This window comes from Eschrichtius robustus, chromosome X (assembly GCF_028021215.1).
Source record: "Eschrichtius robustus isolate mEscRob2 chromosome X, mEscRob2.pri, whole genome shotgun sequence".
NCBI classification, from domain to species: domain Eukaryota; kingdom Metazoa; phylum Chordata; class Mammalia; order Artiodactyla; family Eschrichtiidae; genus Eschrichtius; species Eschrichtius robustus.
In genome coordinates, this window is record NC_090845.1 from 61,103,724 (window position 1) to 61,175,380 (window position 71,657).

At 48.1% G+C, this 71,657-nt stretch overlaps 1 protein-coding gene across 1 annotated transcript; it reads left to right on the forward strand.

The window, feature by feature from the left end:
- The first annotated feature begins 20,692 nt into the window (after positions 1-20,692).
- On the forward strand, positions 20,693-47,331 carry NALF2 (NALCN channel auxiliary factor 2). Its single transcript, XM_068533333.1, has 3 exons — positions 20,693-21,810; positions 44,815-44,986; positions 45,391-47,331. Exons 1-3 carry the CDS (start codon positions 20,953-20,955, stop codon positions 45,774-45,776), a joined length of 1,416 nt encoding a protein of 471 aa, XP_068389434.1. The 5' UTR covers positions 20,693-20,952; the 3' UTR covers positions 45,777-47,331.
- Positions 47,332-71,657: the final 24,326 nt, after the last annotated feature.

A 71,657-nucleotide genomic window follows, 5' to 3' on the forward strand; every position in this document is an offset into this window, starting at 1 on the left:
GGGTATGTTTATAAAAGGAAAACATAAGAGATCCTCATGGTAATGGAACTGTTCCATGTCTTAACTTTGGAGGTGGATACATGAACCTACACGTGTGATAAAACAGCATAGAATTAAACACATACACATACAGACAGACAGACAGACAGACACACACACACATGAATACAAGCAAAACTGAGGAAAGCTGAAGAAAATTGGTGGGTTATAACAATGTTAATACCATGGTTATGATGTTGTACTATAGTTTAGCAAGCTGTCACCCTTGGGGAAAACTGGGTAGAGGGTACATGATAATATTATGGAATATTATTCAGCAATAAAAAGGAATAAAGGATATCAACTTCCAGAATTGCAGCATGAGGAATGCCGCGAGCTCTCTCCCCAGAGAAACAACAATCTCAATGATGAAAATTATTTTTAAAACAACCATTTAAAGTCTCTGGAAACTGTTCTAAAGGTATACACCAAATGGAGAAACATCTATTCGAAAAAAGGTGTGACAGAGTCTGTGGCCTTTGAGTCATGACACACTTCCTTATCAACACCCCAGCTCCTACACCAGTCACGTGTGTCCAAGAAGACAAGCCTCTCTCTTCATCTAGCTCCCAGTCTGGCACTATGGTTTCATCTTTGGAGGGGCAAGTCAACAGCATCTCTCATTCCTCCAAGATTCATATTTCAGAAGCTCTACTTTGGGCAAACACTGCCAAGAGGACCAGTCTCCTTTCCCCAACCCAATCTCCATTGATAAGGCAGAAGCTTGACTCCAGGCATGACAGGCTGAGAAAGTTCGGTCTCAAATGCCCTTGTTCCAGCTTGTTTACAGGGTAAAGGGGCAAGTTCAAAAGGGACTACTGTCTCAGCTGTGAGCCCTGCTCATAGAGTAGTAGTGTCACAGTAGCAGAAGAATCAGGCCAGTGCCCACACCCCTAACTCCTGTATAAGGGCACAGAGTTTCTGCCCAAGAGAGAGACAGACCATAAGAACAGAGAACTCACACTTACATGGGAAATTAATCTACAACAAAGCAGTCAAGAATATACAATGGGGAAAAGACAGCCTCTTCAATAAATGGTGTTGGGAAAACGGGACAGCTAAATGCAAAAGAATCAAACTGGACTACTCTCTCACACTATGCACAAAAATAAACTCAAAATGGATTGAGGACTTAACTGTAAGGCCTGAAACCATAAAACTTCTAGAAGAAAACATAGGCAGTATGCTCTTTGACACTGGTCTTAGTAATATTTTGGGGCATATGTCTCCTCAGGGAAGGGAAACAAAAGCAAAAATAAACAAATGGGACTATATCAAACTAAAAAGCTTTTGCACAGTGAAGAAAACTATCAACAAAATGAAAAGGCCACCTACTGAATGGGAGAAAATCATGTCAAATGATAAATCTGATAAGGGGTTAATATCCAAAATATACAAAGAACTCATACAACAACTCAACATCAAAGAAGCAAATAGCCTGGTTAAAAAATGGACAGAAGACCTGAACAGATATTTTTCCAAAGAATTCATAGGGGGACTTCCCTAGTGGTCCAGTGGTTAAGAATCCGCCTTCCAATGCAGAGGACGTGGGTTTGATCCCTTGTTGGGGAACTAAGATCCCACATGCCGCAGGGCAACTAAGCCTGCATGCCACAACTAGAGAGAAGCTTGCCCGTGCACCACAATGAAAGATCCCACATGCCACAACGAAGATCCCACATGCCGCAACTAAGACCCAACACAGCCAAAAACATAAAATAAATACACTTAAAAAAAATAAAATAAATACATTTTTTTTAAAACGCAGAGGAAAAAAACCCAAAGAATTCATATAGCTAGCCAACAGGCACATGAAAAGATGCTCAACATCACTAATCATCAGGGAAGTGCAAATCAAAACCACAATAAGATATCATGTCATACCTGTCAGAATGGCTGTCATCAAAAAGACAACAAATAACAAACGTTGGCAAGAATGTGGAGAAAAGGGAACCTTCGTACACTGTTGGTGGGAATGTAAATTGGTGCAGCCACCATGGAAAATAGTATGAAGGTTCCTCAAGAAAGTTAAAAATAGAGCTACCATACAATCCAGCAATTCCATTCCTGGGTATTTATGTGAAGAAAATGAAACCACTAATTAGAAAAGATATATGCACCCCTATGTTCATTGCAGCATTATTTATAATAGCCAAGATATTGGAAGCGACCTAAGTGCCCATCAATAGATGAATGGATAAAGATGTGAGATAGATAAATAGATAGGTAGATATACACACAATGGAATATTACTCAGTCACAAAAAAATGAAATCTTGCCATTTGCAACAACATGGATGGACCTAAAGGGTATTATGCTAAGTTAAATAAATCAGACAAAGACAAATACTGTATGATTTCACTTATATGTGGAATCTAATAAACAAAACAAATGAACAAACATAACAAAACAGAAACAGAGTCATAGATTCAGAGAACAAACAGGTGGTTGCTAGAGGGGAGGGCAGTGAGAAGAGGAGAGAAAAAAGTGAGGGAGATTAAGAGGTACAAACTTCCAACTGCAAAATAAATGAGTCACAGGTATGAAATATATAGTGTGGGAATATAGTCAATAAATATGTAATATCTTTGTATAATGATATATGGTAACTAGATTTATCATGGTGATCATTTTGAAATGTACAGAAATATCAAATAACTATGTTGCATAACAGGAACAAACAATGTTATAGGTCAATTATACTTCAAAAACAAACAAAAAAACTCGTAGAAAAAGAGATCAGATTTGTGGTTACCAGATGCAGGGAGTGGGGAGACAGGAAATTGGATGAAGGCAGTCCAAAGGTACAAACTCCTAGTTATAAGATAAATAAGTACTAGGGATGTAGTGTACAATATGATAAATATAATTAGCACTGCTGTATATTATAGTTGAAAGTTGTTAAGAGAGTTAATCCTAACAGTTCTAATCACAAGGAAAACAGCTTTTTTTATTTCTTATTTTTGTATCTATATGAGGTGATGAATGTTCACTAAACTTATTGTGGTAAAAATTTTATGATGCATGTAAATCAAATCGTTATGTTGTATACCTTAAACTTATATAGTGCTGCATGTCAATTATATCTCACTAAAACTGAAAGAAAAAAAAATTTTTTAAACAGCGAGCTCTGTAGCCCTCTTCAAAGGAACTGACATTATTTGGAATAGAGTATGGGGAAGTTCATGCCTGAGAGTGTTGTTCAAAACAATGGAGACCTTGATTGTGAACAATTGAAAGGAGGTTAGTAGCTCCAGAATACTCAAAGCAACAAGCAAAATGGTATACCACCTAGAAGTTTAACAGAAAGACACAGAGCCTATGTGGGATCTGAGCAGCCCCAAACATTGGTTAACACTCTGCTTCTACAAAGGGAATCTACTTTAATCAGATTAGACCATGGAGTGATTCATACCCCCAGGCCATCATCACAAACAACAGACAAATCAGCTAGCAATTAGTTGAGGCTAACAACTGGGTGGGATACCGGCAGAGGAAGACCAGCCCAGGCATTCAAGCAGACTATGCACTTGCCCAAGGCTGTGCCTCTGAGGAGTGACAGAATAGGCAGCATACTGTGGGTGAAACAGATATCACTGAAATAGTCCAGCCAAGTCACTAAACCATAACCAAGAAAACAAGCAAACAACAATAAAAACGAGCCCCCAGGGGACCAGGGGAATCAGTATCCAGGGTTGCTACAATATATTATCTAAAATATTCAGTTTTCAAAAAAAATACAAGATGTGCAAACAACAGGAAAGTGTGACTCATAAACAGGAAATAAAGTAGGCAATACAAACTGCCTGTAGAGAAGCCCAGATGTCAGACTTAGCAGACAGATTTTAAAACAGCTATTATAGATATGTTCAAAGAACTAAAGGAAACTAAGATTTAAAAAGTAAAGTAAGCGATGATGGCAATGTCTCATCAAATAGAAAATATCAATAAAGAGATAGGAATTATTTTTTAAGAGAACCAAATGGAAATCCTGGAGCTAAAAATATAATAACTGGAACTTTAAAATTCACTACAGGGGTTTAAGAGTAATTAGAGCTGGTAGAAAAAATCTGTGAACTTGAAGATAAATCATTAGAGATTATACAATCTGAAAAACAGAGAGAAAAAAGGAAGAAGAAAAAATTAACAGGGCCTCAGAGAAGTGTGAGACATCATTAAATACAGCAACATACAGGTAATGGGAGTACCAGAAGGAAAGGACAGAGAGAAAAGCACAGAAAAATACTCAAAGAGGTAATGACTGAAAAATTCCCAAATTTGATGAAAAACATTAACTTACACACTGAAAAGCTTGATAAACTCCAAGTACAATAAAGACAAAGAGAGCCACACCCAGATACATCATAGTCAAAATGTTGAACGACAAAGACAAGGAGAAAACCTTGAAAGCAGCAAGAGAAAAACAAATCATCACATGCTAGGGGCCCTAATAAGATTAGCAGCTAACTTCTAATCAACAACAATGAAGACTATAAGGCAGTGGGGATGACATATTCAAAGTGCTGAAAGAAACAAAAATTATCAACCAAGAAACATACATGGCAAAACTATTTTTCAAAAATGAAGGAAAAATTAAGACATTCCCAGTTTGGCAGTTACTCTAAATGTAAACATGGGGTTACCATATGAAACAAGAAAAATGAAAACATGTCCACACAAAGACTTGTACATGCATATTCATAGCAGCATTATTCATGTTAGCCAAAGGGTGGGAACAAACCCAATGTCCATCAGTTGAAGAAAGGATGAACAAAATGTTGTATATCCATACAATGAAATACTATTTGGCCATAAAAAGAAATGAAGTACTTACTGATACATGCTAAACATGAATGAGCCTTGAAAACATTATGCTAAGTGAAAGATGTCAGTCACAATAAAAACATATTATTCCATTTGTATGAAATGTTCATAATAGGCAAATCTATAGAGACACAGAATAGATTAATGGTTGTTTAGGGCTGGGGGCAGGGGTGGGGGGAGCTGAAGGGTGATGGCAAAGGGGTTTGGGGTTTCTTTTTGGATTAATGAAAATGTTCTAAAATCGATGTGGTGATGGTTGCATGACTGTGAATATACTTAAAATATACTAAAAACCAGTGAACAGTTCTATGGGTAAACTGTATAGTATGTGAATTATATCTCAATAAAGCTGTTACCAAAAAAAGGGGGGGATAAAGTATCAATATCTGATACACACAACGTGTAGAATATAAAAACATTATATGACCAAAATAAGTAGAATCCTAAAAAGTGTATACTGTGTTATTCCGTTATATGAAATTCTAGAATACTAACAAAATATATCCATGGTTGCCTATGGGGATCAAGGATTAACTGAAAGTGCAAATTAGAGAACTTTCAAGTGTGATAAAAATGTTTTATATTTTGATTTAAAGTGGTAAAAATACAACGTACACATTCATAAAAACGTACTGAGTTATAACATTTGAGATATGTGCATTTCACTGTATGCAAATTTTATTTCAATTACAAGAGAGACTATAGGAAACAAGAGAAAGGAAGAGAGGAGGGAGAGAAAGGGAGAGGGGAGGGAGCAGATATAGAAGCTATTTATAAAGTAGAATCTATAAATTTGGCATTTAGTAGGATATAAGGAGTAAGGAAGAGGAAGGGATCTAAAATAACAAAAGGTGGCAGAGTGATATTCTATAAGAATCCTGGCTTAAAAGCCAGATAGTCCGCCAAGACCTGTCTGTGAGACTCTGGCAATCTCACCTCTCCGAGCCTTGGTTTATGGATCTGTATAAAAGAATTATGATTCCTCTTTCACAAGGTTTTTATGAGGATTAATGAAATAATACATATAAAGCATCTAGAGGTCTTTATTATTATGACTTCAGATTTCTAACTTTGCCCCTAGATAGGTCAAGCTCTGCCTCTAGGATGGGGTTAGGGGTCTTGGATACAGGAAGGATTTGTATAAGGAATACCTGAAGGAAGGAGCCAGAAGTGAAGATGAGCAGCGGTTTCCCAGCATGCTGAGGGATGGCCTTAGAGCCCAGGATGAAAGTTGCTAGATCTATTTCTAGGAGCCCTCTCCCCACCTAATTCTTAAGCTGGGAGGTGGGGTGCCAGTGGTATCCTTACTCTGCCAGCTCATAATCAGAGAGGCATAAACCCTCCAAACTTGTCTGGGTGGTCAGGCTTGGCCTTGAACTCATTTTCTGGCTCAGTAGGTAGAGTAGTACTCTCTCTGAGAGCAATGGGACGTTTCCCTGAGGTCCACAGAGAAGCCTACATCTTTTGCATCAGATCAAGAGCCTGCTTCCTCTTCCATCCACGCCCTAATGTCCAAAGGTGTGCATAGCCCAGAGGGTGAAAGGTGGGCCAGCTGGGCTCTGGGCCATGTCTGACCTGCCAGAGCTACCTGGCAAAGAACGATAGAAGCTAAGTCATGGCTCCTGAGTTAACTTCAGGGCATACTTGGGAAGACTCATGCTCTTAGACTTTGAGATGGGTGCTCAGGGATCTTAGGGGCCTTCAGGCTGGTGATTTTGAGACTGAGCATGCTCTGAGAGAAAGTATCCCATTCCCAGTGTCTTGAACACCTTCTTTCTCCATTCACTTCCCACATCCCTAAAAGAGCCCTGATGTGTGTGGGGGGGTCTGGATACAGGCCAAAGTGGGCAGCAGCCCCTCTCAGTGATGGCCTGAACCTTACCAGTCTCAGGACTTGACCAAGTTGTGTCTTTCCCCTGTCCCAAGAGAGAGCTATATTCATGACAACACTGCAGAGAGGGTCGAGGTAGCTATAAGGGGCTGGGGAAAGTGGCCAGTAATTTGGAGGTCTGACAGCCTTTTTTCACAAGTCACCTCAGGTGAGGAAAAGTAACCTCAGTTACCATGGGGGGGTGGGCAGCAGAGGCCAATTTACAGAACCCTTAGCCTAGACTCAGAACTCCTGGGTTAGAATCTGTTTGCTCCTGTGCACGGAGTCATGCTGGGTCAGCTCAATCCGAGGCAGCTCAGTCCTAGGCAGCATTACCTCCCTGAAGCCCAATTCATATGAAACCCAATGTAGAGGGTGGAGGCGGTCCAAAGAGCAACCAGAGAAATCAGAGAAGATGAAAGGCTCCAGAATACTGGAACAGGCTTGGGGACCCAAAATACCACAATAGAGAAGTTCAAAGCATAGTAAAGGAGGAGGACCGTTCTTTGCATATAATTTAGTTCAGTCCTTACTATGTCTGTGCACAGAAATCTTTCCCTCCCTAACTGACTCTCACATAGAAACATTCTCCCACTTTTGATACTCTAGGCTGAGCTTTGCCAGCCTAGAAGAACTCTTGCTCAGAACAGCTGGCTCAACTTCACCCCCAGATCACTGTAGCAATGGCTTTTCTCCATGTCTACCACGTTGGTTTCTCTGGCTTGGAAAAGCCATCTTTTTACTTTTATGGTCCATAAATTTAAGGTACCCAGATATTATAAGAAGGCAATTTAGGGACTCTGAGAAGAGTTTCACCCTCCCCTTGGGTACACCAAAAGGGTGAATCATCAGTGATTTCTTGGGGAAGAGGGTGAGTCTTAATTAGTTACTAAACTCAGAAGACATTGGCCATCCACATCCCACAAATGAGCTGAAAGCCAGAAGCACTCCTTGAAAAATAGGTCCTTATTGGAAGAGTCTAGAGGTGAGCTCAGACTTCAGAACAGGAAGAGAGAGACTGATAACTGATATATCAGAGCCTCAAAGGGCATCCACTCAAGAGGCTACATAGCTGATAGAATAAACAGGCCCAGATGTGAGTTTAGATCAACCTGTGAAAGCACTGAGCTTCCCTGAGGGATACCTTGCAGAAGCCTCACGTGCTTTTCCTCCTAAGCTCCCAGACCATGTGTGAAGTTCATACCAACTCCAAGAGATCCACTGGCTTCCTTCCTGAAGACATAGGGATTCAGCCTCCTTTCCTTTCCTCTGTAAAGCTGCCATTGGCACTCATCCCTTTAGGTGGGGCACAACTCTCCTTTGGGCTGGCTAAAGAGTGAGATAAAGTCATCCTGGCACTCCCCCAAAACTAAATCCAAAGATAACCCTCAGGTAGAGAGCTCTGTCGACTACCACCAAGGCAAAACAGAAAAGAAGTAACAAAAGCAACACGTTGCACATCCTAGGTTTGGTGAATTGTTACAGTGGAATGAACATAAAATGGCGAAGCTTCCATCTTCCAAAGTTCCCAGATTGAGGAGATTGAGAATGAAGATGTTGGGCTCTATCTCCTGACTCCTTTCTGAGATAGCCACTAGAAGGTCTGTGGGGCTTTCTCCCTCTGCATTCTTTATCCTGAGGGTGGGAATCACTTCCCCCTAACACCCCCTCACACACATTTGTCCCACTCATACCTGAGCAGCAAGGGCACGGAGACTCCCTTTCTCTGGATCTCGGAGGATGTTTGCCCTGAGGGGCATAAAGACAAGCACCCAGCCCACAAGCCTCTGCTATACACAGAAATTGTTCCCTCTGAGAATTTCTTGTTAGCTGAGAACCAGACTTAAAAACCTGCTAGTGAATGTGTCTCAAGCAACAGAATAAAGACACGATGAGAGACGAAAAGGGAGCGCCTACCTTGTCCTACAAGGAACAGTTCAGGGCGGACTAATACATACTAAGGGCCATGTAGCAGACACTTTAGAGCCATCATGACATTTTATCTACACAACAACCTTATGAAGTAGCTATTTTTCCCATTTTGCTGATAGGGAAACTGATAGGCTCTGATGGCTTGTACTGGGCTGGGAGGCAAAACCAGGCCTGCCTGACTCCAGTGTCTGTACTGTTTTTACTACCAAAGTGCTGCTTCTCAAAGAAGGTGGGAGCCATAGACTAGAGCTTACAAGGCCAGCTGAAAGAGGCAACTTTTAGATCACCGTACCATGCCCCAAAGCTAAGGAGGAGAATCACAGACCCTCCAGGGGACAGGACAGCTACAGAGCCAAAGTGCAGCATATGCCAGGGTGTGGGCCCCTAGCCAGAAGCGGTACAGGAGCAGGTTGTGGGAGGGACTGAGGGAGAAGCCCAAGTCTAGGAAACCCAGGCCTTCCTTCCATCAGAGCTCCAGATCACGGATGGACCCCAGCATCCAGGGAAACTTGGACTCTACTGCTCAGCCCAGTTCTGCTGCTTTACGACCTCCACTCAGTTCCCTTCTATATTCAGCTCTGCTGGTGGCAGAAGGTGAGGCAGACAGTAACTTGGTATTGAGTTGTGGAGGATGGAGGCCCTTCCTTGCCCCCTGGGCCTGCCTTTCACCACCTTCACTAGGCAGCTCCCTATGGCTTGATGAGGCAGGAAGCTGCAGAGAGGGGCTTTCTGGTCTTCACAAGCAATCTACACCAGATCCCAGACCAGGAGCCTTTTGACCAAGGCCTTGCCCAGCCTAGGGGGCTGGCTCCAGAGAAGATCTAAAGAGCAGTGCCGGACAGACCCCATCTGCCCAATGCCAACTGGAAAATCTACTTCTGTCTCTATAGATAGGTCTCTTGTTGACCCATGAGAAACTACCCAGTGAATAAAGAAACCACTTCCCTCATTATGGGAAACCCATTGTACTGAAAAGAGAATCTCCATAGGGAAGAGGCTGTGGTTGCCTCCCAACTCTGGTCTATTAAATCTCCCCTTTCTCCTTAGGGCCCTAGGTCTCACTCTGACCTTACCACTGTCACTCCTTTAGCAAAACAGAACATGGAGTCTCTCAGACTGGAGCAAAGAAGACCTTGGGAAGGAGAGTATGCAGGAGGGAAGTTCTCACTCCCAGGACCCTTATAGTGGGCCCCATGGTAGGGCTCTGCCTCTTTCTTTTTGACCCTACTGCCACATACCCAGCTCCAGGCATGTGCCACTCTCTTTTTAACACTCTGGCCTGTGAGGGCAACGAAGCCAATCTTTGGTTTTTCCTGGGCACTGCAGAGGCAGCAGGAAGCATTTGCACAAAGAGCTTCCTGAAGCACTCTGGGGGAAGCATGGGGTGATGACAGAAACCCAAATAGCTCAGCTTCCACAGCAACATCTCTGAGCCAACCATGGCTAACCCTTCTCTGGGACTGACACACTGTCTGTACTACATCCAGGCTCCAAAGGGTCAGAGGCCTGGCCCCTTCCCTCTCTGTCCCTGGCCTGTGTTCACAGGGTGGTCACCTCTCACCTGCAACTTCAGCGAGGAAGTATTTGAGGGCTAGGTTCCCTCCCAGCCAATATTACAGAAACCTGATTCCCAGACGTCCTAGAGACCTCCTCCTCAGCCCTGGTTCCCTCTCTGACAAATATACTTCTTTCTCAGATGATCCTCAAGATTATGATTGATACCATTTATTAACCCACAGTTTAGGTGAGAGCCAGTCCCCTACACTGAGAGGCATGGCTTTGACCCCTACAGTCTAACAACAGCTCAACCTTACAAGGCCCTTAACATCCGAATAACAAGAATAGCCCACATACAGTATAACAGATGGCACCTCAATTCTCTGTACTGTGAAATGTGGGGACTTATATCCAGCCCAAAACAATAACCTTTATTAAGGACTCTTTGGATATAGCTGGGACAGTGTACTTCCATCCTTACTATGAGAAGCATGAGGAAATAGCTTTAAATTTAAGCAGGAAAGATGAAAATTGGAAGCAAGGTTGCCAGCGAATGACAGAACTGGGAGAGCCTTGGAAGTTAAAGAATCTCTATCCACTGCCCATAGCAATCCTCAATGTAGAAAAAAATGCTGGTCCTCCCAAATATGGACTAGAAGAGAACTTCTTTGGAGAGGGAAGGAAATGAATGTGGTGTCAATGGGGCTAGGATCCTAAAGTGGTTTCTTCCATGTCTTTTCCTTTTTCCATCCCAGAGGGTGTCTGAATCCTCTTTGTTCAAGCTACCCTTTCTGTGTACCAAACCCTAGAATCATAAAACCCTGGATGGCAAAAATTTTATGTCATCTAGCCTTCTTATAGCTATTTAACTACAAGAAAGTCATTCAACTTCTGCTTAGATACCTTCACTGAGGAGAATTTAGTACCTCTGGAGGCAACTACAAGGGAAAGACCCTCTGTTTCTACATTGTGTGGTTCATGTTTGGTATTAAAACACAGTCATGCTAGCAGATCTGTTAGAGCAAGGCCACATCCCTGTAATGGGGAGGGGATGGTCTCACTTGAAGTGTCTATTCATCCACTTGCTTACTCATTCATTCATTCGTTCATTCATTCAACAAATACTGACCATCTATATGTTAAGCACTACACTTGCTGCTAGATAAACAGGGAGAAAAAAAACAGACATGGCTCCTGCTCTGATGAAGTTTGGAGTGTAGTGGTTGAGACAGTAATAAACCAAGGAATCATACAAATAAGGGTGAAGCCCAACTGAGATAAGTACTGTGAAGAAAGGAAGACATTTCTTTGAGAGATATAACAAAGGAACCTGACCTATCCTAGATGGACTGGTCTAGAAAACCTTCCTTGAGGAAGTAATGCTAGAACTAAGATCTGAGTATTAAGTAGGATTAGCCAAGCAAAACAGATGGAGGTGGGAAGTAGAGAGAGTGTTCCAGTAAGTGGAAAGAGCATGTGCAAAGGCCCTGTGGCCAACAATGAATGGTATATTTGGAACTAAAAGAAGGCCACCATGGCTGGAGCATAGAGCATGAGGGAGAAAGTGATGTGAGCTGAGGCTAGAGATGTAAGTTTAGACAAGATCTTACAGGATCTCATAGGCCACATTAACAGTTCTTTATTCTTGGGCTTCCCTGGTGGCACAGTGGTTGAGAATCCGCCTGCCAATGCAGGGGACACGGGTTCAAGCCCTGGTCTGGGAAGATCCCACATGCCGCGGAGCAACTGGGCCCGTGAGCCACAACCGCTGAGCCTGCGCGTCTGGAGTCTGTGCTCCGCAGCAAGAGAGGCCGCGATAGTGAGAGGCCCGCGCACCGTGATGAAGAGTGGCCCCTGCTCGCCGCAACTAGAGAAAGCCCTCACACAGAAACGAAGACCCAACACAGCCAAAAATTAAAAATAAACAAATAAATAAAATAAAATAAAAATTAAAAAAAATAGTTCTTTATTCTTTTAGGAGTCATAGGAAATTATTGGAGAATTGTTATACAAGATGATAACACAATCAGATTTAACTTTTGAAAACATCACTCTGGGTTGGAGAGAAGCCAGCATGGATATGTGAAGAACAGTCTACTGTAATAGATAAAATGAGAGATGACTGCAAAGTAGACAAGGGTGGTGGCTGGCACTGTCATTGGAAAGATGTGGATGGACTAAGAAACTTTTAAGAGGTAAAACAGAACTTAGTGATGGATTGGATATGAGGGAGAGGGGTTGCTGAGAATAACTCCTAGGTTTCTGAATTGCATAACTGGGTAGTTGGAGATTCCATTCACTGCAAAAAAGGGGACACTGGTAAAGAACCAGATCTCAAGGAGGAGATCCTAGGTTTGGTCTTCGGTGTATTGAACTTGAGTTGTGTTTCAGTCATCTCAGTAGAGATATAAATATGGGATACATAACATGATCATAGACAAGATTTCCTAGTGAAAGAGTATAAGGGGAGAAGATAATGCAATTTGAGGAACTCCAACATTGAAAAGCCAGTTAGAGAAAAATGAGCCCCCAAAGGAAACCCATAAGGCATTCTCAGAGAGGTAGGAGAAGAACAAAGAGGCTAACGGAAGAAAATGTCTCAATAAAGAGGAAGCAGTCAATAATGTCAAATGCCACTGAGATGTCAAGTAAGATAATGATTGAAAGAATTCTTTGAATTTAATGGCATGAAGGTCATTGGTGACCTGAGTGAAAGCACTTTCAGGGTAGTGATGGGGAGGAAGCATGTTTGGAGTAGACTGAGGAGTTAATGTAGACAACTCTTTTGAGTTTATTTTGGCAGGGGAGAAGAATGACTGATAATTGCCGGAGGGTGTGGAGTTGAGGGTGACATTATTTTTAAGATGGTAGAGACTGTTTTACCTGCTACTGATAGGGTGTAGTTGAGAGAAAGAGGTTGAATACATAGGAGAGAAAAGGGATTGTTAATAGTGTGAGAAGGAGGGAGGGGATAGGCTACAAACACCAGTGGAAGGAATTGCCCTCTGAGAAAAAGAGACACCTCCCCCACCATTACAGGAGGAAAGTCCTACAGAGGATGTTGATGAGGTAATGTGGGAAGTAGAGGCCCTGCCTGATGCTTCAATCTTTTGATAAAGTAAATGATGAGGTTATCTCTCATAGTCATCTGCTATGGGAGAGAGAGAGAGGAGACACAAGGGTTGGAGGTTTAAGAAAAGAGTGGAGAAGATTTGAAATTGTCATTCTGGAGAGTGAGAGATACTAAAACAATTTAGTACCTAGTAGGATTATGAAACAGTATTGAAGGCTCAACTGAGATTGCTGATTTATAGTGGAGCAGATCCAGTTTGTGACAATGGAGGTAGGTGGCTCAGGTGGAGTGAAAGAGATGAGGATGTTTAGGAAGCAGGAGGTCCAAGTGATGGCTGAATCATCGACATGGACACTGAAGTCTCTTAGGATGATGGCAGGACTTGCAGTGGTGAGAATGAAAGCCAGTGAGACAGAAACCAAAGTCTTCATTGAGAAAGAGCATGTATTCATTTCCTAGGGCTGCTCTAACAAATTACCACAAAATGGTTTGCTTAAAACAACAGAAATTTATTCTCTAACAGTTCTGGAGGCCAGAAGTGCTAAATCAAGGTGTTGGAAGAGTTGATTCCTTCCAGGGGCCCTAAGGGGGACCTATCCCATGCACCTCTCCTAGTTTCTGGTGATTGTCAACAATCCTTGGCATCCTTTGACTTGCCCTGTAGACCCATCACTCCACTATCTGCCTGGGTCATCACATGGCCGTCTTCCCTCTGTGCCTGTCTCTGTGTCCAAATGTCCCTTGTCTTATAAGGACACCAGTCAGGGACCCACCCTAATCCAGTATGACCTTCTCTTAACTTTATTACATTTACAAAGGTCCTATTTCCAAATAAGGTCACCTTCACAGGTAATGGGGGTTAGGACTTCAACTCACTATGAAGGATATGACCAGGAGGTCTGTACATGACAGCAATGAACAGGATTGAGTGATATATCAATATGATGTGAGTCTCAAAAGAGCTGTAGTTTTTGCAAGAGGGAGGAAAACAAATGGTCTAGAAGTAGTAGTGGGGAGCAAGGAAGACACCTACCCTACCTCCTGACCCTAAAATACTGGACAAGACAACAAGCAGCCTTCACATAAGAAGGCAGCAGGGGAAACAGAGCCCTCTGGGTAGAACTAGGTTTCTGTTAGGTAAAAGAAGTTGAGAATGCTGATTAGGGAGCAGCTGGTCAAGAGGGCTCTGGTGGAAGACTCGGGAAGGTGGAGAAAAACTGGAAGGATGGATTGGATAGTAGTACTATCACTACTCTGATAGCAATGTGAAAATCAGTGGGAGGGTGGAGGTGAGGCTTACACTGTGGGAGTGAACTGATGACTTTGGCAAATGTGGGTCAGGGTGGGTTTAGTCTTAGTATCTTTGAGGAGTTATCAGACTCTGGGCCTGGTGGCCAGAAAACCAGCTCTCTTGGCCTGGGTTGGTAGCAGCTGCAAGAGCTGCAGGCCCTAGGGTAGTGGTGACCCCAGAGGTGGCTGGCCATCTCTACATTTTCAGCCTAGAGTGGAAGAGTCTAGGGTGAGGTCACTCTGTCAGTTACCTAGGATTGAGGTTGGATTCCTCACACTAGAAATTGGAAGCGAGAGGGAAAGCCCAAGGTGGGCTAAGATGTGAACATTTACTTCTCTTGGTTTGGACTGAGAAGGTATCAAAGTATCTAAGAGGAATCCCCTGAGTTAGAGGTCTTAAAATGGGGCCCTATATCTCTCTGCCCCATCTGTGCCAACTTACTCACCACAGCTGAACAATCAAGCAAGCTGCAAATGCTCTCTGGTGTTCAAATCTAGGCAATTACCCAGAATCGCCAACCCTCTTCCAAGAGGAGGTAAGGTGAGCATGAATATCTGTGTTCAAATTCTACCTCAGCCACTTGCTAACTGTGTGACCTTAGGCAAGTGACTTAACCTGTCTGTCTTCATCTGGAAAAATGGAGACAATAACAGTTCCTATCTCGCTGTCCTAGAGGATTAAGTGACTTAATATATGTAAACGCTTAGAACAGTACCTGGTACATACCAAGCCAGGCAGGTCTCTTCTATCCTGTGCTAGTGGAACAAACCAGCTGTAGTTGCTGTGAGGAAGTCAAGTCCAGCAGTCCAAAGCCAAGTATCTGCAGGGTTTAGTAATAAAGGAAATGTAGTCCAGGCAACCAGCTGGTGGTTGGGGTTCATGGCAGATGCTTCCAGTTGCCTGCTTAGTAAGGATCTCTCTTTCTTGCTCACTTACAGAATCCCAACTTTGCTCGGAGCAGCAATTTGCCAGCTAAAAGTATTGGATTTCCCAGCTTCCTCTGTAGCTAAGAGTGTCCATATGACACAGTTCTAGTCAAAGAGATGCAGGTAGATATCACTGGGGAAAGTGTTCCATTCTGACTAAAAAAGCAAAGCCTCTCTAGAAGGTCCATTGTCCTTAGCCATCTTGCCCTGTGGCTGTTTCCCCTTCTTTCTGTCTATAATACAGACAGGAGGCCCAGAGCTGCAGCAGCCGTCTTGTGAACATGAGGCTAAAAGCAAATAGATGAAAGCTGACCCTAAGGATGGTGGAGATGATAAGCCAGGGTCTTGATGGCATTGTTGAACTGTTCTTCCATCCCTGGACCATGTACTCAGGGAACTTTTGTTGCATAAGACAAAGAAACATCTATCTATTTAAGCTGTGGTTGTAGAGTTGTCTATTATTTGCAGCCCAAAGCACACCTAACTGACATAGGGTTATAATATAGGAAAACTGGGGATCCAAATGGAGGGCAAACATGACTAGAGGCATCTAAACATTTATAAATACAAGTGGGCAGCAGGATCAGAGGAGTCCATCAGTAAGACATCAGGCCTCAGCAACTGGGTCGGGGCTTGGGGTCAGGACTCTCTCCCTAGATGGTGTACTAAAAGAGCATGACTGGGCCTAGGCCTTGACAGGTGACTGGTGGTCAGGCCGGGTCTCTGACTGGGGGACTCAGACACAGAACATGAGACAAGGCCAGGGATCAGGACTGAACAATGAGACAGCCTCAGTGGAAACTTGAGATCAGACTCAGACCTGTGGCAAAGGGACTACTAGATCCTGAGTTCTAGTGTGCAGGGTGGGGTGACTTCAATCCTTCCCGCCTTAGGACAGGTATAGCCTGCAGGTGGGAGGAAAATTACTCCAACTATGGAGGGAGGAAAGGGACAGAGGGTGGGATCAGGCAAAACCTGACAAGCTTCAGCTCAAGCTGTGCTTTAGCCATCCTGACACTCTTCTTACGGGTATGTAAATTCACCCTTAATTACGGGCTCTCATTTCCATCTTTTGCCCATGACCTTTTAAGATCTGAGCTTAACAGAAAGCTCCCTGTGTCACCACATTGGTCTCTTTAAATGGATCCCACTTTTACTTCTGCCTAACTGTCGGAATTTCACTGTGGAAAAACCCTTTCCCTCCCTCTACTCCAACTTGTCTTCCCCGCTGCCTGGTTTGAGAGCACTCTCTCACTCTTCTTGGGCAGTCTGGGTCCCCTCAGAAGTGACCCACCTTTACCCTCTGGCTTTAGCCCCTGCTGATCTGGGAGCAGGTAGAGAGGAAGGGCTGGGAAGAAGGCTGGCCAGGGCCCACCAGCTCTGCGAAGCAGCAGACCCCTCCCCACCTGGCTATTCTGTTCCTGGGGCCCAATTACAGGCCAGTGCTTTCCCTTCCCTCATCCCAATTTCTTGTGTCATCTAGAGCGGGAGAAAGAGAACTTCCTCTGACCCCTGGTGTGCTACCACTTCTCCTTTGTGTGCAGCGGGTACTGCGTGGGTAAGTTATCGTTATATTGTGTTCCTGTGATAAATGGACCTTTGTGAGACACTTTTTCACCCTGTCTGTGCTGGGGAGAAGGGAGGGAGTCTTGCCTGAGTGACTTCTCACAGAAAGCTCCAGAGGTGCTCAGCGCTGATAGCCTAGGCCTGGCAGGCTGCTCTTTCATTGGCACTCAAGGGTGTCAATCACTGTGGTCCTGCCAATCAGCTGTGAACTAGGTATCTGTAGGCGATTAGCCTTCTTTGTTAAACAGAACACTGAACCCTCCAAGGACTAAACAAAGAATGGCTCTGGAAAGACGGTTCCTAGGTGCACAGGGGCAGTCGTGCCCATGTCACTAATTTGAACCCTTTAGTTTCATCCTCCTTCTTCAGGTCCTGTCTCTACTTGATTCCTTACATCTAGGCCCGTCCTAGGTTCTTTCAGTTCTACCCCTGTTATTTCCCTCCCATGTGCATTTCTTCTCTCCTCCCCTGCTGCTGCTGGCCTTGTTCAGCCCTCAATAACTCTTACCTGGACTACTAACCAGTCTCCTAACCAGTTTCCCTGCCTCGAGTCCCTCGGACCCACCCCCTGCCCCACCCAACACAATCTCCATCCTGCAGCCAAATCAATCTTCTAAAAATACAAATCTGATTGTGTCACCTCCTGCTGAAAACCTTTCAACCTCTCCCATGGCTCTTAGTACCCTTGGGATAAAGTCCAAACTACTTAGCATGGCACCCAGGGCCCTTCATGATTTGGCTCCTGCCAAATCGTCAGTCTCATTTTTGGTAGTGCTCCCATTTCACACGTAGTCACAATGAACTACTTTGCAGGCTTCTGAGCATGCCATTCTTGGCTTTGCTCCTGGGACTTTACACATGACATTCCCTCTGCCTGGGACATCCTTCACACACCACCTTCTCTCCCATCTGTCTAGCCAATTCTTACTCATTTCTTAAGACTTCGACTAAACTCCCGCAGCCCAAGACATGTTTTTTACTCATGTCTATATCTCTGATGCCTAGTACAGTGTCTGGAACATAACAGATCCTCAGTAGATGTTTGCTAAATAAATGAATGAATGAATGCCCCCAACTCAGTTGGCTATGTGCAAAATCATCTCTGAGGGACGCTGGCAGAGTTGATCAGTCCCTCTCTCTACGGAGGGAGACCTCTCCTCCCTTGCATATCATCCTTACTATACTGGGTTACAATTCTTTCTCTAAAATATCTGCCTCCCTAATTCAACTGTGAGCATCTCAAGGGCAGCACCATGTCTGATCCACCTCAGGCTCCTACCTAGTCCCCAGCATAGTGCTTGGAATATAATGAATAAGCCTCCCAAATGCCTGACAGTTTTGTCCCTTGTCTCAAATCCCTCTACTCTTCCCCACAAATTCTCACCACCAGTACAGCCAAACTGTCACACTCGTGGCTTTGCAACCATACAAAGCTCCTCCTCATCCCTGAAACTTTTCACCTGCAATCCTATTACCTGAAATGCCCTTCCCACCCACCCACCCACTCAAATTCTGCTACTTCTTTAGGAAACAGCTCAAATTCTCCTTCTTCCAGAGAGCTTTCATGCATCCACCCCAGCCCACCTCTGAGTAATGCTAACAATGCCCACCGATCTCATACAGCCCTGGGCATCCCCTCGTGTTATTCAGGGGAAAACCAAGACTCAGAGAGAGAAAGGACTCTCTCAAGGGCACAAAGCATGTGCAGTGGTAGAACTATTACCTGAACCCAAGTCTCCAGTCCACGAGTTCTCCCAGTAGCCAACATATGTGCCTCGTCTGTATATTCCTCATGAAGACTACAATTTCCTAGAAGGCAGGACTATCTTCCACCCATTCATCTTCCCAGGGCTTGACTGGAGTGTGGAAAGCTCTAGAGCCAGACTGCCTGCATTTCTCTCTTGGCCTCATTGGTTACTAGCTGTGTGACTTTAGGCAACCTAACCACCCTAAAACTCAGCTTCCTCATATGTAAATGAAGATAACAGCAGTGCCTATGTAAGTAGGCTGTTGTGAAGATTAAATGAAATAATGAATGTAAAGTGCCTAGAGCAGTATCTAGCACCTAGTACATGCTCAACAAAGGCTACTTTATTGTTGGTATTCTTAATATTAACAAAAATTAGAGGTGTGAGTTACTGGGGTGGGAGGGAATGAGAAAAGGAAGCAAGTGATCGGATCAGTCTGAGATTTGGTGGAATCCAGACAAGGTTAGTGGTGCAGCAGGACGTTTGTACGTCTGAGTTCCTAGTGCCATGTGACTCTGTGAGGGCCCCAAGCACATGGTTCCATCCTGGCGGCGCAGCTTCCCTAACTCTCGCTCAGCTATTCTCAGCAGCCTGTAGGGGGAGCCAGGAAGCTAGGACGGGGGAGAGGCTGCTGGAAATCTTACTAAGGGCAGAAACGACACCCCATCGCTGCTACCCATCTTAGCCCACTGCCTTGCCCCCTCCAGGACGCTCTCTAAGCTCTGTCCTCTGCAGCAGCTAAGCCGGGAGCTGTCCTTCAGCACCAGGGGCCGCCTTGGCCTGGGGCAGGACAGTGAGGGCGACAGCGGAGTTAGGGACACGGGACTGGTCCGATCCGCAGCCGGCTCCAGCGTCGCCTAGTCACGGGGACGGGGGCGGCGACCCAGGGTGGCAGCGAGACGCTACGGAGGTGCCTCCTGCCTCTAACAATCACCCTCAGAAGTCCCCTAGCCCTCAGGGGGAGCGACCGGCTGCTTCGGGGAGGGAGGCGGGCGCCCGGGTCGGCGGGGGAGGGGGAGCGCCGGGCCTGGGACTCAGCGTGCGGCGAGTGCACGCGGGGAGCGGGCGGATGAACGGAGGCGCTGAAGTGAATGGAGTTGGGGGTGGACTGGAAACGTCCCCAAACAGCACAGGCTGCGGTCGGCTGGGGGGGGGGGGGGGGGCGGGGGGGAGTCCTGAGGCGCAGGCGCAGTCGGGGCCCCAGTCCCGCTCCCTCCTCCTCTTCGTGGCTCTTTCTCCGCCCCCACTCCCCCCCAAACACACTCGCACACGGGCTCTCAAGGTGTTCTCTGCACAGCGGAAGATGGCGACAGACTGAGGGGGCATGGCCAGCGGGAGCCAAGGGGCCGTGCCGCTCGGCGGCCGCCACAGCGGTGCGAACGCGAGGCGGAAGCGAGAGGCGCACTAAGTAAAGCCCCGCGTCGGCGTCCGGCGCCTGTGGCGCCGCCGGGAGCCAGGTGGCCCGCCCGAGCCGGAACTCCGGGAGCGGCGGGCGCGGAGCCGGAGCGGAGCTGACCCGGGACCGGCCCCGGCCAACGGCCAGAGCGCGAGCGAAGCCCGAAGGGCCGAGCAGCGGGCCGGCCGGCGGGCCTAGGAGGGCGCGAGCGAGGCTGGGAGCAGCGCAGAGAGGGCGGCCGGCGGGCAGGCGGACGGGCGGGCGGGAGCTGAGCAGCGCGGCGCGGGGCGAGCGAGCGGAGCGGAGCGCGGCGGCCGGGCCCGCACGGCGGCGCTGAGGGGCGCAGAGCTGCGCCGAGCCGAGACGGCCGGAGCGGAGTGCTAGCCGGGCGGCAGCCGGCGCGGAGTGGAGTGGCGCTGAGCCCGGGGCAGCTGAGCGGCCCGACACTATGAGGAGTGCGGCGCCGCCGCCGCAGCCGCCACCGCCCCAGTGCCCCGCACCGCCCCCCGCCGGGACGCCGGGCAGCGCCTAGCGGGCCGGGCGGCCGCGCCCGGGCGGCGAGCGAGGGAGCGCGGGAGGGGCGCGGGGACGGCGCGAGAGCGCCCCGCCACTCCGGCCTGAGCGGGGCCCCGGGCCGGCCGGCCTGCCTCGCCATGCAGCCCCCGAGGTAGAGCCTGGACGGCGCCGAGGAGCGCGGAGCGGCGCGCAGCCGGCTTGCCCGCCCGCCAGCCCGAGACGGCCGTCCGGCCTCGCGCCCGCCTTTTCCCTCCAGCCCGGACCCCCCTGAAATATGTTCAGGGGCGCTTGGATGTGGCCCGGGAAAGACGCCGCCGCGCTGACTATCTGCTGCTGCTGCTGCTGGGCTCCCAGGCCGAGCGACAAACCTTGCGCCGACTCCGAGCGGGCGCAGCGATGGCGACTGTCCCTGGCGTCCCTGCTCTTCTTCACCGTGCTGCTCGCTGACCATCTGTGGCTGTGCGCGGGGGCCCGGCCCCGGTCCAGGGAGCTGAGCAGCGCCATGCGGCCGCCCTGGGGGGCCGGCCGGGAGCGGCAGCCGGTGCCTCCTCGCGCGGTGCTGCCGCCGCCGCCGCAGCCGCCCGGCCAGCCCAGCGCGCCCCCAGGCACCTGCGGCCCGCGGCACAGCAACCTGACCAAAGCCGCCCCCGCCGCCGGTCCCGGGCCGGACTGCGGCGGCGTCCCAGAACCCACGGGGCTGGACGCAGCTTGCACCAAATTGCAATCTTTGCAGAGACTTTTCGAACCGACCACCCCAGCGCCCCCTCTACGGCCCCCCGACTCCCCTTCCCGTGCCCCGGCCGAGTTCCCCACCGCCAAAAAAAACTTGCTCAAAGGCCACTTTCGGAACTTCACTCTTTCCTTTTGCGACACCTACACGGTCTGGGACTTGCTGCTGGGCATGGACCGCCCCGACAGCCTGGACTGCAGCCTGGACACCCTGCTGGGGGACCTGCTGGCCGTGGTGGCTAGCCCGGGCTCCGGGGCCTGGGAGGTGTGTAGCAACTGTATCGAGGCGTACCAGCGGCTCGACCGACATGCTCAGGAAAAATATGACGAGTTCGACCTCGTGCTGCATAAATACTTACAGGCAGAAGAGTACTCAATCCGGTCCTGCACGAAAGGCTGTAAGGTAGGGACTGGCGTCCGCGGCCACAACGGCTGCCGCTTCGGCGGCGGGAGCCGTGGCGGTGGGACCGGGAGAAAAAAGGTTTCCCCCTCTACCCACCTCACCTCCCCCCATCACCCCCACCGTTCTCAGTGGGGCACGTGTAGTGCTACCTTGGGACCCTCCCGGGAAGCAGGGCCTCAGGGATTCAAGTCAGGTAACCACCTGGCCAACTTCTATTGATTCTGGCTTTGGGCACCACATGACTGGGGCTTTCTCCCGCCCCGCCCCCCGCATGAGGAGGGAGGGGTCCGGGGGCCCCCCGGTTGGCAAAGGGATGGAAAGAGGGCTCTGGCTCCCCTAGCCCCCGTCCTCACCTAGCGGTGCCCCTTTCCTTTCCTTGGCTGGAATGGAAAGTCCTGGGACTGGCTGGTGAAGGGGGAAGGCCAAAGGCGGGGGAAGAATATTTGGCAACCTAACCCTGACCCTTTGGCCCCTGCCAGTGGGTGAGAGGAGGGGCACTTGGTTGTGGGGCACAGCACACTGTTGACCTTATATGACCTGAGGTGGCTGGTCAGAGTCTAAGCAGGTGGAGCCCCAGGGTGCCTGTTTTCTCCCGAGGAGGGTACCTGCCAGCTCCTCTCCCCTGACAAGAGAAGGAGCTGGGAGCAGGGCACAGCAGCTTGTGGGAGGACCACTGGAGGCTGGTGCATTACAGAAGTCCCAGTGCTTTCCCAGTGCCCTGGGGTGGCAGTGGAGGGAAAGCTGGCTTACTGGCTGTTGGGGACGGGCATCCAGAGGAGAGGCGGGGCCCCTGCAGAATGGGCCTGCCTAGGGCAGAGCTGAGTGTTGAGAAACTTCTTGACCCTGAGCAGGGTCGTTCTGGACAGTGGGTGTATGGCGGCTGTAAACATTTGGGACATGGTGCTACTGCTCTGTTTGTGCAGCCTGGCCAAATGGCCTGCCTCTGAGAGGAAAGAGAACAGCAAGGTCAAAGGGTCAAGTGAAGCGGAGACCAGGTGGGGTGCTGGTCTCACCCATCCTCAAGCTGGGGGCTGAGAGCTGGAGAGGGAGACAGTTGCCTCCTAGCCTAGCTTGTCTCCCTCCGAGGCTTTGGGGAGGGACAGAAAGTGCCCCTTTCCATCTGACGTGACCCCTGCGGACTTCTGCACGGTTCCACGCTCTTGGTGGGCTCCATAGGGATTTGGGCAGGGGGTTGGGGAGGAAAGGGGTAGCTCCTTGCTCCTGACTTCACTTTCTCATTCTCCTTTTTCCTGTTCTCGTAACCTAGCAGTCTCCCTCCCGCCTCCCTCAGCCTCAGCTGACTCACTGCCTCACTCACACTACCAAATGAGATATTCCACTTCTTAAAGGTGTACAGACAGATAGACACACACACACACTGCCAAACAGCACCACCACCACCCCGGGCAAAGTCACACAGAGGTAGAGAGAGGTCGTCACACCCACAAACGGTGCCACAGAAGCAGACAAGGTGTCATACACATGCACATCTCCCCAGGATGTCAGAGACACACAGGCAGAAGTACTGTCACATGAAAAAGGACACATTTTGTCATATAGAGATAGAGACACACACCCTTGATGTCAGTGCGAGCAGAGGGACACGGGCCACTAGCAGACGGAATAAAGGATGTCTGTCTTTTGTGGCCTTCCCTCCAACCCCGTGGCCCCGACTTTTTCTTTCCCACAATCTCCAGGATGAAAAAGAGACCATGCTACAACTTTCCCGTGGGGTTTTCTCCGGGTCATAGTTGGCTTCAGGCTCTGTCTGATCCGGCACTAAATAATAATCCCTCATGTTGATTATTTTTACCGAGCAGTTTGATGGAGGAGAAAGACAACTGATCTCTTGGATTCAGGAGGCCTGATCATCTCTACCACTTGTTCGTAGTGTGACCTTGGGCACGTCGCTTCACTTCTCTAAGCTTTTGTTTCCTCATTCGTAAAACAAGGATAATAATCCTGGCTCTGCCCACATCCTGAGTCTTTTGTGAGATTGAAGTGGGAAGAGGTAGCTGATAGTATTTTGTGAGAATAATAGAACACCTGACAGTGATGTCCTCCTTAGGGTTTGTAGCCTCTTTCACGTGTATTATGAGATCACAACTGCCTGGGGAGGCTGGTAATACCAGCATCATAAGCCCCATTTTACAGATGGGGAAACTGAGGTGCAGCGGGCTCAAGCAGTTTGCCCGAAAGCCACTCGGCTAAGGAGCAGGAGTACCAGGCCTCCAACCCGCGTGGCGTCGGTGCTAAGCTCACGCTTTGGCCATGGCCTGTCATCAGGTTCACAATGGCCGGGGCCCTCCCTGCTCTCCTTTGTCTCCTTGTCGCTTTCACATTCTCACTCTCTCTCTCTCCCTCTCAAGTGAACTCCGCCTGCTCTCTTGCTGCCTGCTGTGCTGGGAGAAGGGCAGTGTCAGCTCCACAGCTTTCTTCCTGTCTTTCCCACCCTCTCCAACGTGCTCTCCCTTCACTGAGGCCTACACCCACAGGCCTCTAGATTCCAGCTGTGTTACAGGCCCTACAGGAAAAGACAGCCCTGCTCTCCTCCTTCCTGCAGCCCCTCTGTCTTCACCCCAGTGCCCCACCTCTATCCCAGGCCTTTTTTGCAGATCCCCGAGCCTGCCCCCCAGCTTCAAGCCCTGCTGTCCAGCCCCTCCCCCAAATGGGATCCCTTGGAGATAATACCACATCCTCCAAGCTTCTCCAGGGTGGAGAGCCCACCACCCCAGGCCAGGGTGAGGAGGCTTCCTCTGCTGCTGGAAACCAAACCTGGAGCCTTTGCTCCAGGGCCAGGTGACCCCCATCCCTGGGGGCCTGTCCCCAGTATTTCAGTTAGATCTTTCCCGGGCAGCCCCAGAAACCCTGTTCTCTCCCTTTGCAATATCTGCCCCTGTTTCGGGCCACACAGGGCCCCACACATCATACCTGTCCTCACTGCTGCCTGTGACACCTCCCAATTTAGTACCAGCTGCGACATTTCCTTAATGTGTGACTGACTTCCTCTCACACAGCAGGGCGATGATAACTTAGGAAGGCCAATGCCCATTCTCACGCTGGCCTCTCCCAACCCCTGGGGCCCCACTCCACCCCTCCCTTACCTCCCTGTGCACGCATCCCCTCAGCCCTTGCCTCCTGCTCTGCTTGGCCCTTCTGGCCCTGCCTGTGGTTACTGGACCACCCCCTCACTCCCCCAGCCCTCTCCATCTCCCAGCCCTGCCAGGCCCCGCCTGGTTGTGATTGCCTTTTCCTCCACCTCTGCCCCTTCCCTATTCTAAATTGAGGATAGCCTGATGGGGGGTGGGGGGGCAGTGGTGGAGATGGGAACAAAACCCTGGCCTCTTCTCTCATAGCTCTGATCCAAGAGGGGATAGAAGCCCAAGAGAAGGCCAGTTCTCAGTTCTCTCACTAGCCGTAGGGCCACAACCGTAAAGGTTAGTGCCAAGGAAGGATGCGATAGTTCTGTTCTCTTCGGGACTGGCCCACACCCACCTGGCATATTGTGTGTTTGGTTCTGGGTCTCACACTGAGCAGTTTAGGAGGAGGCTAAAACTCAAGTTCTCCTGGACAGAGTTGAAGGAGCTGTTTCACCTGAAGAAGAGGAGACTCAGGAAGGTGTGGTCTCCAACTTCAGACCTCAGAGGAGTTGTCAGGGTGCAAAAGAAGAGGCATGTCCTGCTTAACCCCAGAGGGACTTCATGGTTAGAAAGTCCTGGGTTCAGACCCAGCTTTTTTTATGTATTACCTGTGTGACCTTGAGCTAGGGACTTCAGCTCTCTCAGCCTCACTTTTCTCATCTGTAAAATGGAGGTAATTCATCAGAACAGCCCTATGAGCTCATTATTAATGAGAAGTCTGCACAGTACCTAGGCCTGGCATATCAGTTGTTCAGTTAACAGTTTTTTTTTCCTTCCAAAGAGGGAACAGAGTGCCTTGAGAGGAGGTGAGTTCCTGCTCCCAGGGGAAAGGTCTAGCCTGATTCAGACAGAGCCCTGGGGGAAATGCTGTGGAGATGACTCTGACTCCGGAGTCTAGGGCAGGTTGGACCAGCTGACCTCTGAGGTCTGTGTCAGCTCAGACTTCAGGCCTGCTCCCTCAACAGCAGCATTGGATGGGCAAGGCCAGGGAAGGAGGCCCAACACCCACACCCAGGGGAGGGGGCTGCCAGAGCCAGCACCTCGCCTTCTGCCCGTACCCGCTGGGGACCTGCTCTTCCTCCACTCCGGCTGGCAGCTGTTTCTGCCTCGCTGCCTTCCTCTCTCCTCCCACCTGCCACAGTTTTCCTGCCAAGCAGGATTCCCAGGCTAACGCTGGTGCCGAGAGCAGGAAGCTCGGGGCACTGGGCAAAGGGCAGGAGCCCCAAGTTGGCAAGTGGTCCCTGTTGTCACCCAAGCTTTCAGGCACGGAGCAGTGCCCCACAGTCAGCCTCCCTGACCCGGGGTTCGTGAGGGCAGAGAGAGTACCCTAGTCCCCACTTGGGGGTGGAGGAAGGGGGAGGCAGTCAAGAAGCAGCCTCCCAGGACCATGGCAAAGGCTCCCGTGAGGAGGGGCGTCCGGATCCACCGAAGCTCGCCGGCCATGAACGTGAGCACCGGGCTTCTGGGTAGGGCCGGGGACAGGGAAAAGGCAATGTTTGTAGCTGAGACAGGGTACAGGGGCTTAAACGTGAGAGTGGGAACGTGGCCTCGTGCTGCCCACACCTCTCCGGATCCCCTCACCCCTACCCTGACCCACCCCACTACCAATCCCCCTATTCCTCCCAATTTTGCCCCACAGCCAACACCCCCCACATACCAATGACCCCACAGCCTTCCCAACCTTCTACTAGACCCTTCCCAAACCGCACCCACACCTCACTCCTCCAACGCCCACTTCTCCCCACAGTTACCCCCACCTGCTCCCACCCCTCCCCTTCCCCCCACGCCCCTCCCTGCTCCTTCTAACGGCCAGCCCTCTCCCATCTCCCATCCAGCTCCACTCCCCTCATCTCTCACCTCTACCTCACACTCCACCAACCTTTACCCTGCGTCCTGACCATCTTCTGGCCTCATCCCTAACCCCCGTCCCGGCACTGCACCTCTTGCCCTTGCCTCCTGCATGCCCCCTCACCCCTCGCATCCCTCACACCCCACTCACACTTCGCCTCTCTGATCCCCATCCCTCCTGCTGCCCCCCCTTTCATCTTCTGGTCCCCTCTTCTCCTGTCCCCTTTCTCCCTCTCTGCTCTTTTTCTCCTTCCTGCCTTCTCCCCTCCCCACTCAGTGTGGACGTGTGTGTGTGTGCATGCACACATGCTTAGACACATAGACACACACACAGACACAGTCTTCTTCATGGCGACTTCCCACAGGCTGGTGCCTGACTACTATAGTCACCATAGCAACGGGAACCTCCATGAAGGATAAACTGGTATCTCCTGAAGGTGGGGGCGGAGGGGAGTTAAGTGGAGGGAGGGAGCCCAGCAGCCTCCCACCCAGTCTCATGGTCTGACTGGAAGAGTCTGCTGAACACAGTGGAGGTAAGGGTGAGGAAAGGGAAGACAGTGGGTGGGGCTGAGATTAAAGGAGAGTCAGGGATCTCCGAACACATCACAAGCATGAGAGGGTGCCTCTAAGCCATGTGGGTGCGTGTTGGTCTCCTCCCCAGGCATCGGTGTCTCAGGGAAAGGGCACACCCACCCTTCAGTGTGTGGGTGCATATGTAGGACGACACCTGAGGCTCGAGGGTGGGAGTTTGCCCTAGAAAAACTTCTCCCTCAGGGCAGTTCTTTTATGTTCCCACCCTGTGAGGCTGTTTACCTGCTGTGTGCCCTTGCACACTGGGCATCAGACCTGCCCCCACCCCTACTCCCCCATCCCCAGCTCACGTCTCAGCCACATGTGGATTCCAGCTGCAGGTGTTTGCTGGAAAACCAGGGGCAGCTTCTGAGGGGGTTTAGACAAATGTGGGCCTCCAGGAGCACCATTCCCCAATGCTGAGCCGGGAGGCCTCTGGGGAATAGGTGTGTTGTGTTCCTGTGGTTACAGGCGCACAGACCAGGGTGTGTGCAGGGATGCTGGACCAGACTTTTCTCCCTGGGCATATGAGGGTGTTCAGAAAAGCCTGAATTTTTGATACCTCAAGCCAGGCAGGTGCTTAGAGAGGAGAGCAAGGGCACCAGGTGAGTTGCAGCTGGCCCTGGTGAAGGAAGGAGTTACCATGGAGTGACAGGAGCTGCCAGGACCAAAGCTCCTGTTTGAATGGATTCTGGAAAAAGGAGCTGGAACCTGAGCCACAAGTCTCTGGGCCAGAAGGTGAAGGCAGGCTGGTGCCAAAGAACAAAGGGAAAGGGGAAAAGAAAACTGCCAGCTTTCAAGTGCCTGGGAGATGCCAGTGGCTTTATGTGTGTCCATGAACTCATTTAATCCTGATAGTCATCCTAGCAGGCAGGTACTCTCATTATTCCCTTTTTACAAATGTGACAACTGAGGTTCAGTGAAGGAAAGTGACCGACCCATCCAGGCCACATAGCTAAAAGGTGGGAGAACTGCCACACAAACCCAGGTCTGTCTGTTCTTTCCCCAGTGCACACATGTATAAAGAAAATCTTAATAAACTCCCCCAGCTGTCAGAGGCAATGCCCAGCTGGCTCTTGAGAGGCTGGAGTGAGAAGCTGACGAACTGCAAGGGAAATCCAGCAGCACCTACTGGCAACTTGTAGGGACCCCCTGGAGTGGCTCAGATCCAAAGTGGGGACCCACCAACATCCTCCTTGTTCAATACCCCAGTCTCTTGCCCTTGAGCACCAGTGATAATCACCAGTATCCTCTTGAGATTGTGACAGAGGATGGGCGTGAGGAAAGGAGGTGTTTGCTCCCTCCTTTTTCTGCAGGCTCTACCAAGGAGATGGGAGGAGCTGGGCTCCTCTTGCCTGGAAGGAAGGTATCTGTTAGATTCTCAGCCCCAATCTGCTGGAAGGATCAACCAGGGCAGGAGAGGAGTATGTCTCCTAGACAGACCTAGTGCAGGCCTGAGCCCTGCCCAGCAGCTGCTGGGAGAGCTGGGAGGGGAAACCGTGAGACCTTGTCACCCCAGAGCCTGTGGAGGCCTGGCTTGGGCTTTGGACACCCAGTTCCCATGCCAGGCTTTTGGTGAGCCCTGGCCTGGGATGGCTAGGCTTCTCTTGGAGGTAGAAGGAAGTGCCAACTCACCAGGCTCTGCCCGGAGAAGGACGGGTGGTGGTGGTGGGTGTTACCATTGTTTCCTGTCTTTGTATTTGGTTTCCAGCAGATAGCATGGCTACCTGGCTGATCTGTGAAAGGTGAGCGTATCTGCTTAGTGTTGAACTCAACTAAAACTTCCAGCCAGGTTAATCCTTCAGAGCTATTATAGACTCAGAATCTTTTAAAAATACCTCTTTTTCCAATTGCCAAAAAAATGGTCTCTGAGAAATTTTGGAAAATAGAAATATAACAGAAAAAAGGTCCCAGAGATGCTCTTAATGTTATAGTGTATTTCCTCCTAATATGTCTTTTTGTGGCATAGTTTTTTATTGTGGTAAAATATACATAACATCAAATTTACCATTCTAATCATTTTTAGGTATACAATTCAGTGGCATTAAGTATATTTGCAATGTTGTACAACCATCTCCACTATTCATTCCTAAAATGTTTTTATTCCCCTAAACAGAAACTCTTTACCCATTAAACAATAACTCTCCATTCCTCCCTCCCCCCAGCCCCTGGTAACCTCTATTCTATTTCCCATCTCTATGAATTTTACTATTCTGAGTAATTCATATAAGTGGAATCATACAGTTTTTGTCCTTTCGTGTCTGGCTTATTTCATTAAACATAATGTTTTCAAGGTTCATCCGTGTTGTGGCATGTATCAGTACTTCATTCTTTTTTATGGTTGAATAATATTCCATTGTCTGGATGTACCACATTTTTAAAATTCATTCATCTCTGTGGACACTTGGGTTGGTTCCACCTTTGGACAATTATGAATAAAGCTGCTATGAACGTTCATAGACAAGTTTTTGTGTGGACCTATATTTTCATTTCCTTCCACATTTTGGCTATTGTGAATAATGTTGTTATGAACACTGGTATACAAGTATCTGTTTGAATCCCTGCTTTCAATTCTTTTGGTTATATACCCGGATATGGACTTGCTGGATCACGTGGTAATTCTATATTTAACTTTCTGAGGCACCTCCATACTGTTCTCTACAGTGCTGCACCATTTTATATTCTTATGAGCAATGCACAGGGTACCAGTTTCTCCACATTCTCATCAACATTTATACTTTTCCTTTTTTGTTTTTGATAATAGCCACCCTAATAGATGTGACTATATATTTTTACATAGTTGAAATCATCCAGGTTTTTTACCCTGCTCTTTTTAACTTATTGCTAAAGTTACACTGGATATCTTTCCATGTAATTAGATATTCACAAACCTCTTTTTTATTTGGCTGTGCCACATGGCTTGCAGGATTAGTTCCCCTAGCAGGGATTGAACCTGGGCCCTTGGTAGTGAAAGCATGGAGTTCTAACCACTGGACCGCCAGGGAATTCCCACAAACATCATGCTTGAAGGGCATGCAATATCCCATCCCATGAATTTAGTGCAATTTAGTTACCTAGTACCCTATTGTTGGATAGTTACTTTCAACTTTTACTATTGTAAATAATGCTGTGATGGATATCTTTGTCCATAAATCTTTGTCAGATCTATGATTCCTTTTTTTTCTAATAAATAGTATCTCAATCATTTTTTTCTTATTTCTCTACTTTGCTGAGTTTCTTAAATCACAAAATAATGCACCTTCATTGTACCAAATCTAACAATACAGAGGTTTATAAAGAAACCTCTGTATTCCTCTTAGTAATCTTCCTGTTCCCTCCCCTCCCAGTCCCACTGCCCTGAGGTCACTGATGTTAACAATTTGGTGTGTATGCTTCCATCCCTCTCTGAGCTTACATCAACATTTGCACACAACATGACTTTTTCTTTCCCTTGTTTTGCATACAAATGGAAGCATATACATTAATTCTTCAGGATGAACATTTGGAACTAGTCTTACAGAATCAAAGAGTATTAACCTTTCTAAGGCTTTTGACATACAAATTTCTTTCTTACCAAATTTCTTTCCAGAAGGCTGCTTCTAGTTTATACCCTCGCCAAAAATGTGAGACTAATTTACCACCCTTGTCTAATATTGATTATCATATTTTTTTAAACTTTACTAATTTGGAGCTGAAAAGTGTTATAGCATTGGCTTGTAATTTGCATTCCTTAGGTCAAATTTTGTTTTTCCTGTTTATGGGTCATTTGTATTGCCTGTTTTGTGAATTGTCTGTCCATGTCTTGTGTTTTTATTATTGATTTGTATGTATTCTTTTATATGTATTAATGATTTTTTTCTGATTACATTTGTGGCAGTTGTGTTTTTTTTTTCCATTTATTATTTGAATCTTAGAGCTTGAAAGGAGGGCATGGGAAGGAAAGGAACTATCCCAGGCACTTTTTGTATACTTTATCTCACTTAATTCTTACATCTGTCTTGTGAAGTGCATATATATTTATCCCCATTTTACTTAGGAGAAGAGAGGCTCAGAGAGGTTAAGTAACTGGCTCAAGGTCATCCAGCTAATAAGAGTTGGAGCTGGGATTTGAATCCAGGTCAAATCCAGGGTACCCAATCTGTACCAGTGTAATTTTACTATAGGTAAAGCTTTGTGCTAGTTGCTTTACAGACATCATTTACAGAAAGGTTAAGGATATGTGCTTTTATTATCTCCATTTTGCAGACAAGGAAAGTATAGATCAGGGAATTTAAGTAATTTGTTTGAGTTTTCATAACTGGTGAGAGCAAACCTGGGATTTGACCACAGGACTGTTTGAGGTTAAAGATGTTTGACCCTGTCTTCTCCCCATACATGCTGCCTCCCTAGGGACCATCTTCTCGGATCCAAATTGAGACTCAGAGAGGGAGAGTACTTTGCTTACAGTCACATAGCAAATTAGTGACTCAGTCCCTACCTCCTTACAGATGACTTGTCCAAGTTCATACATCCAGTTAGTGGCAGAGCCAGAATCTGAACCCAGCTCTGGCTAACTCTCCACCTGACTGGAGCAAAGGCTTTTCGAGGAAGAACATTTATGGAGCAAGCTGGGGAGAAGGAGCAATTAGGTAGAGTGTTGTGGCTGCCCTGAAACATTTCTGAAGGAATGGACTCTAGTATTGGAGTCTTCCAGGGCAAGGCAGTTCCAGGAGCCCCTACGTGACAAGACCTAGAACAGGAGAACTCATGTCCAAAGGCAAGAAGACCTTTCTACAAGGAGACAGCTGCCTTCCCATCACCAGTTGCCAAAGATCAGAGCAGGAACAGTTGCCTCTTTTCAACACTCCCAGGGTGTGTGTGTGTGTGTGTGTGTGTGTGTGTGTGTGTGTGTGTGCTCCCATGCGTGCGCACATGCATGCGCACATGCATGCATTTAGAGGAAAGAGGAAAGGGAGTGCTTTGATGGGGGAATGGAAATGGTCATTTGTAGCCCCTAGTACCCAAGTATTCTTCCCCCGACACTCCCTTACAAAGAAAACTTTACTCATATTGGGAATGAGCTGAATACACTGATTTTAGAAAATCACTCTCCCATCCAGTCCTAGAAATCTCTCCCCAACTTGACTTGAAATTCCATCAAAAAGATTTGTTTAAGTAACAAGCTAATTACTTCAATGGTGATAGTGAAATGGAGGGACCATCCTAGGGGCAATATGGTGTATAAGCTTGGGAACTGAAGCCCAGGTAAACTTGACTTCACATTCCAGCTTGAAATCTGTCTTCTCCATAAAACAGTTGTTGAGACCTTTCATCTCTCTTGGAACCTCATTTTCTTTGAATTCAAAACTAAGAAATAGGGTCATTATTAGGCTTCAATGACATATAACATGCTAATCTCTTAAGAGCACAGTGTCTGTGAGATGGAAAGTGCTCGGGAAATGGTAGCCACCATATATTATTATTGGCTGTGTGGCCTTGGACGAGCTTTTTTTTTTACTTTATTTTTGGCTGCGTTGGGTCTTCGTTGCTGTGCGTGGGCTTTCTCCAGTTGTGGTGAGTAGGGGCTACTCTTTGTTGCGGTGCACGGGCTTCTCATTGCGGTGGCTTCTCTTGTTGCGGAGCACAGGCTCTAGGCACATGGACTTCAGTAGTTGCAGCACGCAGCCTCAGTAGTTGCAGCATGCGGGCCCTAAAGTGCGCAGGCTTCAGTTGTTGCGGTGTGTGGGCTCAGTAGTTGTGGCTCACAGGCTCTAGAGCACAGGCTCAGTAGTTGTGGCGCACGGACTTAGTTGCTACACGGCACGTGGGATCTTCCCGGACCAGGGCTCGAACCCGTGTCCCCTGCATTGGCAGGCGAATTCTTAACCACTGTGCCACCAGGGAAGTCCTGGACAAGCTATTTTAACTCTGGTCCTTCCTGTCCTCACCTGTAAATGTATCTCCATCTCAGGGGGTGGTTGTGAGGATTCAATGAGTTAATAAAGGTCAGCTGCTTAGAACAGAGCCTGGCGTATGGTAAGCACTTAAAAAATGGTAGCTATTATTATTGTCACCTTAATTAGATGTGTTTGATCTAAATGACTGCTTAATACTCAATTGAGATTGACAACACTTTCCCTTAGGAGAAGGGAAAGGTAATTTGGGAGCAGCAGGTGAAGTGTCTAGTGTGGAGGTGGAAGGTTAGGAGCCAGAAGGCAACTGGAGAGATTCTAGTGAATGAGAGCACAGAGATATGCTCAGGTAGGGGAGGGAAGAGCCAGAGATGGAAGGACTCCAAAGCCTTGATTTACCTCACCCCCAGAGACCAAGCACAACTAACAGGTCCTTTTATTAGGTCTCTCCCCAGCCTCTCATCTGTTTAGCAAGGTACTGTGTTTGGGGACAGAAGTAAGGTAGGGGCAAGGAGCTGGTTTCACAATGATCCCTGCAGGAAGCTGGAGATTTCTGCCTGGGCCTGGGCCCAGACTAGCAGTGTGTGCCCCCTGGGAGGGGGCAGCGGGATTTTATACCAAACACATTTGTGTGCAGCTCAAATGAAGCTATGGTTGTCATGTCACACTGGCACCATTTCTATGGTGGGTGGCCTGCACAGCTGTTGGGCACAGAGGCCCTTAAAGTTGCCCTCCTCTCATATTAGTTCTCTTTGGCTATGGGGCCACTCATTAATTCTGCTGGCCTGTTAAGCTGACCTGACCTAAGCCCATGCCCCAGACAGTGGTGATGGAGTAGACGACCCATGGCTGGGCAATAGGGCCTGGGGTTTTGTGGCTGAGTCTGGCAAGGTTGGTCAGGTCAAGTCTTAGGGATTTTGTTTTGTTGTTTTTGAGGTTCGTGGCTGCATATCAGTTTATATATTTATTTTATTTTCATTTTATCAAAGTAATATATGTTCATAATTTTAAAAGACATATAAGCTACATATATATAGTCACTCTTCAGAGTTAAACACTTGAAACTCTCTTAGCTTTTTCTTCTGATATTTATTGTCACATTTTTAATGGTGTGCCAATACTGCTATTTCTTGACTTTTCTGTTTGAAATATCTTTGTGCACACAACGATACACACATATACATATATATACATGTATACACATATGTATATCTATTCCATATATAGATATATATTCTTGTAGCATCTGTCTTTTAAATGATATATAACGTAATATCTTTTAAATGATAAATATAGAGCTCATTGCTTATGATTAAAACAGAAGCCCTCTGCTCCAACCCTAAGCTTCACTCTTCAGAGTCAAACACTTCTAAACCTCTTAGCTGTTTCTTCTAATATTTACCTCCACATCTCTAAATGATATACCAATACTGTCATTTCTTGATTTTTTTTCTGATTTAAATATGTACTGCCTTTTTATTTTTTTAGAGTGGGATTTAGCTCTCTTACTACCAGCAGCACTGTATGTGCACTCCCCTCATATATCGAATATTGTCATATCACAATTTCTGGTTTTAACAGTATTCCATATTTACATTATAAGGATTATAAATATTGTTCACAGCTGAGTCATGTAGAATACTGTGATTACATTTTCTTCCTTGGCCAACTTGTTTTCCTGGAGTTAATAATTGCCTCTTTTTTTTTTCTATTTGCTTAGTTTTCTATGATTTTTTTTTTTTTTTGCTAATGCATCCCCAATTTCTCCATCAAAGCTGTAAAATTCATGCAACACATTACATAACCCATTACTTTCACCCTTTTCTTGGAGATCTCCACCTTACTCCAGTCTGAGCTAGTTGCTGGAGGCTTGGTTTTCAAGTGCTTGGATTTCAAGTACTTAGCAGGCATCTCTTCTGTATACCTAATTCCATGTGAAGTCCTGAGGGAAATACACAGATAAGACACAGTCCCTGTCCTCAGAGAGCCTACCATCTCAAGGATGTTTAATTCATTCAGATATCTTGCCAGAAGGCTTGAGCTCCTTCCAGGGACTTTGATCTAGGCTGTGTCTTTGATCGCACACTCCAGGCAGAAATTCCCCTCTCCATCTCCACTGAATTACCGAAGGAATACAATACAGTCTCCCAGAGAGCAAATGTGGTCTTAGGCTGCATTAAAAGAAACAGAGCTTCTAGCATAGGAGGGCTGATACTTCTACTTGACTCTGTGTTGATAAACTCTGTCTGGGGATTGCATTCAGTTGCAAGGGACATAGAAAAATAGGAACTTGTCTGAATAGGAACAACCAGGGTAGAACAGAGAACTGGAAACCACATCCCAAAAGACAGTTGAAAAACTAGTTTGGCTTCTTGGAAGAGTAGTCTACACATAGCTCTCTCCATTTTTCTTCCCTCACATTCCCTTTTAAATTGGCTTCAATTTGGTTTCTGCCCCCACTGCTCCACTGAAACTGATCTCACCATGATGAGACTGCCAGCATGTCCTCGTCTGCTGACCACTCTTATTCTTTGAAACTCTTCTCCCCTAATTTATAGAATGCCACTCTCTTCTGTTTCTTCTCCAAGCTCTTAAACCACTCCCGCATCTTCATCAGATTCCCTTCTTCTACCTGCCCCTTAAATGTTAGTGTTTTCCAGGGATCCACTGTTGGTCCTTTTCTCTGTGCGTTAATTTCCCCTAGGCAATATCCTCTACTTCCTTGGCTTCCACTATTGCTTTATCAGTCAGAGTGAGCCAGGTTACGCTGTAGTAGCAAACAACTCCCAAATATCAGAGGCTTAACACAACAAACAGTTATTTCTTGCTCATAATACGTGTCCAAAATAGGTCAGCAGGGAGCATCTGTTCATGATAGTCACCAAGAGACCCAGGCTAGTAAAAGGTCCATTTCAACACCACTTCCACAGTCAGCAGCAGAAGAGGCAAATCGTACTCCAGCTCTTAAAGCTTCTCCCCAGAAGGGATCCATGTCACTTCAACTCACATTTCATTGGCCAAAGTAAGTCTTATGGCCATGCCTAATTTCAAAGGGTGTGGGAAAGTATAGTCCTACTATGTTCCTGATGATTAACTCCTTAACCCTTGATGACTCCCAAACCTTTATTTGTAGCCCAGACCCTCCTTCTGAGCTCAGACCAAACCTTTATTTCTAGCCCAGACCCTCCTTCTGAGCTCAGACCAAACCTTTATTTCTAGCCCAGACCCTCCTTCTGAGCTCAAACCATTGTGTCCAACTGCCTCCTTGACATTTCTACCTAGCCTAGTATATACTGACCTATGTTTCAAAGTCAGCATGACCAAAAACTGAATTCATCTTCTTCACCCCCAAATCTACTCCTCCTCCTGGTTTCCCTTCTTTAATGAATGAAACGACTATTCATCCTGCCACCCAAGCCAGAAACCTGGTATCCCCATCACCTCTCATTCAGATCGTTGCAATAGGCTCCTAACTGGTCTCCCTACCTCCAGTCTTGATGCCTATGCTCCATCATCCACACTTTCAGAACATAAGTCTGAAAAGTTAGTCAGTGATAAGACTAACTTATCACTGACTTAGAAGTGATAAGCAATCTTTTAAAAAGCAGTTATTTAAAATCCACTAAAGGCTGTCCGTTGCCTATAGGATGAAGCCTGGCTCCTCCTTAGCATGCAGAACATATCATAATATGGGCATGGCCTTCCTCCGTAGCCTCATCTCCCATCATGGCCCCCTTTGTACCCTCTAACTATGCTAAACTACCGACAGTGCCTGAATCCGGCACTGTTTCACACCTCCAGGCCTTTATACCTGCTTATTCCTTTGCTTTAAGTGCACTTATTCCTGCCCTATTCCACCCAGTGAACTTCTACCCATTTTTTCCAAGCCCCAACTCTAGCCTCTCCCACATGGAGATATTTTCCTGTGCTTCAGCCCTCAAAACACCATTGATCCTTCCTCCCTTTATGCTATCATTGCACCAAGTACATACTGCTTATCACAGTGACTTCTAATGATTGATGCACAAGGTTGTCTGTCCTGCTCCTTAAAGATAGCAATCTTGTCTTCCCTATCTCTATCATATGTAGTTCCCCAGCACAGTGCCAGGCACTTGAACATGTTCAGAAATTGATCATTGAAGGAAAAAATGAATGGGAAGACCTGACCTGATTCAGGGAAGTTTACAAATACCTCCTGCAGGGCTGGCATGGGGACAGGAACTTTATGGTCCCAGAAGAGCTAGGAGGAGCCATGAGCAATGCCACAGAGAGGCATTATCTCAGCTCAGAAGGAGAAAGAACTTCTTTAACTGCGAGACTGGTCTGAAGATATGGGCTGCCCTAGGAGAGAGCGTGCGCCCTGTGACAAGAGGTGCGCAGTCAGTAGCTGGATAGCTTGTGGCAGTGACGTTGGAGTGGAAATTCCAACAGCAGATCGGGAGGTGGAGTTATGATTCTCACAGTCCTTCCTATTCTCGAGTGGTCGTGAACCTGCCTCCTCTGCTCACCTGATTGATATGGGTCATCTAGGCTCCTTCAGAGAACTGCTCCTGCACTAGGGACGCCACTTCTCCACTAACCAGGCTGCCCCTGGCCTTGGAGCAGGTGGCCTAAGAGGCTTGGAGGTGACTGGACCCTCTGGAACTGCAGTAGCTCTGGGTTCTTATCCACCTCTCAAGCCATCTCCCCCGCCTTTCCTCCAGGCCAGGCCAGGCCAGGCCAGGCCACTCTGACTCATGACTGCTCATTCTCAGCAGCAGGAAAGCTGTTGCTTATTTTTACAGCCACTTAAGTAAAGCCATGTCATCCACCTGCATTTGCCCTGTAATGCCTCTAATCTCAGTCTGACTCTGCCAATCCCAAGGAACTACTCCCAGAGTTACGTCCAAGATCTCCCTCCCCTGGGTTGGAGAGATTGACTTTGACCTTACCCTGTTCTGATCCAACTCTCTGAAAGCCCAGAATCAGGAATAGGAGCATGTGGCTCTTTTCAGACCTGCCCAAGGAGGTCCTTCACACAGTGCTATGTGTATTGATGGATGCAGCACAGAGAGACGTGGGATTAGTCACCAGAGTACCTCCCTTCTAATCCTGGCTTTATAGCTGATTTCTTGCATGTTTATGACTTGGCTGAACCAAATCCCTTTTCTGAGCCTCAGTTTCCACCTAGGCGAAATCTAGGGGCAGGGTGGTTATTTGTGTGCTGTGGACAGTGGGTTTCATTCTCAAGCCCAGCCCAGATTGCCACTCTGCCTCCACGGTCTCTGCAGCTGCAGCTCCTGGCCAAGTGTCCCAGGAGTGCATTAGGAAAACAAACAGCGATGAAGAGGTCTGTAGGGAGGATTTGGATGGGGAAATAGGCCCTAGGGAGGGAAGCAAGTTGGAATCCAAGAAGGAAACTGCCGACTTCCTGGTTGGCAGGAACTGAAGCTCTCCTCTCTGGAGGGTCTTCCCGCCCCCTAACCGAGGAGTCCAGGATGGCCTCCTCTTTCTAAACCCTCTGGCCCTGAGTCTTGGCTGTGGGCTGTGTTTGTAGGTACGCACTTGTATGCATTCCCGTAGCACCCTGGGGGCCAGGAGAAGTCACATGCTTCTTCCCAGAGGAGCATAGGGATGAGAATGCCCTGGCCAAGGCTGCAAGCCGGGGAGCAGGAAGGTAAGGCTCTCCAGGTCCTCCCACTCCTCCCTAAACTAGCAGCTGCAGAGCCCAGGATGGGTGGGGATCCCCCTCGTCTTACCTGCTCCCATTTCAAGAGTGGTTTAAGGGACTTCCCTGGTGGTCCAGTGGGTAAGACTCTGTGCTCCCAGTGCGGGAGGCCTGGGTTTGATCCCTGGTCGGGGAACTAGATCCCGCAGGCATGCCGCAACTAAGAAGCCCACATACTGCAACTAAAGATCCCGTGTGCCGCAACTAAGACCTGGTGCAGCCAAAATCAATCAATAAATATTTTTTTAAAAGACATTATAAAAAAACAAAAACAAAAAAAGAGTGGTTTAACAGCCCAGCCGGGAGGAGGGGTGGGATAGCCTTCTCAGCTTCCTTTTTGGGTTAATTGGTGTTCCCTCTAGTTACTCCCTGCTTCCTTCCCCTCCCAGTTCCCATAGCAACTTGGCTGTAGCAGCCAGAACTTGATTGAGCCCAGCGGTGGCCTGCTGGAGGTGGGGAAGGGGATTCTGTAGGGAAAGGAGGGCACTGTCAGGTCAAGGCTTTCCACCCCACCCATCATCTGCTGCTACCTTGAGGGTCCAGGATGGTTAAGCTCAGAGGACAGGGCATGATGAAGAAGGCTTTCCTGCCAGGGCTGGAGTTTGAAGAGCCTGAAAGCCAAGAGCAGGCCTGGTTCTCCTCGGCTCTCCTCCCCTCCCCACGCTTCTGTGTCCTGCCCCCTGAGTTTGGAATGCAGCCACTGGTAGGATGGTCCAGTAGGAAGAACCCTGGAGTTCGAGTCGAGAAACTGGGTTTCAAGTTCCTCCCTCTGCCACTACTTTATGTGACTGTAGACAAGTCCTTCCTCCCCTTTTCTGGGCCTCAGTTTCCTCAGCTATAAAATGAGGCAGGGCTAAGTTATCTGCATATTAAAATTAACTGAGGTGTTTTGAAAAACTCTAGATGTGTGGGCCCCACCCACAAGGATTCCGACTGACTTGGTCTGGAGTGCAACGTGGGCCAAGCAGAAGCATTTTTAAAAGACTCTCTGAGTGATTCTAATATGCAGCCAGAATTGAGGAACTAGAGCAAAAGACCTCCGAGGGTCTCCCAACTGACTGTTGTCTGGTTCTGAGACATTTCTTCCTTTGCCCCGCATGCCCCGCCTCCAGCCAGCCCTGCAGCTCTCCGAACGCAGCTCTCCTGGCTCTTCCCCATCCTTGTGGCTGAGTGCCCAGGTCCCCTGCAACTGCCCAAGCAACCCGGTCCCCTCTGGCTCAGTCCTAACACTGATGAGATGGGGCAAGTGACTTAGGCCTGCCTAGGGAAGAGGGCTACAGAGACTAAGGCAGGCTTGCTGTCCAGGTGGTAGCCCTGAGAGCCAGACTTTTCATCTGAGAAGGACCCCAGCCCCTTTTTAAAGCACGTGGGCCAGCAATGACCTCAGCTGGCCATATGTGGGGCTAAGGAATTGGATTACCTCTCAGCCCCTTGTCACTCTACTTCCTCCATTCCTCTCACTGTCTTGCCACCCACAGGCCTGGTGTCCTCCTCTGGCAACCTGCTCGCCCACTTGTTGCCATGGTGACTCTGGGGCCGTGGGGCTTGAGGGAGGGCCGTCTAGCTAAGGAGAAAGGCCTCCCTCCCACTGTCAGGCCACCCCTCTCCCAGCCCCTCCTCCCTCAACTCCCTCTCTCTCTCCCAGAGCAGAGGTGGGGAGTGCCCGGCCACCAGCGCCTGCTATTAGGCTAATTGCAGTTGCCTGGGAGGAGGGCCGGCCCTCCACTGCAGCCTCACCTGGGAGCAGGAATATTGAACCGGAAGAGCCCAGGGAGAATCCCGCAGGGGCCTCTGAACCCCAGCAGTGGAGGACTGGGCTGTTCCACACAATTCAGGGTGAGAGTGGAGGTGGACTCTGGGTCCAGGCTGCAGAGGTTGGGGCAGAGGCTGTGGGCAGAGCCGCCTCTTGGCACCCTGGGACCCACAAGATGGAGGGGGGGTCTCCAAGGTACTGGGGCCCTTAGCGTTAGGGATATCCTTTTTGTTTGCTGTCTTACTTTTCTTTCCGTCTCCCCCATCTCCTTCTGCTCTCTTATCCCGCTTTCTCGTCTCGGCTTTCCTCTGTTCCCATCTTCTTTACCCGCCTTTATTCCCCTGCTGGCTCTTGAACCCTCCTCTTTCTTCCTCCGTCTTCCTTACCCCTCCTCTTCACAGCCCATCTTCCACGTCTCCTGTCCCCCACCCTGTTATCCCCTGCTCTTTCTTACCCTTCATCTTCTCTCACCCTCACTGTACCCCTTTACCTCCCTTACACCCTCCATCTCTTATTCCCCTGCTTCCTCCCCAACGCTGTTTTTTCCTACCCCCACTATTACCACTATTTCTCACCCTCCAACTCCCTACTCTTTCTTACCCTCTCTTTCTTCCTCCCCTCCTCCCTTGTGCCCCCGGACTCCACTGCCACTCTATCCAACCCCTGAGCCCCTCTCCTACCCCTCTAGCTCCCTCTTCCCCTGCCTCTTACCTTTACTTGTTCCTTTCCACCTCCTTCCACTCCCTTCTCACTCCATTGCACATACCTTTTATCCCAATAATTTCACTCTTAAGAGTTTATATAAATAAAATATAACACAAGTGTTCAAGAGAGGTGTGTACAGACCTACTCACCGAAGCATTGTTTGTGATAGTGGAAACCTGGAAGTAATTTAAATGTCCATCCACGGGAGATTGGTATCCTTTGCACTTCATTCATATGAAACCATTCTCCATTCTTTTTTTTTTTTTTTTTTTTTTTTTAACCATTCTCCATTCTTTTAGCACACCATGCGTGTGCTCACATCTGTACCTTTCCTTAAGCTCTTGCCTCAGTCCAGAATGCCCTTTTGTCTCATCTCTGCCCATCCCATCTAAAATCCTACTTTGAGTCCCAACTTAGCTCTTTTTTTTTTTAATATTTATTTATTTATTTTTGGCTGTCTCGGGTCTTAGTTGTGGCACGCGGGATCTTTCGTTGTGGTGTGCGGACTCTTCGTTGCAACACGCAGGCTTCTCTCTAGTTGTGGCGCGTGAGCTCCAGAGCACGTGGGCTCAATAGTTGCGGCCCTCGGGCTTAGTTGCCCCATGGCATGTGGGATCTTAGTTCCCCGACCAGGAATCGAACCCGCGCCCCCTGCATTGGAAGGTGGATTCCTAACCACTGGACCACCAGGGAACTCCCCCAGCTCAACTCATACCCTCACTGAAATCTTTCCCGGCTTTTCTATTTGCTTCACTCCAGTGGCCAGTGGTTTAACTTCTCTTATAGTATAGAAAATGTGCCATAGTTTCAAGTTAGATCTGTCTATCCATGAAACTGAAATTTCTTTGAGAGTAGGGACATGTCCTCATTTACTCATCTGGTTCATTCCATCAACAGACTTGTTTTTTTACATATATTGTGCTGAGTACTCAATATGGTCAATAAGACCGACCCACGTCTGCTTTCATGTGTCTTACATTTTAGTGAGGATGACAGAGAAAAACAAAACAAGGATGCAGACAAACTCATACTGTGGTGAAGAAACATTTAAGAAAAAGAATAATGAGGGGGCATTCTCTAACTAGAGTGGTCAGGGAGACCCTCTCTGAGGAGGTGACTTTTGAACTGAGGCTTCAAAGTTGAGAAGGACCTAGCCAGGCCAAAAGTGGTGGTGGGGGGGGCAGGGGGAAGAGCATGTCAGGCCAAGAGAACAGTGTGTGCCAAGGCCCCAAGGTGGGAAGAAGTAGGGCATGTTCAAGGAAAAGAAAGAAAACCTCAGCGTGTGGAGCGTTATGAGCCGTATGGGAGAGGTAGAAAATGAGGTTGGAGAGACAGACAGGGGCCAAGTTATGCAGGGGTTTGAAGTCTGTGGTCGAAAGTTTGGGTTTTATTCTAAATGCATTGAAGCGTTTGAAGCAAGGGAGTAACATGATCGAATGTCATTTTGAGATCGCTCTTACTCCTGTGTAAACAATGCATTGGAAAGAGCAAGAGTGGAGGCGGGGAGGCCACATAGGAGACTGTTGTCCAGGTGACAAATGACAGTGCCTGCACAGAGTCGTGGAAGTAGAGGTAGAATTGGCATGCCTTGCTGGTGGACTGCGTGTGGGGATGCTGGCAAAGAGAGGAGTGATGGCTGACACCTAAGTTTCTGGATTGAATACCCAGGTGGATGGTCATGGCACTTAACCGAAGTGGTCAAGACTCAGGGGTGTGGGCAGATTTGGAGTAAAAAAAACAAGAACTGAATTTTAAGATTTAGAGCATGTTAAATTTGAGAAGCCAGTGAGATATCAAATCTGTGTTCCTCAGGGGGGTAACTTGCACCACAACCCACTACCACCCACCACTACCACCCATCACCATGCCCCTGCCCCCCACTTTGGAAAAGGCCAGTGTGGGATTACATTGCCCAAGTCCATGTTCACAGTGGAGTTATTTGTATTTGAGTGTAAATGTTTAAAGTCTGTGTAAGAAGCTCTGACCACGTTGCTCAGAGTGTGGCTGAAAGGCCTCTGGCCGCAGAATGACCTGGACCCTTGTTCCAAAGGCAGATTCCTGAGCCCACCTCAGTCCTCTGGAAGCTGAATTGGAGGGGGCCATCTGCCTTTTTAACAAGTGTCCCAGGGGATTCTGAGGCACACTGAAGTCGGAGAACCATCGCTACAAGGAGCAACTATGGGAAGGTGCCCCTGAAAATATGAAGAATGGATGTGGGCAGGGCTCTGGGTATCCTGTTAAAATGCAGGTGTGACTTGTCAAGTCTTGGGCAGGGCCTGGGATTATGCACTTTTCACAAGCTCCAAGTGATGGTGATGTTGCTGGTCCAGGTTCACACTTTCAGTAGCAAGGAGTTAGATCAGTGGTTCTCGATGGGAGATGATTTTGCCCCCCACCCAGGGGATATTTGGCCAATGGCCAGAGACATTTCTTGGTTGTCACAATGAGGAGGGGGAGGATGCGACTGGCAACTACTGGGTAGAGGCAAGGAATGCTTCTCAATATTCTATAAGGCACAGGACAGCCCCCACTACAAAGAATCATCCAGTCCAAAATGTCAGTAGTGTCGCCGTTGAGGAACTCTGGTCTTGATGATAGCCAAAGAGTATAGAGCAGGGAACCTTTCTTAGCCAGGACCAAGTGCCTGGTGGAAATGGGCTAGATGAGGGGCAGGAAGTATACCCATGAAGTGAAACGGCTAAGCAAAGTTTCCAAATGAAATGTGGTGTCTGCTCCACTCCAGGGTGGACGCCAACAGAACAGAGCATGGGTTAAGTAGAGCTTGAAGGCACATGTGGTGCTTGGTAAGGCAGATTCCTGTTTTTATTAAAAATAACCCCTCACATTTGTATTGCACTATAGAATTTACAAAACATTTTCATATGTGTCATATTATTTGATCTACACAACACCCTAATGAGGTAAAGCAAAGATTATCCTCTCCATCTCTTTTCTTGAGTTTAGAAACTTAACACCATCAGCCAAAGAAATGTTTGCTGAATTGAATGGAAGTGAAATTTACCTCCATATAGGTGACCTCAGACAAGTCAGGACATCTCTTGGGACCAGCTATAAAGTGGTATGGTTGGATGGGCCTCTGCCAGCTCTGATTTAGGAGTCATTTTGTGATTTTACCAATGAACAAATTCAAAGTCTTGGATGACTGCAGATTGGGGACTTGGGAGTTCTGGCTATGAAATGGGAGATTTTAGGGTAGGAGGTAGTGGTCTTGACCCAAACCCTTCTCCCCCACCCCCTGGATCCTGGGGTTGGGTTGGTGAGCACACCGTACCCTCCCCCTATAGAGTACAGTTACACCCCTCCTCATCCCTCTCCTCTGAGGCAGAAAGGGGCTGGCGCCTGGGCTGATGCTTTTTCCTCTCCCTACAGGCTGTCTACAAGGCCTGGCTGTGCTCAGAATACTTCAGCGTGACCCAGCAGGAATGCCAGCGCTGGGTGCCCTGCAAGCAATACTGCCTGGAGGTGCAGACCCGGTGCCCCTTTATCCTCCCTGACAATGAGGAAATGGTGTACGGAGGGCTCCCTGGCTTTATCTGTACAGGTAAAGGCAGGGCCCTGGGAGGAGGGAGGAGGCCAGGGGCCCAGAGCAGGCACCAGGTCGGGGCTGTGGGAGCAGGGAGGACAACAAGGAAGTTGGGTCAGGAGAAGGTTAGTGGCTGCAGGATTAGGTAGTGAGGCCCCAGGTTGGGATGGGGCAAAGTGGAATAGGGGGAGAGAGCAGAGTGGCCATCTGTATCCAAAACATACCTGGCCAGGGAGTTATCCCAGAGAAACTGTCTGGGGTCCCTGGAAGATGTGTCCAGAAAGGGATGGTGCTAAGGGGCAGGGGGAAGAGTCTTGGGCAGGACTACCAGAGCAGCCCCAGCTTTGACAATCACCTCTCTGAGAAAGGCATAGCCAGCAGCCCCCTTAGCACCCCACCCCGCCTTGCTTATCCATTGGCAGGGTTGCTGGATACTTCGCCAAAGCGGCCGGAAGCCAAGTGCTGTGACGTGCAGTGGGTCTCCTGTGAGTCGGAGAAGAAGAAGTTCAAGGAGTCTGAAGCCCCCAAAACCCACCACCAGCAATTCCACCACTCTTACTTCCACCACTACCACCAACAGTACCCCCACTACCACCCCCGCCACGACCCCCCAGGCCGCCTCAGCCACAAGTCCTCCCTGCTGCCGGTCTCTGGGGGCTCCCGCCTCAGTCCCAGCAGGATCCGGCTCTACGTCCTTGTTCTCATGCTCCTCCATACCATGGTGTCCTTCTCCAGCGGCCAGGGTGGTGGGGGACCGGGCCTGGAGGCACTGCCTGCCCTAGACGAGGGCCTGACTCGGGAAGAGTGACAGCAAGGAGGGAGATCAGACCTCCACCACACACCGACATCAGCTCCAGCGCCCCCCCCCCCAGGGGGAGGGGGAGGGGGCCCCTCCCGTGGGAGGTGTAGGACCAGGTGGGGGGCGGGGGAAATGGGGCAATCACACATCGCCCCCTACCAACCCCCACTCCAAAAGCAGCTCCAACAGAACCGCCAGAGGGCCTCAGGGAGCTGCAAAACTCACTGGGAGAAAAAGGCAGGAGCAGCAGGTGCCCCCCTCCCAGGCCCCCATCTATGGGGCTTAGCCAAAAAAAAAGGGGGGGAGTGGGGGGTGGAAATGCCCACCGCCACTGAGAGCCCTGACCCCAAGGAGGGAGGCTGCTTACCCAGCCTTGGCCCTTCAGGGAATGTTGGGGGGCACAGAGGGGAGAAGCTCTTTCCCCCCTCCGCATTCCTTTTGTTGCCACGATCCTTAATTCCCTCCTGCCCATACCCCTACAGGCAACGGCAGACGATGCAGCGGCCCTCCTCCCGCTCCAGCGCACCTTGTCCCATGTGGGGCCGCCACAGGGAAGGGCCAGGCTGGGACATGAGGTGTACACAGTTGCAGCTAGGTCAGGGCCCCAGTTAAGCTGTGCCCCAGCACCCTAGGCGATGAGGTATAGGAACGGGGTGCAGAATGAGTGGCGGGAGAGAGTGGAGATAGGGAAGAGGGAGAGGAGAGGAGAGAGGTGGGCAGAGGGCTTAGAGAGATGGCTGAATGGGCTGTCACCACCTGGCTTTGGGGGGGGCAGATGATCAGTGTTGAGGCAGGCTCGAGGACACGTCCCCAAATCAGAAAGGGTTGCGTAAGGAGCCCTCTGGAGAAGGAGCACAGGGACTGCCGCTGTCCGAAGGGCCATATCTTACAGAAGGTGCACATACTCCCAAGGGCCACTCTTGCCCTGGAGATCTTGGCCTTGGGGCCAAAGATGTTTCCATTTCTGATCTCCATGGGGAGGAGGGACTTAAGCCCAAGAGGGTCAGGCCTGGCCTGGGTCCCCAGACTCCCCCATCTCGTCCTAGCCCAGGCCTCCATGAAGGAAACCTTGGTGGCGTTGCCCCAGAGCTTTCCAGAGGTGAGCCTCCCCCGTCCCCAGCCTGTCCCCGTCCCCAGCCTACCAAAGAGTATTCATCCCTTCTCATCCCTGACCCCATGGGTTACTATCCCAATTGTGGAACCACCAGACTGCTCCTCACCCTGTAGCAGGTCCCCTAATCCAGCCACCCCTGCCCCTAGCTGGAGAAAGTCCAGAAACTGGCAAGAGGACCCGCTAAATAAAGACGATGTGCTGTGGTCCCTTGGTTGAGAGACTTGAAGTGTTTAGTCAGGCTAGAGAGCTGCACGAGAGAAGAGGCCTGGAGAGCCCCTTGGGGGCCATTAGCCTTGTGCTGATCTCCTAGGAGCGGGAGGCCACATGGCCTGGGACATCTACAAGCCAATAGGAGCAGACGAGGAAGGAAGCCACAACTGTGTTCCTGGGACAGGCCAAGCGGCTTTCAGTGCCAGAAGGGCCTGTGTCCTGGGATGCAATGCCAGTGAGTTAAGGGGAGGGGTGGGCTTGGAGCTGCATTAGGGGAAACCAAAAGGGGGAGGGGGAGGGGACAGCTGGAATCGGCTGGCTGGGGGATAAATGGGAAACCTCACTAGTAGAGAGGGACTCATTCAAGGGCCTCAGCTGGGTCCCCAAATAGGCTTTGTGAGACCGGGGAGTCCTTCCCTGCCAGTTTTCTCATTTCTCACAGCGTGTTCCCCTCCCCCTGCCCAGCCCTGTGCCCTGCCCACACACTCCATGTTTGGCCTTCAGCATTTCAGGCCTAGCCACATACCCCATCCCTAGAGTGCTCTTTTCAGCTGGGGAGGGGAAGAGGTGCTGGCTCCTTTCCAGAGATGCTTCTGTAGATGTGAGAGACCCTATGTACTGCCTTGTAACTCCTGCATCCTCAGGAGGGGAAAAGGGACTGGGATGTAAAGGGGGACCTTAGGACCCCAGGGAATGGACCCTTGGAGACTCCCATCCCCTCTTCCCCCTCACCAAGTGCCCAGGAGACCCCTGGCTCAGACCAGCCCAGGGCCTTGCCCAGTGGCAGGGGAAAGGGGCACCTCACTCCACCTCGAAGTCATTTGACTGTCCCCATCCACCCCACTGCCCAGATCTTCCACCGCCCCTCCAGCTGCCCCTGCCGTTCGTCACAGGCAGCAGAGCTGGGCAGCTTTCTTACGCCATTTTCTACACTGTGCTTCATGAGTAGGACTTTCTTGCACTAGTTCCTATGACTGAGTCTCCAAGCTGGATTCCTAGTAGTCCCCGTCCCTTCCTCCCTCACCTGGCTATGGTTCAGTTGTCGCCCTTCCCCTGCCTCTGTGTTTCGGTGAGTGTCTCTGTATGTGTACTGCTTTCTGTTTTGTTGCATTGTGGGGCAGAAGCCTCTCTGCTCTTGTTTAACCCCATAAAGAAATAAATGGTAAGACTTGATGATAACCTTCCCTTCATGGTTTTGTTCTGTGGCGTCAAAAATTGCCCAAGGAAAAAGTCTATGGCTTGGGGAGGAGGCGGGACCAGAGGACGCTGAACCTCTGTGCCACCGCTTGTTGGCTCAAGTCTCAGAAAAAAAGGGGGAACTCTGTAGTAGGCCATTCTAGAGAAGGAAGTCCAAACTCAACCCCCTGCAGGGATCAGGCAGATAAGTGTGAGTGAAGGAAGTGTGCTGGGCTGGGCTGAAGTATGGACGCCAAGGCTGGAAGTGGTGACAAGTGCAGGGTGTGGGTGTCTACAGGGGCAGCTCAAGCCCAGGGTTGACTTGTGGGAATGTGGGCCCAGCGTTGCCAGGTCTTCTCATGCTTCAAGGGACATCAGGACTCGAGGTTTTTACGTGAAGCCTCTAATTTCAAAATGTTGGCTCAAGTCTAAAAAAAATCCCACATACCTCTGTGTGGACTAAATATGTCTGCAGGCCCCACATGGCCTGGGGATTAGCAGTTTTTCACCTTCGTCACGGCCTTTGCTTCTAGTCTCCCAGCCTCATCTCTCGCACTCTGCCTCACCAGGCCCATCTTCCTATCCCAGGCAGGAAGGCGCTTGGGGAGCACAGGAGAGGGGACAGACAGAGCCCTCCACCACTGCCACCTTCTCACATACCCAGGAGAGGGGAGAGCACGAGCTGGGAGGGAATCTGGTGTCCTCACTGAGCTGCCGAATTCCTTCACTGAGAAAACCCAAGTCCCTCAACTCCCCAGAAAGCAGCAGAGCACGGAGTTTAGGGCGTGGTCTCTGGGGCCCGAGTGAATGAGTTCACGACTTGGCGTGAGTTCCTTGACTTTCTTGAGCCTTAGTGTCCCCATCTAGCAAAAGGGTTATTGTGAGAGTTAGATGATGGACATAAAGCGCTTCGCACAACAGCTGGCATGAAGGAGCCGCTCAACTATTGATCATTATTATTGTCATCGGTCAGCCGGTCTTTCTTCTCTTTCCTTGACCTCCACCTAAAACAGTCACCAAGTTCCGTCAATTCTCCCTGTGTAACATGCGTCAAATCCTTCCCCTCCTTTCCACCCGCTCCCTCTCAGCCGCTTCAGGCCCTCAGCAGCTTTTGCCTGGACTACTACAATACCTCCCAACTAATCTCTTGTTCAATTACTCCAATTTCGATCCATCTTCCCCAGCACCGCACACTTCGGCACTTAGGAGGCACACCATAAATATTTTGTGAAAGAACTGCTGCCGTAAAGCACACATCTAACCTTCCCAACGGGAACATATTACACCCGTGATCAGAAACATCAGATGGTTCCACATTGCCTGTAGCATCAAGTGTAAACTTCTCAGCATGACTTTCAAGGCTCTTTGGACTCCTATCCCATCCTACCAGTCTGAGGCTGTCACACACTCCCATCCCACCTTTCACTGAATGAGCTCTGCACCTTCTCACCTCCTGCCCTTGGCTCACATGGTTTCTTTTCTTTTCCCCGGGATGTCCTCTCTCCATCTCTGTCCATCACTGCCTTTCAAAGTCCAGCTCAAATGCCACCTCTGCTGTGAAGACTTGCACATTCCCCCTCTCCCAAGCTGAACACTCTCTTGTCCTCTTCTGTACTTCTGTAACACTTTGTACCTTAATCATGGTACTTATCACATCCTGCCTGTATTCGGCTTATTCATTCATTCAAAACATACCTATCGAGCAATTACTATAAGTCAAGCACTATGCTGGGTGCTGGGAATAGCAGTAAAATACAGACACGTTATAGGTCCACAAGATAACATGATGTCATGTGTTCAGCAACCATCATATGCTTACTATAACGTTCAAGTTTTTGTCTCACCACATGTCCATGAGGGAGCCAGGCTCTCTTGGCCTTGAGCATAGGAAAGAGAGGCAAGGGACTGGAGGAGGCTATATACCCACAGTGCTAAGGGAGTAAAGGGCACAATGGCTATGCCAAGGAAGCGACCCTACACGTTGCCCTTTGACTCCTGGATTTTGCCCTGCAGCTGCTCCTCTGAGCGACCCCTTCACGCGCTGGGCCTAGGCCCTGGTGCTCTCCCTTCAGGGCAGTCCAACTGCAGGCAGCCTCAGTCTCTTCCAGCCTCAGCATGTGCAGGAGGGGCGGCAGCAGTGACTCACACCCCTGGCCATGCAACAGAATCACCTGGAGAGTTTCCGCTCTGGTCCCACCAGCAGAGATTCGGATTGAATTAGCCCAGGTTGGGATCCCAGCTTCAGTATTGTTTAACAAACTCCACAGGAGATTCTAATGTGCAGCCAGGCCTGCCAATCATGGGTTGAAGAGGTGGCTGGGGCTATGTGAAGTCCTTGTTATTCTCAGATAAGTGGTGCTAGAAAAAGGCCACTTACAATGAGTCCATTTGAAGTGGGGACCAACATTTCACAATAGAGTGGGGGAAAAGGAGGAAAGGGTTTGACTGGGACTTTATCTTGGAAAGTAAAATTGGAAAGGTGAAAAAAAATTTGTTTAAATTTAAAATGTGTAAATAATTGCAAATATGCACTAGTTCTTAGAATGAACAAAGAATGAATCAAGCATTGGGGGATAACAATTTTCCTGACTGACGTGCATGACAACACAATATTGGCTTTTGCCACACAATCATAAACAGAATTTTGTTTTATTTTTCCAAAATTAGAGAGCTTCTTCAATTATCCCAAGGACCTCGTGTAATCCTTTGAGAGTTGAATCATTCTCTTTGAAGCCTTGATCCTGTCATTACCCAAGTCAATTTTCTCTTCTGCTGGTGGTAACTGGTCTCTCTCTGCCAAATTCCATTTATCAATGACTCCACATGACGTTAGAGATGGTCTTCTACGTCACTTTCATTGACTTCATGAAACCCTATATCTTTTTCAAGACCTTCAGTTTCACTCTGAAACATATCTGCACTGTGTAATACTAGCAATTAACAAGAGGCTGAAAAAGACCTTAGCATAATGGGTTTGGATAAACTGTATTAGGCTGTGAAATGGGGGGGAAGGGACTTACATGTAGGACTCAAAATAGTGAATATTTTGTGCTATGACGACCTTGCCTTTCATAAAGTCCCGTTTCCTTTTGGGGTTTTTAATGTACTTATCTCTAACATAAAAGGATAGGGTTAGATGTCGTTATAAAAATTAAATAAATTAACTTAAACGAAGTAGTATATGTGATAGCGTTGAGCACAGTTCCTAGCACAGAGGAGGAATTCATAATCCTTGCTTTTCCTTCCCTCCAAAAACATTCTTAGATTCTTTTAGAAGACGCTGAGGGACAAAGAAGGAGAAAAAGGAGATGTGCATCAGAGTAACTAGAAAGGATGCCCAGAACTTCTGCCCTAGGCCAAAGTTTCTATCTTACTATCATTCCCTCCTGTCACAGAGATCTAGTCACTAAACACTGAGCACCTATTAGACTAACTGTTTGGGGGTGTAGAGTGGGACTCCAAAGATCACTCAGACAAGGAATCTGCCCTCAAGAAGCTCCTGGGTTGGTTGGGAAGAAAACACATGAACAGAAATTGCTCAAAAATACCTCTAGAGTCTGACAATTTCTCCCACCTCCATTGTCACCACTTAGACCAGGCCACCATCAACTCTCTCCTGGACCACTGCAATGGCACCCTAACTGGTCTCCCTGCTTCCAATTTTGCATCCCCCCCCCCACACACACACACATAGTCCACCCATAGTGATCTTTCAAAAATGCAAATCAGATCATGTCTCTCCCCTGCCAAAACCCTCCAATAGTTTCCCAGCTTAATCGGAATAAAATCCAAACCCCTTACCATGGCCCACAGGGCCCTACATGACCTGTCACTTGCCTACCTCCAATCGCCCAGTACACTCCCTTTAGTTTCCTTCAGCCACCCGGCCTTATTTCTTTTCCTCTGATACACTCAGCTTACTCCTGTCTCAAGACCTTTGTACCTGCCCTTCCTCAGTCTGAAATGTTCTTCCCCTAGATTTTTGCAAGACTGACTCCTTCTTATTATCAGATGTCAGCTTACGTGCCACTTTCTCGAAAGGCCTTTCCTGACTATTCTAGGTATGGTAGTGCCCTTCTTGCCCACAGACACTCTATCATACCACTTGTTTCTATCTGATCTAGTGCTGGTAACTATTTGAAATGATCTTGTTTACACATCGTCTTTCTTGTTCGTTGCCTCTCTCTTCACGTGAATGTAAGCTCTGAGTAGACAAGCGCTTTCTGTCTGCTCCCTGTTTCCCCAGTGCCTTAGTAAACGTTCGCTAAGTGAATGGATGTGGATGCGGATCAGTGGTTCATTTGGGCAGGCGTGAGTGGTGGTCGGATGCGTGGAGTGGGTGGCAAAAGATGAAGCCTGAAAGACAGCCTGAGGTCAAAACATGGAAGGTCTGGAAGGTCAGGCTGGGAAATTTGAGCTTTACACCGAGGCCCATGGGAAGCCATGGAAGATGGTTGAGCTTAAGAGGAGTATTATCAGCTGACCCGGAGGAAGAGTCATCTAGTGCCACGTGCCGTATGGATTGGTGGGCGAAGCGAATGCAGGGTCTGGTTTAAGAGCCCATCAACCACTATGTGCCCCACCTTCGCACTCGCTCCCCTCTAGGCCCTCCTCCGCTGCCCTGGTCCACTCAGCTCCCTCACTCTTCTGGGGCCACGGAAGAGCCCTGACTGCCGTTCCCGGCCACCGGCCGCTGGGTGGCGCTGTGGCTCCTCCTACCCGGGCAGGAGGCGCCAGGGAGGCGGAGGCGCAACCGCCGAACCGGGCCTTGGCGCGGGGGTCCGTCGGCGCCTGCCCAGTGGGCTCTTCCTAGTCCGCCTCGTTCTCCCTCCTCCGCGCTGCCCCGCGTCCAGGCCCTTCCCGTCCCCGCCCCCACCCCAGCCCGTGGGACCCGCTTTCCTCCCCCTGTGGCTCTCCTTGGCTTTCCGACCCGCCAGGCCAAAGTGGGGCCAGAGGCGGGGGCCCGGCGGAGCGCAGGGGCGGGTGGGGCCCAGGGGCGCCCTCCCTTCTCAGCCCATTCGGGCCTCAGGCCTCCCTGGACCCCAGGGACGAGAGAGAGCTTCCGCGGCCGCCGCCCTGAGCCGCTCGGCCACCCGGTGCAGCCAGGCCCGAACTAAAGGGATGTCAGGGATTCAGGGATAGCCTTTTGATGAGCAGGGGCCCCAGCCGTGAAGGGGCCAATTCCCCGTTTGTGTTAACAGCTCTGCTTTTCCTCTCGGCCCCTGGAGCAAACAAGAAGCCAGTCATCTGGGATTCCTCCTTTGGTCGCTTCTACTCCTCTACTGTTGGCCCAGGTATCCGATATCTCTGTGCATATTCTATATCCTAAACTGATCCCTCCATCCTCACTGCTGTCGTCTGCCCAGTTCCTCATTACCTCCCAACAGGCCTCCCTGCCTCCAGCCTCCTGCGCTCGCAGCCGAGACTTCCTTGCACAGGACCAGGAGCCTCCTGCAACACCGGCCTGGCATGTTGCCCCTGTAATGGGTCCCATTGTTTGGAAAAATGGGAAGCTGGCATTCAAGACCCTCCACTGACCTCACTATTTTGGCCTCTCCTCAACTTAACATCTAGAGTAAAAGGCCTGCCGCTGGTAGGCTGCCCTGAGTCGAAGAGGAGCTGGAAGGGGAAGTGAACACAGTGGGAGGCTCTGTGGGACTCTGTACAGGGCTCCATAGGCATCTGTTTGAACAGTTTTAACTCATGATCACACTGTCACAGCTGGAGAGGTGCAGAGAACACAGCACCTGCCTCCCCTAGAGCATGGGAGCATATCCATGTTTATTCCTTTGCCCCCTCCCTTTGTCTCCCCTGTCCCCTGGATCTGTTTTGCTCTCCTGCCATCTCCCTGTCCCCTTTCCCATCCACGTTGCCCACGCCTTTAGGCCCCTCCTGCTGGTCCATGAGGCTTTTACTCATCAAGGGCACACCATCCTTTCACAAAGTGGTTGATGACATGCATGACCAGGTTTCTCCGTGATGCTGAGTCTCACTTTCAGCAGTTTTTTCTTGAGTAACTTAATATTCACAGACGCTAAGACTATAGGTAGCTCTTCGTGAGGAAAGGTTGGAGACTCCTGTATTGAGTTTAGCCTTGTTGAACCCAGCACGTAAACATGGAAATTAACATGGAAAAGCATACAAGTGAACAGGAAAATTGGCAAAGGCAGATGTATTGGCAAACAAAGCACTGATGGTTAATTTCAGGCTGCCTTGCGCCCTTGAAATCTGTGCCCAGAGTTAGATATGGCTCATTCATGGTCTTAGGAGTGGCCTGATAGAAGAAAGAACTTGGGATCAAAAACATAACCCTGAGAAGGGTGGGATAAGAGGACAACTCTCATCTTCCCTGACTCCATCTCAGGGTAGCTTCCCCGGGGAAATGGCAGCTTCCTGACCCCTAAACAAGCTCTACTGCTAAGAATATCCTCTTCCATTTGCAACGCACATGTACACACAGCGTCTGGTGCTCCTCACCATAACCCTGTGCAATAGGGATTATCAGTTTGAGTTTACAGATGAAGAAACTGAGGCTCAGAGAGGCTAAAAGCCCCACCTTCGCCCCCACCACCAAAAAAAAAGAGAAAGAAAACCATAAATAAAACGCAGAGCAAACGGCCGGGACTAGAAGCCAAGATTCCAACTCCAAGAGCAGTGCCAGCACCCTTTCACCCACAGTTTGGTGACCTGTTGAGGACCCAAAGGTAAGCCAACTGGCCCAGGCCCTGTACCGTCACTCGGTTCTCAAGAGCAGTTGAAAACGCAGGTAGCATGAGTGACACAGAGGAAAGGGCTTTCACCTGGATCCTGGGCTGTGCTGACACCCTGCCTGGGTCTGAATGATGGCAGGGGAACTCAGTCAATATTGAGGTTTGCAGGACCAACAGAGCAAGAGCCAGCCTCTTGCCAGGTAGCCTCTAAAGCTGAGGTCTCCAACCGGAGGCTTCCAAAAGCATTTTGTCTGGTTTGGCAGTGTTGGTCTGTGCAGTGCTTAAATTTGACTTCAGTTTCCTCAATAAGAGGTTTAATAAGAGTGTTAAATAAAAGTTCAGTAAGAGTATAGTCATTAAGAGCATGGCCCGGGTTTGCATCCTGACTGTGCCACTTGTTCTGTGTGACCCTGGGAAGGTTACTTAAACTCTGTGTGCCTCACTTTGCTCATCCGTGAAATGGAGCTACACAATAGTCCTCTACCTCATAGAGTTACAGCGAATTTTGAGTTAGGATATATAAAGCACCCAGAACAGTGCCTGACATGTAGTAAGTGCTATAGGCATGCTTGCTATTACTATTACTATTTTTATTGTATATAGATTAGGGAGAGTTCACATGAAATCCAGATTTCTATCTTCTTAAATATTCAGCAGTTCTGACATTAGTGGACCCCCATTGCCTGCTGGAACAGAATCTTCCCTCTTCCGATGGAGTGCACCATTGCTTAGTAAACTATTTGGTGAAGTCACTACCACAGTCATCCACGTCCAAGTGTAATTAAGTCAGTTTCACTCTGCTCCTTCCTGCCCGGGCCACCTGGTCTACTCTGGTCTGCTTGGCTTTACTAGACCTCTGCGAAGTCCAGGTTTGGGCTGCCTCCTTGGCACCTAGAGGTGAAGCCTTCTGGGGATTTCGGCTGAAGTAAAAAGGGGTTGGCAAGAGAAATGCACCAGAAGACCGGGACTTAAACCCTCCTTCTCCGAAAGCGTTTCTCCCAGTCATCTGGGAGGGAGCTTCGAAGTGGGCAGAGCGCCTGCATCTGAGTAGGGCACCCTCCCCTACCAAGGCCCCCCTCCTTTACCTGACCAAAGGTCCCCAATTTGATCCAACAGACTTCTTTCTTTTTCCTTTTTGTTTTTTAAAAGTCTGTGTGAAGCCCTGGACCGGTGTAAAGGTCCTGAGGTACGGGGAAAGCAAGGTAAAGGAGACAGAGCACCTGCCTTCTAGAGACTCACAGTATAGATTCTGAAAACGTCTGAGTTGGAAAGAATCTGGAGAGATAACTGAGGTGATGGCTTTTGCCCAGAGTTCTGTGCAGGCCTCGGGTTTTAGAGATGAGCTTCGGGTGTTCTGCAAACATTGGATGTGTTGGTAGCTATCAGACAGCAACCAAGAGCCATAACCCTTCATTTCAAATCACTAATTGGATCAAAATCGCCCCATAATTCTGCTTGATTTACTTTCTAATAAGGCAAATGAGATAAATTTGAACTCAATAAACACATTTCTATTCACAAAGCACTGCTTTGATCTGTTTTATTTAGTACAGTTCTGTTAAGATTTCATGAAAAGGGGGAGGGTTCAGCTGCCTTAGAAGGGTCTCCTTGTTTGACAGAAAAGGAAACAGACCCAGAGTAAGGAAAAGACTTACCTAAGGTCACAGCCTGGCAGGAGCAGAGTCTGGTCCAGAAGCAGGGCCCCCTGTCAACGAGTACTAGGCCATGCCCACTATACCTCTTAAGTATTGAATACAAAATCTAATTTAAGAATTGAGTTGGATTAAGAGCATCCTTCCCTATGGGATCTTAACATGGCTAGAACAGATCCTGGCTCCAGGATACTTTGGAGCTCAACCAGCGTAGCAAACCACCATTTTCTCCATCATATGACTTTCTTATGGGGCCTGAGCGTTCAACAGGCCCCAGTTCTAGGCCTCTTTCTGTCAGAGGCACCACCCTCCTACTTGCTCTGTTTTCTGGGGCAGCCTGAGAGTCCCTCAAGCCAGAGCCTGGACTAGGAAAGCTGATATTTATTACTTGCTCAACATGGCTTGACTCCCAAAGGCTGGATCTGAGCTCTGAGCCTTTTGCCTACCCTTCCTGGGGACTCGCAGCCCTTGTCTTTTTCCTGCTCGTTCCACCCCCTTCCTCCCAGGTGTTGGACCCCTTCAACGCTCACGTGCTGGCAGACATTCCTGTGGGCCCTCCGCCTTAGTCACCACTCCCCCTGAAACCACTACTGCTGCCTCAGACCTCCTGCCTTTTATCTTGCCCCAGAAGCTGAGCCCTCTGGTCCCTTAATTGTTCAGGTTGCTCTTTTCTGAACTCACTCCAACTGAGCTCCATAAACTGAAGATAATTGGACTGTCTCGGTCAGGTTATGAGCCCCTGGGGCGGTGTCTTCTGGGTCTGGTACAGCCATGCCCAGAAAGGGTGGGGGCCGAGGGGAGGGGCACAGAGGAGACCAGCCTAGGGGTCTGGCTCAGACCCCTGAGGAGAAAGCGGAGGGTCACAGTACAGACATTCCTCCACCCGCTAAGCTTTGCAGCCTCAATCCCCGCTGCCTGCCCTAGTCCTCCCAGGGCAGTGACTGTGTGATGGGCCAACCCTTCTCCACCAACAATGTTGGCAGCAGTTGTCTGGTATATAAAATGGTTTTTCAAACACTGTCCAAGAAGTTCTAAAACTCTGGATAAAAGATCCTCCTTGGGGGACACCTGAGTGAGTCAGTCACCAGTGAAGAGCTAGAAGCTTATAGGAGGAAACTCAGACTGAGAATTCTGGGCAACTTGTCCCTCGGTGGACATGCTCCGTTCCATACAATAACATCTCCCCAGGGAAGTTGATGCCTATCTTGGAAGGTTGACTTGGCCACATCCAAGGTATCCAGGGAGATGGGGGTCAGTGTTGCTCTAAGAGGTGGTTACAGCAAGGATTGAGGAGCTAAAACAGTAGTGTTTTGCTCCACACTCATGACTCCCTCTCTGCCCACCAGCTCATGATGTCACATTGTCGTGGTACCTCAGTGGGCCAGGACACATCCTGGAGCAGCCCTTTGGCCATTCTCCCCTGGACATGGGAGGTGCTCACTCCCCACCACCACCAAGGTCATGCTCCACTGGCTCATCCCCTTGTGTTTCCCACTATGTCAAAAACTTCCCATCACGTCCATCAATAGTCCTGAAGGCAGGAGAACCCACATCATACCCTCAGAGCCTGGCACAAAGTAAATGTCTGTTGAATAAATGAATGTGAATGAGTTAATGAATGCAGTAATTATGGTCTGAATTCTTCCATGCTATGAATGCAGTAATTATGGTCTGAATTCTTCCATGCTTTACACCTTGACAGAATCTACTTCCTTCCTTCCCTTGAACGTCTAACAAACATCATAGCATTCCCTCACAGGAAGTGGCAAGGGGACATATATTGTCTGTCCTCTTGCCTCCAGTTGGGACTGTATCCAAATGCTCTGAAGTAGAGGGTTTTTTAGGACTTCCAAGGCTGAAAGGGAAGCAGCTGGGCTGTAGTTGAAAGAGCACTCAAACTCGGAATCAGAAGTCCTCTTGTGAGATCTGTTCTTGCACTCACTAGCGAGAACCTAAATTGCAAGAGAGGAAATGAGGCTGGAAAGTAGGAATAGGCTTTGTATACCACTTTGGAGAGAATTTAGACCTCCATTCATTCAACAAAACTTTACTGAATATCTAATCGCTCCGGCTGCTGGGTGAAGCAATCACTGAGGGGCAAGGCTATAGACAAGGTGACAAGTTAGGAAGCTGTATCACTAGTTATGGCGAGATATAAAGACCTGAATGAAGGCGGTAGCAATGGAGAGCAGTAGACACATTGGACAGCTATTTAAGAAGTAGAATCGATAGGACTTGATGATTAATTGGATGTGAGCATTGAGGGAGAGAAGACAGTCTAGATAGCTACAACGGGGTTTCTGTTGTGAGAGACTTAGTGGATAATAGCGTCACCAATAAAGATGAGAAAAAATGGGCTCTGGTTTCATAGTTTGATGGAAGAGGATTCAGGAAAGTAAAGAGCTTGTTTGGGACATGTAAAATACTAGGAGGAGGAAGAAGGGAGATCCAATAGGCAATTGGATATATAGGTCTAGAGCTCAGCCAAGAGGCTTGACTGGACTGAGAGTTTGAGGACTCCTTAGTATGAAGCTACCTAGGGAGAAGGTATAGAAAGAAGCAATGAGGATTAAGGACAGGACCTTCAAATCTGCCAAATTTTAAAATACATATAAACGACTATGTATGGGGGGATAAATTAGGAGTTTGGGATTAACAGATACACACTATTATGTATAAAATAGATAAACAACAAGTACTTATAACACAGGGAACTATATTCAATATCTTATAATAACCTATAATGGAAGAGAATCTGAAAAAGAATATATATACACACACACACACACACACACACACACACACACACACACACATATATATAGAACTGAATCACTTTGCTGTACACCTGAAACTAGCACAACATTGTAAATCAACTATACTTCAGTTAAAAAAAGACTATGGATGATGCAGCAATGAAGACTGAGAAGAAGCAGTCAGTCAGAGAGGTAGGAGGTGAGCCATGGTAGGGGAGAATCATGAGACCCAAGGTAGGTTTTCAAAAGGCAGAAGTAGTTAACACAGATGGTGTAGAGAAGAGTTCCAATCAAAGAAAGATTGCAAATGTCCCTGTGGCTTCTGCCCTGACCGTTGCCCATGCAGTTAGCGTAGTAGCAGAAGCCTGGTAGCTGTGGTTTGAGAAGTAACTGAGAGGTGAGGAAATGGAGACAGTGAATTAGACCACTCTTTCAAGAAGCTTAGCTGAGACCAAACACATGAAGATAGTAGCTGAAGGAAAATACAAGCTCAAGAGAGAGTTTTTAGAAGATGAGAGAGACTTGATGTGTGTGTGTGTGTGTGTGTGTGTGTGTGTGTGTGTGTGTAGTCTCAAGGAAAGAAGCCAGCAGAGATTGAAGAGTCAATAAAGAAGGAGGCATGATGATTGGATCCAGAACATGGAAAGAAGAATCAGCCTTGTGCTGGAAAAGGAACACTCCTCTGAGAGCAAAAGGAAAGAGAAAAGGACACCAGGAGATGCAAAAAAGCTTGTAGTTCTGGAAGGGGAGCTCATACCTATGGCCTCTATTCAGAAAAGGGGCAAAGGTTTAGAATTGTGGCCAAGGGAAATGGGAGAGAGAGTTGAATAGAAATCAAAGGATCAACAGTGTTCAGAAAACAACTAAAATTAGAAATCACACATTTGTAGTGGTACCCATTTGACTGGCATCCAATTCTTCTCCGGAAGTTCTGGCAGAAGAACAGATGAGGCAGATTTTCCAGTTGAATCAGGGTTTGGGATTTGTAAGGTAAGTGTAATAGATAGGCAAGAGAGCTTGTGTAGTGAAGTTATACTGGTGAGGATGATCAGTCATGGAAGCCAGTATGTGTAGGGAAAGAAGCAAGGATGGGGGATTGCTAATAAACTAGAATGGTGGGTTTAAGGGTCAGAAGTTGTAATGAGATGGAAGAGGTATGGGAGTAGGGAAGCATGAGAGCTGGAAGATTGTAGTGGGACTCTTGGGATGACAGAATTCAGAGGTAGTGGGATTCCAGGTGATGCCAAGGTCAGGATATGACCATGAAATTGCTTTCTGAAGTGTAGTGGAAATGAAAGTCATTAGAATTGAGGATGTCAAGGATCTGTGAGGCCAGAGCAGTAGTCCTCAATCCTGGCTTGCAATGGCAATCTTAATCTTCACTGCAATCCTGGCACACTAGAATCACCTGGGGGCTAAAAATAAAACTATGCTAAAGCCACATCCACAGACATTCAGATTCCATTGGTTTGGGTTGGTCCCAGGCATCAGTATTTTTTAAGTTTTCCAAGTGAATGCAGGTTGAGAACCACTGGGCTACATAAACAGGTAGAATCATCCACATGGATTTTGCAATCAGCCAGTGTGACAATGGGAGTTGGAATGAGGAAGGAATATATAAACCAGAGAGAATCAAAATACTCTAAGAATGTGGGAGACTGGATAACAGCGATGGTGGAGGGAGGAGGATAGAGGGTGATAATATCAGACGGAAAGAGTAGTGAAGGAGGAAGAGGTTTTACACAATAGTCGGGGGCAGTGGTCTGGAAGCAGCTGCAGGGATTTAGGTGATGCTGACCCTACTTGGAGGCAATGTGCTGCTGGTGGGATGTGGGAGGAGGAGCTGAGTTGTAGAGAAAGCACTGTGCCCACAAAGAGCCTGGTTTCAGGAGTTAGTGCAGGAGGTACAGTGTGCACTCTGAGAAGAGGTTGAGCGTGTAGGGGAGTTTGCTTACCTTAGAGTGGCATTTGCAGAGCACACATTGGAATCAGAGCTGCCACACTGCTCAGCTCCAGGGATGCCATTCACATTGGGAATGATGAGCTTGGTAAGGAAGAAAGTCCAGAGCAGTAAGGGAGAGAATAAAAGAATGTGACCAGATGAGACTTCTGTGATTCTTCTCACTCTCCTTGCTTTAAGTTTTGTTTTGTTTGTTTGTTTGTTTTTGGCTTCATGAAGGACTGATAAACAAACAGGTTTTGGATCCCACTCATTTCAGGTGGGTCTCTTCTAATGACCTTCCCCTTACATTTCTCAATGCATCTTTTTTCTTGAATTTTTCTCAAACTTCTTGGCCACTTACTCCTTACAATTTCCTGGTGGGCCCCAGCTTGAAAGAACACCATTGTGACCTGATTTCACCACATCACCTTGCATTCAAAGGTCAGAGAGTCAACCCAGTCCCTCTACAGTAGTGGCTGGTCTGCAGTTTCAGAGAGGCTGTTGAGTCTTTTACCACAAGGCTCCCATTGGGTATTCCCTTCTTCAGACCTGATTCTTTCAGGCAGAAGAGATGTGGTAGATGTCTCCAAGAGAAGGGCAGAGAGACAAAAGGAGTCCCATGGCTAAAAGAAGTCATAGCTAAAAGAAGTTTCACCTTTGGGCCCCAAACACTGATGATTAGCTGACTAGAACGCTTATTAGCTGAATAGAGCAGAGACGGAATACTGACTCTGGTAAAAGTTAGAAAATAGATTGCAAGAGAGTGGGCATTTCCTACGTTAATTGGGCCTAGGAAAAGCTTCTGCTCTGAGTTGGCTAATCCGAGCTCTATTTTCAAAGTAAAGGCTCATGTAATAGTGCCCTTCTCCCATCCCGTGCTTCGCCTCACCATCATAGCTGTTTAGTGCGGAGTGAAAGCACCCAGCCTTAACTCTGGGAAGGAACAGCCAAATCATATTTTTCTTGGGTCCTGGCGTCACACATGCACCCTTACCTACCTTCAGCTCCCTCGAGAACTTTCCAAACCAGTCAAACCTCACCTAGACAAGACACTAAGGCTAGGTAGTCTTTCTCAAACCCAGGGGGAGAAAAAAAATCAGTGTGAATGGATGTTCCCAGCATGTGATAGACAGATTTGTAGGATGACCCCTCCCCACTAGTGATCCATATAATCCCCTCCCCTTGAGTGTAGGTGGGACTATTAAATATGATGGGCTATGCTACTATATTTTAAAAAGGATGTTCCAGATGTTATTAAGGTCCATAATCAGTTGACTTTGAGTTAGTCAAAAGGGAGATTATTCTGAGTGCTGACTGAATCAGGTGAGCCCTTAAAGGAGACAAGAAGTGTTTTCAACAAACAATGCTGCTGCATTTGGATATCCATAGCCAAAAAAAAATATTAAACTTGACATAAACTTTGTACCTTATATAAAAATTAACTCAAAGTGGACCGTAGATATAAATATAAAATGTAAAACTATAAAACTTTTAGAAGAAAACATAGGAGAAAATCTTTGGGACCTAGGAATTGGTGAAGTGTTCTTAGATTTGACATGAAAAACCTGATCCATAAAAGAAAAAAAAATTAACAAAATTGATGTCATCAAAATTTAAAACTTTTGCTCTGTGAAAGATCTTGTTAAGAAAAAGAAAAGAAAGCTACAGACTGGGAGAAAATATTTGCAACCATGTATCTGATAAAAGACATGTATCTAGAGTGTATAAAGAACTCTCAAAACTCAATGGTAAAAAACCATCCAATTAGAAAATAAGCAAAAGGTATGAAGAGATATTTCCATGAAGAGAATATGCAGATAGTAAATAAGCACATGAAAAAATGTTCAACATCAGTAGCCATTAGGGAATTGTTAATTAAAGCCACCTATCCAAAAGGCTAAAATAAACAACAACAACAACTTTTTAAAAAGTGACAACACCAACGCTGGTGAGGAGGTGAGAAACTGGATCACTCATATACTGCTGGTATTGATAGAAATGTAAGATAATATAGCCACTTTTGAAAAGAGTATGGTAGTTTCTTTAAAAACTATACATACACTTACCAAGTAACTCAGCAATTGTACTCTTATATTTATTCCAAGAAAATGAAAACCTATGTTGACACAAAAATCTGCACATAATTGTTCATAACAGCTTTATTTCTAATAGCCAGAACTGAAAACAACCAAGATGTCCCTCGCAGGTGAGTGGTTAAACAAACTGTGGTACATCCAGACCATGGAATACTACTCAGCAATAAAAAGGAACAAACAATAGATACATGCAAAAGCTTAGATGGATCGCAAGGGTATTATGCTGAGTGAAAAAAAGCCAGTCTCAAAAGGTCACATACTGTATGTTGTATAACATTCTCAAAATGACAAAATTATAGAGTTGGGGAGCAGATTAATAGTTGCCAGGAGTTAGAGATGGTGGGAGGGAAAGGGGTGGGCATGACCATAAAGGAGTAGTAGGAGGGAGACTTTTGAAGTGATGAAATAGTTCTGAATCTTGACTGCAGTGGTGGTTACACAAATTTGTACATGCGATAAAATGGCATAGAACTATATGCATATGTCGCACCAATGTCAGTTGCCTGGATTGGACATTGTACTATAATTATTTAAGGTGTAACCACTGAGGAACACTGGATAAGGATACATGGGACTTCTCTGTACTATATTTACAACTTCCTGCAATTTTATAATTATTTCCAAGTAAAAAGTTAAAAATGAGAGAGGGAGAGACAGAGACAGGGAGACAGAGAGGGCCAAGCAGATGCTCTTTTTCGGCTTTGTAGAAGTAAAACACCATGTTATGAACTGCTTATGGAAAGGGCCATGTAGCAAGGACCCGAGGGTGGCCTCTAGGAGCTGAGAGTAATCCCCAGCCAACAGCCAGCAAGAAAATGGAGACTTAAGTCCTACAATCACAAGGAACTAAATTCTGCCAACAACTAGTGAGCTTGGTAGAGAACTCCAAGCTTTAGAGGAGATTGCAGCCTTGTGGACACCTTGATTTCAACCTAGTGAAACCCTGACAGATGGCTCAGCTAAGCTTTGCCCAGATTTCTGATGCATAGAAACCATGAGATAATAAATTTGTTGTTGTTTTAAGCCACTAAGTTTGTGGTAATTTGTTACCCAGCAAAAGATAACTAAGGTAGAGACTCGAGGGTGAGATGCCATTGAACAACTGGGAGCTTTTCTTCTAGGGGCCACAGTTGAGACCTATACACTCTGACAAAAGAGATCAGCAACATCAGTGGGGAGGGGCAAATCTTGGAGTTGAAACAGATGCTCATGGTCTTTCCCCAAAAATATGGTTTTTCAGTTTAGAGTCTTGAACTGCCTCCAAACCAACCCAGCTCTGCTGGCTGCTTGACCCTGCAGTCTGCTGTCACATCCCAAATATGCTGTTCACAGTCACAAATGAATTGCACATTGATGGCACCATGTACTTGCCCTGCTTCTTGCTGCAGATTTTCAGCTGGAGCTAATTCCTCCTGCAGCATTCCTGGCCCTGCCTGGGGAGGTGGCCTCGCACCCAGGGCCCCAGCTGCATGAGCAGCCCTATCTAGTTCACAGGCAGCTGCATCAAGCCAACCTGAGCCTCAGAAACTGGCTCCTTTCCCCCTCCTTCTAGGCCCCAGAGCCAGGGCCGGGAAGACACCAAGGCTGGCTCTCAGTGTATACCAGAAAGGTCAGAGACATAGAGTGGGATTACACAAGTGGGCTGGGAGCTTTCTTTCGATCTTGCCACTGAATATCATGGTCACTCTCTCACTCTACTCAGGCTACCATAAAAAAATACCACAGACTGAGTGGCTTAAACAACAGAAATTTATTTTCCCACAGTTCTGGAAGCTGGGAAGTCCAAGATCAAGGTGCCAGCAGATTTGGTTCCTGGAAAGGGCTCTCTTTCTGGCTTGCAGACAGCTGCCCTTCTCACTATGGCCTCACATGGCAGAGAGAGGGGTCGGGGGGAGAAAGGAAAGAGAGAAAGAGCTCTGGGGTCATCTCCTCTTCTTATAAGGACATCAGCCTGTGGGATTAGGGCCCCACCCTTATGACCTCATTTAACTTTTATTACCTCTACACAGGCTCTACCTCCAAATACAGTTGCATTGGTGGTTAAGGCTTCAACATATGAATTTTGGGGAGACACAACATTCAGTCCTTAACAGTCACCTTCTGCTGTGCTGCCAGCATTCACAAATACTGTTCCACTACAGGTGGGCGAGGTGGGAGAGGAGTGGGGGCAAAAGCCATCTAATCATGCCCTCATAGGCTTGATCAATCTCACTTCAAGTATTGGAAAGTGGTATGTATAGTGGAAGGAGCATGGACTTTGGTGTCAGGCACGTGTTTCCTCTTACTGGTTGTGAGACTTTGGGAGAATCATTTAAACACGCTGAGCCTGCTTCCTCATCTGTCAAATGGAGACTATAATATATATTTCTCATGGGTGTTGTGAGGGTTAAATGAAATAATGCATGTAAAAACACCTATCAGCACCTAGCACACAGTGAGTGGGTATTCAATAAATATTAGTGCCCTTCCTCACTGGATCTCTCAGCCCATTCCCCACACCATCCACTTTCACCAGGTCCAATGCATGCTCTGACTACTACACACACTGATCTGTTTGTTCTGGGTAGAAGACAGCAATACTCAACATCCCTGAATTGGAGGCTGTGGTAGGTGGAATTTCTAAGAATGGCCCCCAGGATTCCATGTCCTCATTCTCAGAACCTGTAAGTGTGATAAGATATTACTGCCATGCTTGTGTTATGTTATATAGCCTAGTTGACCTTAAAAAATGGGAGACTGAGTGGAAGATCATTCAGCCTTAAAAAGGAAGAAAATTCTGATACATGCTACAACATGGATAAATCTTGAAGACATTATGCTACATGAAATAAGCCAGTCACACACAAAAAAGTATTGCATAATTTCATTTATATGAGGTACCTAGAATAGTCAAATTCATAGAGAAAGAAAGAATAGTGGTTTCCAGGGGCTGGAGGAGGAAGGAATGGATTATTGTTTAATGGATATAGAGTTTCAGTTTGGGGTTTTGCAGATGATTAGTGGTGATGGGTGCACAACAGTGTAAATGTATTCAATGATACTGAATTGTACACTTAAAAATGGTTAAAATGGTATATTTTATGTTATGTATATTTTACCATAATAAAAAAGAGTTTTTTCTAGATGTGCCTAATCTAATCACAGGAACCCTTAAAAGCGGAGAACTTTCTCCAGCTGGTGGCCGAAGAGAAGGCAGAAGGAAAAGTCAGAGGTGACACATTGTTGCTCGTTTGAAGATGGAGGGGGGCACATGAGAAGAAATGTTGGTGACCTCTGTCAGAGCAGTGAGGGCCCCCAACTGACAGCCAGCAAGGAAACAGGGCCTACAGCCACAAGGAAGTGGATTCTGCCAACAACCTAAATCAACGTGGAAATGGATTCTTACTCAAGCTTCCAGATAAGAGCCTAGGCGAGCCGAAAACTTGATCTTGGTCTTATGAGACTCGGAGCAGAGAACCCAGTAGAACCCATCCGAACTTCTGACCTACAGAACTGTGAGCTAATAAATAGGTACTGTTTTAATCTGCTTGGGGTTTTAGTCCTATGAGGAAGCACCATCCCATGCCCTAGAAGTTTGTTGCTATAAGCTTTATTCTTTTAGATACGTATGCACGCGTTTTCCCAGCTATTTGTTGAGTGCCTCCTATGTGCCAGACACCCAGGCCTTGAGGATGCAGGAACAGCACAGATAGAGCTATGGAACTTACAGCCTAGCCCAAGGGCAGTATTCCCTCCCTCTGGCCAAATGGAGGCATGCTTTCTGATCTGTTATCAAAATCCCCTTGGGCCCTCCTTGGGCACCTGAAGGCTTGGTGCCATTCCCTAGTGGTTGTGATGAGAGTGGCAGAAAGGTCCAGGCTGGGAAAATCTCTCTGAGGCTCAGAGCCTGCACACCGCAATTCTGTACCATAGCATGTCACCATCCCTTAAGTAAGCCTGTGGAGGCTGGGCAGGGGTCTCAGCATCCTGGGACAGACTGAGGCCCAAACTGAAATTGCCTGGGCTTCTGAAAGAGTAAGCGTAGGGAGAGGAGGTAAAGTGAGCATTACCTGGGGCCATTTTCAAGGTTCATAGTGGGTATTTGGAAAGGAGACCCAGAGAGGGAGGCGCATGGTGGGAAATGTGCTTGAGGGCGATTGGGAAAGTGGCTGGGAGCAGGGAAAGACTGGCAAGAGATAGCAGAAGTGCACACAAGCGAGATGGGCAGGAGTCCAAGCTTGAGAAGAAAAAAAAGTTGGAGTGGGATTCCAAGAGGAGAAGGCAGGGAGAGAGGGGGCAACAGTGGAGAGAGGCCCAGGCCTGGCCAAGCCCAGGACTTCCCTCAGCAACTGAGAGGCTGGGTGGGGCCTATGCTTTGGAGACCCAATCCCTCTTCCAGGCCCTCCTGGGCAAAGCAGGGGCCTAAGCTTTGGGGGAAGCGCCGGGGGTGGGGCTGGGGACAGCTCAACTCTCCAACCCCTTTAGCAGCCCTTACTGACTCACTGGTAATCTGTTTATGTGTTTATTTGCAAGATTGGTTTCTGCTTCAGTGAGGGGAAGCTTGGCTCCCTGCCCTCAGGCCCCCAGTTCTGACTTAAACTCCTCTGCAGGGCAAGCTGCCTGCTCCCTGGCCCATTTGGCTGACTTTCCCCTGCCCTCTCTGTTCCTTTGGCCCCTGACTGGGGGACAAGGAAATTCTGGGGTGTTGGTCCTCTGGGACAGGCCAGGGCTCTGGTTCCCTACTGACCCAGACATCTGGGGTGGGGGTGGGGCAGGTCTGGGCAGAAACTCAGGCTGCATAGGAACCCTGAGAACCTCGAACTGAAATCCTGCCCAGGGAAATCTGCAGTTGTCCAACAAGAGCTTCACTTTAATACATGTGGTAATTTTTTGTTGTTGTGCTTCTTCAGACTGCAACAGCTGCAGTGGGAGAGGCCCTCAAGGGGGGCAACGAGGCTGGAACCGGGTGGCAGGGTGGGGAGAAGGTAAAGGCTGAGTTGCCACCAAAGGCCAGAGCCTAATGTAGGGAAAAGGGAGAGGTGCAGGCAGTTGGCGTATAAGAGAAGAAATCCTCAGGAATGCAGAACTGTGTCTGGAGGGAGAGAGGAAGGGGAGGTGCAGTGGCAGCCAAGGGGTGGGGTGAAGGCCTGATTAGGGTGGGGCGTGGTGTGGACGATGGAGGCGGGGCAGAGGAGGGAGGGCAGGAGAGAATCACCCTTTTACTGTTTATGAAGATGGTCTATTACCTTAACTCAGCTTGTGAAGTATTTTTCTACTGCAAAACTGGAGAGATAAAATTCTGGAAGGTCATTCCCAAGGATAGGAGAGGGACACCTGAATGAATCATCAGAGAAACCCTGGGGAAGTAGGTGGAGATTATAACCTGAACTGGGAAAGGCCTGATGATTCATTGGGCTCGAGACCTGCCAATCCTCTCTCCTCTGCCAACAGACTAAGAACTGGAGGCATTTCTCAGGCGAGACACTGAAACTCAGTGAGTGCTGTAATAGGGGGAGGGGAGTGAGTTTTGAAATGGGAAGAGACAGAGAGTCTGCTACTGACCTTTGAAGGGGCCTGACCTGAGTTATAGAACTAGAAAGGACCTCGTGATCATCCGATCCAACCTCTTAATTTTACACTTACAGAACTAGAGCTCAGAGAAAGAAAGTGATGTGGCCAAGGTCACAAAGTTGTGTTAGTGAACTGGGCAGATGGACGGGCTTCAGAAAGAAGCCACATAGGCCACTAGAGAGAACAGCCCCAGGTGTTAGCCTAGATAAGGTCTGCAAATACTTGGTGCCACTTAACCACTGCAAATACAGCTGGCCCTCCATGTTGGCAGATACTGCATCTGAGGATTCAACCAACCATAGAATGAAAATATATTTTTTTAATTTTTCAGAAAGTTCCAAAAGGCAAAACTTGAATTTGCCTTGCTCTGGCAACTATTTCCATAGCATTTACATTGTATTTACAACTATTTTCATAGTATTTATATTGTATTGGGTATTGTAGGTAATCTAGAGATGATTTAAAGTATATGGGAGGATGTGCATAGGTTATATGCAAATACTATGCCATTTTATATAAGAAACTTGAGCATCCATGGATTTTGCTATTCATGGGGGTCCTGAAACCAGTTCTTCATGGATACAGAGGGACGATTGTATATAGTGCCTTATACCCATTCCTGTGCCTATGGTGGACATTACTAATTGGTCACTGCACCCCAACTTCAGTGCTGACTCAACCTCAAAATCCGTCTTAAACTGAGCACTCTAGGCAGCAATTGACACGGAAATGAAAGCAATTTGTAATTTCAGGCCTAGAATAACAGTTGTGTGTCACAAAAGGGTAGAAGTAGTTCTAACGTCTAATCGGTTAGATGTCATTATCTAAGGCTCTTTGGTTGCAAGTAACAAAAGGAAGAGTTGCCCTCAGGAGAGGAAGAAACCAGGACATCTCTGTAGACCTAAACAGTAGAAGTTTGTAACCCTTCCTCACAAGAGCACTGCCACTCGTGAGACTCAGCTCCAATGACTGGCACCCAAGCTTTGTTGCTTTGAGTCTCCCATTATCAAACTCCCCAGAGAGTGAAGTTGATTGGACCAACTTGGAACAAATTTTTAAACCCTGGAACAATAAGTTATGGAGGGAGGACAGGGTCATATAGCATAGGGCAGATTTGACTATTAAGCCTGTGAATTGGGGCATGCCCAGAGTTGCTTTCAGCTGCAATTAATAGAAAACACATCAGAAGTGACTTAAGCTAGGAGGAAAATTCATTGCTTTACCAATATCATGTCTAGGAATATGGAGTGCTGGGATTGGTTAATTCACCATCAAGGACCCAGCATATTTTCATCTGTTAGCAAAAAAAGGTGGGGAAATAGCTATTGGCTAGACAATCAGCAGTGACTGTCACAAGCATGTTGTTGTGAGCCAAATCACCACCCCAGGAGGTGTCTACCCTAGATATGCTTCAGGAAAACCAAAAGGGACCAAGAGAAACAGGATGGGGTGAAGGTAGGCTTTTCAGAGACCAGAGCCATAGAGGTCTCTAAGAGGAGTTACAGAAACCCCTGCAAGGGCCCCTGAAGTGCAAGAAAGGCGTCTTGAGCGCTCGATAAGTAAGTGCTTTCTTCATACATGGGACCAGGAACCAGGGTAGTTCTCTCAGGGGCCAGCAAAGCTACTCAGGACAAGTATAAAGTTTCCCAGGACCAGGAGATAATCTGGAAATGTTCCCACCTCACCCCCTGTCCAAAGCTAAATTAACAAAGCAGGTCCTGGAAAGGACAGGGAATCCCATCAGCCCTAATGGTGGCACCAACCCAAACTTTCCAGGCAATGAGTCTGAGTAGTGTGGTTGAGACAGGATTGAGGCCAAGACTAGGAATAGGGATTGAGTGCCCTATAAACCGTGCCAGCCAAGCCCATCAGTGGAAAGATCTGAGTTCCATTAGGAAAAGGAATGTCTTCTATAAACTCATTTATTTCTAGGGTTCTGGAATTTTTAAAAATTTGTGTGTTCCCCTCAATTTCTGAAAAATATTTCTTTTGCAAACTCCCATCTGATCTCAGATCAGTTCAAGTGAAAAGGCATTTGGCCACAGACAGGTCAAGACAGCTAGGAAGATGATCAATCTCCCAAACAGGAGGAATGGAGGTGGCTGTGATTGGCCACTTGAGGTCTTGGGATGAGAAGATGAAACCGAGGTAGATCGAGAGGTACCATTTCTATGAGATTAAGGTCCTTTCCGGACATTTCCCTCATGGAAGGGGGATGTACATGACTGTGGTCTTTAGATAGAACACTATTTGAGAGCTTTGGGCCTGAAGGCATGATAGAGCTGATGAGGATTCAGGGTGGGGCCCTTTTGAGGAAAGACTATCCCCTAGGGAGTTTCAGTTCTTTACTCTTTTTCACCTTTGCCCCTACCTTGAATATATATGTGAATGTGCATGTTCCCAAATCTCAAAGAGCCCCAGTTTTCTCATTTTTAAGTTAGAGATACCAAGTAGGGATGCTACAAGGGTTAAATGAGATAATATGCCAAGTGTTTAACATTCTTGGCCCAGAGCAGGTGGTCAAAGAGTCGATAAAATCAATAAAACATACTTTCTTTTTTCCTTACTTCAGTGTATATGTATGTATGTGTGTGTGTGTATCTTTGTGCCACACACTGGATACCCTGCTAGGGGCTGGGTATTCAGAGATGAAGTTATACAGTCCCCCTGCCCTCGAGTATCTT

Coding starts and splice junctions, on each gene's coding strand:
- NALF2 (XM_068533333.1), top strand. CDS start 20,953: ATGTTCAGGGGCGCTTGGATGTGGCCCGGGAAAGACGCCGCCGCGCTG. Junction 21,811..44,814: donor CCTGCACGAAAGGCTGTAAG/GTAGGGACTGGC, acceptor CTCTCCCTACAG/GCTGTCTACAAGGCCTGGCT. Junction 44,987..45,390: donor CCCTGGCTTTATCTGTACAG/GTAAAGGCAGGG, acceptor ATCCATTGGCAG/GGTTGCTGGATACTTCGCCA.